A 71,199-nucleotide genomic window follows, 5' to 3' on the forward strand; every position below is an offset into this window, starting at 1 on the left:
CCGATTCCCCTTTCCCCTCTCCATATTTCTTGCCGCCGGCGACCACCTGCCCCGCCTCCAGCCGCCATGTGGGGCCGAATGTGGAGCTCCGGACGTGGCTCCGGTAGCAGATCCGGCCGTGAGAGGGACCCGGAGCGCGAGCGGCGCGTCCGGTCGGACGGCGCGAGGAAGTGCGGCGCCCGAAAGTGGACCAACCACGAGATGTCGCCGCCGGCAAGCTTCAACCGCCGCCAGACGGAGGAGTACGACCGCCGGCGCGCGTCCTTCTCCTCCGCGAGGTCTTCCTACGCCGGATCCTCCTCGTCCTCCGGCGCGGGCTTTCTCCCCGTGAAGAGGAAGTGATCGGACGACGACGAGGAGCCGGTGCCGTTCGCCTTCGTCCCGGTGAAGGAGGAGCCCGCTCCGCTCGGCCGCCGCGGAGTCGTCAGGCCCAAGGACTACGTTGCGGACTTTGAAGCCGTTGCTGCCGCCATCGCCGAGCGGAGCGTGCGCGAGGAGGCGGAGCGCCGGCGCCACGCCGAGGAGCTCGAAGCCCTCGAGTGGCGGCAGGCGGTCGCCGACAACGTCGCCGCCAACGAGAAGGCTGAGGAGTGGCGCCGCATCCGCGCGGAGTAGGCGGCGAAGTACGTCGACCTGTGCAGCTCCGGCGAGGAGGATTGAGCGTCGCTCGGCCTCCACGGCGTCGTCCATTTTGCCGCGACCTCGCCGCCGTCAGATCCGACCCCCTCTACTACTAATTAACGTAGCATGTAGTATGATCTATGCTTAATTTATTCATCATGTAGTATGTATGAACTCTATAGTATGTGATGTGATGAACTATGTTTATGCAATTTCTCCGGCGAAAGTGTTTTTTCAAATTATGCAGGTTTAGATATGGTATCTGATCGGCCGCGCATGTTTTCGACACGCAAACGCGATCTTCGTGAAACCGCAAATGCATTTTGCGGGTCGAATTTTTGCGGGCTCTGCTAAAGTTGCTCTAACGGGCAAGCGGTTTGATTCCCCCTACTCCCTATTTTCTGTTTCTTTTTCTCTTCTAATGAGTAGATGGGCCGCACAGTGTCACAATTCGACACAGCCTCTCTGTTTAACTTTTCTTTTTTTGGGACAGTTAAGTGCTTTTTAAAATAATAATATTTTTCAAAAATTAACACCAAATTTAACATGTTATTTATGGAAATCGCTCAGAAAAATTTGTAGATTCCAAAAATGTTTTTTCTCATAAATCTTACATGTTAATCATTTTTAAAAAGTTAATACTTTTTCTTATATGTGGTATTTTAAAATGTCTATTATATATGTTTCCTACGCATTTAAATTGACTAGATAGGATAGTACAATGTCACAATTCGGCCCGGTTTCTTAATTTAACTTTTCTATTTTTTGACACATTCAATTAATTTTTAAAATATTCATATCTTTCAAAAATTAGCACCAAATTTAACATGTTATTTATGAAAATCGCTCAGAAAAAATGTGTAGATTCCAAAAATGCTATTATCTTACATGTTAATCGTTCAAGAAAAATAGTACTTTTTCTTATATGTGATATTTTGAAAATGTCCATTACATATGTTTTCCATCCATTTAAATTGACTAGATAGGATAGTTTGATGCTCCCACAAAATATATTATTGGTGCCTAGCTTTCGTTCCTTTTTAAAGAAGAAACTACTAGCTAGCTTTTGTTCTTTTCCAAAGAAAAACTACTAGCTAGCTTAGTGATATATATGTACGTGTAGAAACATATGTCTACATGTCATTGTGTACAGTGGGGCCGCCGCCATTGCATGTCAACGCTCATCAATGTGAAGCAGTTGATGGTCGGCTACAAATGACATGGACTGGAAAGGAGCAATGTCAGATTCAGGGGGCAAGGGAGCTAGGGTCTGAAGTTTGCACGAGCCGCAACATCAGACGGCGATTGGAAGGGGAGGAGGTCTCGACCAGATATCAATCATGATCTCGCCTAACACAAACAAGCATGTTTTGCTTGCTCCCACCGTTACTCCAGATTTTAAATTTAGCTCATGACATCATGTCCAAATTTATTAATAATGTTATTACTTCAAATTTTAATTTTAATTTCAAAATGAATTAATAAGCTGAACTAAGTTGACTCGGGACCAAATCTCATGTCTCAAATTGACATCCTGAGAAATCCTACCCTCATTTGATTCATTATTCCACATGTTGTTCATTGTTTTGGAAGCTCACTGTGCCGAATGACCATTGGTCGTGATGTTAAAATAGAGGGCATGGACTTGTGAAGAGTCATGAGAATGCTTATCATATTAGAGACGTGTGTTATTGTTTGATCTCCCGTTGCAACGCATGGACACATTTACAGGTATAAATCTAAGTTCTTCTCCGAAGAAATTATAAATCAAGTAGCACAACCGTATGTCAGAAAAACAACGCCGCAGAAAGTCTCAAAAGGCGCCCAGCCACAAAACCAACTGAAGTCTGAGCTCTGAAGCGGCGGCCACCCTCAATCTGTACGGACTAGAGTCATGAATCGACGCTCGCGCCGCAGAGGCAAGCGCGGGCGCACGAGCCCGGACCCCCAGGCGAAGCGCCGCCGCGGCCCGCTGGAGTCGATGCCCGGCGAGCTGGAGGCCGCTCCAGCTCCAGTGCCGGCGCCGGCGCCGGCTGCGGCTGCGCAGCCGTCCGTAGTCATGGTCGCCGGGCTGCCGCCCGGGTGCGGAGTGATAGAGCTAAAGTCGCGCCTGGAGGCGTACGGCACCATCGCGCGCACTCGCATAGACGCCGCCGCGGCCACCGGGCACGTCACCTTCCGCTCCGCTGCCGCTGCCACGGCCGCCATTGCCGCTTCCCTCGACCCCGAGTGCGGCATCACCATCGGATCCAAGAAGGTAAAGATCTACGTTTGCTGAAGCGTGATGTCGGAGTTACTGGATTCAGCATCAGGGGAGCCAATTCTTTTACTAGATACGGCCAATGGTAACTTGCTGTACATCTAGCAAGATCCGGTGAAGGTTCCAGCCTTTTTTTATTAGGTTTATTACTTATAGTGCCAAAACAGATGGATTTGTTGAAGTGCAAAGCAGTTATTTGATGGTGAATGCGCGAATGGCACCGATGCTTCTTCCAAACCTAGGCCAGACCAGGCATTGGTAGTCCATTACCCCTTTTAGGTTCATATTATGTTGGTAGGTTTTAGCTCAGTTCAGACATGTGAAACCCAATCTGGCTGTTCACTTTTGTCATTCACTTGGTAGTTTAATTTTTTTTATTTACCCAAGCATTCTAGATTTTCTTAATATAATCAATGTGCATGCTCATCTAGCTCTGCAAAGTTGGATTGACTATTTGATATGCTGTGCTTCATATAGCAGTAACAATAACTGATTAAAATGCGAGGACTTGCAAAATTGAATACAGACCAGAATTAAGCATTTATATCTGTGATATACTGCTTGACATCACCCAATAGACTCTGTTGATCTCTCTGAGATTGTTGCTCAATTCATATGAAGCGTACGGTTGTGGGTTTCAGATGTATACTGTGTCTTGCTTGCACTTTATTTGCCAACCTTTGGTACTCAGATTGGTGTTTCTTTCGTTTGATACAGGTTTTAGTTGTACAGGCAAGTGAGGCGCCAAATAATTCGACAAGCGTAGTTCAATCAGACCCAGCAGATGCGAGTAACAATATTGCTAGTGATGCTTTGGCCATCCCAAGCTCCAGAATAGCTCCAGAGGCGATCCACAAAGCGCGAGAAATAGTCGCTTATGATGATCTGTTCTGATAGGCATTCTTCCTCTAGATAAGGGAGAAATCAGTGTGCTGTTGTGCAATATTAGGGTCTTTAGCTGTCTAACTGTAACTGAGAGGGGTATCTCCTATCTCGTGATGTTGCGCTGTAGGCCACAACTAATTGCTTGTCTTCATCATTGAACCTATGTGTAGATCAAGCAGTGTCGTACTATGTGACTTTTCACTGAATTAATTTATTACCATGCAAATCAGGCATTATACATGATTACATTTGTACTAGAAACAAAGTGGTGTAAGCAAAAAGAAAGCAACTCCTGGTTAAACTTTCTGTAATGTTGTAAAATTTAAAGGGCACATCATCTGTACTCCATGTATATCATGGAAGAAATGGTATCAAATAGTTGGCCTATACACACAAGCTATTATTTACACATTAGTATCTGGGAAATGAGCAAGTTTCTTTCTCAGTGTGGGCGAGATTCTTTCTGCAGCATGATGTCATTGGACCTTGCCAGCATTTCACTGAATGGTTTGCCTCATCTTGGTGATAGTTGGGTGCTTTATCAACTTCAGTCTGTTGGTACACCACTTACTTGAGCTCTTTCATTAATGGTGACTTTACTGACTCAGAACACATTGCAGCTGAACTGAGCAATTATGTGCTATTCTTGCAGCTTCTTGCCTTCCTTCTGGGGTACCACTCAGCATGTCTCACTAATGTTGCTACAAAATTTTAAAATAAAGAAAGTTAAGGAGAATCCCAAGTGTCACAACAGGTCACCCTCCAAAATCTGTGTGCTGGTAAGATAAACGAAGACGTAAATTCTAAGCCAATGTCACAACAGGTTAAATACAAGGAATAGCCAAAATGCATCATTTGTTGAAAGAGGAAAAGAGCCTTGTAATAATATCTGCCTGCCCAATTATTCATATTGATATGACTGGTTGATTACTGTCAGAAGTAACCAACGTTCTACACAGATAGATTGGTCAAAAAAAGCAGACATAATTCTAACATTAACTTGGTCGCATCTTCATACTCTTTTTGGATTATGAAGCTCAAGAACAGCATGCCATAGTGCACTAAGGTTATTAAGACAAAATGTGTGCACTTCATCAAATGAAAGCAACGGGAATAAAAGACAAAGAGACAGGAAAGGAAGGTTTTATCCACTAGCAACAATATTGATAATAGGAACAGGGATAGAGACTAACCCGTCTTGCTCCTTGCGATTCGATATCTTCACAGAAGCGGACTGCCAAACATTGAGGAGTAGCTGGGGGGAAATCCTCAGCTGGCATTGCAAATGGGCGGGTCATTTTATCAAATTTGTCTAAGGTGAGATATGAACCAACTTCTTGCAATTGCTCCGGTTCCATAATTTGCATTGTGTGGTCATCAGGTAGAAAATAATCTGTGTTAGTTGCACTCTGCATGGAGAAATTTTAAGAAACATGTGAATTAAAGAGTAATGCATTCATTAAGAACAAATTCATGTTAATCAACTAAAATCACCTCTAAGCAACTTATATCTGCGCCACGACTATATGTCATCTCTATACGGAACCTCTTTGGATCTTCCAAAGGCACCTGTAATAGTAGTGCCAATTAAAGAAAAGAAACAACATTGCTTCATGTCAGATATGTTTCTTGCATGTCCTAATTGTTCCAGAAAATCAGTTTGTGACTTCGAGGTGGTATAAGCCTCAAAACTTATAAGACAGAATCAGAGATATTATTTATCTAAAATATTGCCATGGAATGAATCCTAAAAGCATTAAAAGCACCTGTATGAACCTGATGTAGTTGGTGGCATGCTGTTCTCCATTATTATAATTAATATGGGTGCAGCTAGATTGCTTAAAGAAGCAGTGCCGCAACCTCACTGTTAATATTTCTCCGTATCAGGGAATTTGAGGATTAAATTCACGGAAACAAATACTTAATATTCCCCCAATATCAAGATACTGAAACTAAATCTGGAACAGATGTAGAAGATTTATCTGTATTTCAGTTGGTCATGCTTTATGTTTTTTCCTGGCATGATGCTGGCAAGTTGGGTTCCAAACTTGTTTATACCAAGAGATGGAAACTACATCAGCTATTTACTGGCAGGTTTGACAAGTTTGTATCAATTTGATAGCAATTATACTGCATCAAGTAACATGTAAGAAAACAAGTGTATTTACACATTTAATAGTAGATCCTTTTCTAAAAAACAAAAGATAAAGACAGTAATAATTGTACTGTTTGCTTTTCGTTGGTGAAGTTAGTAGCAAACACTGCAAAGGTATGACGATCCATTACACATGGTTAAGGGAATTTTAATACCTCCGTATTCTCGAACATACGCAACACAATGTAACTCATGTAGTCAAGTTCCTTTGTTTTAAATAGATGATCTGAAGCATTTTTGCAGATAAGACTCTCTTCTCCATTCAGAGACTCGTCCAAATAGCAGTATCGAAGTACGTTCATTAGAGAATGTATATGTGATTCCTACAAGAAGAGAAGAACAAAATCTTGAGTCATGCTTCTGAGGAGAAAACGAGTGAACAAGAAAACTACTCCAGGATACACTTAATTTATTGAGAATGTAAAAAATGAGCATGATTGATATTTCATGCTCTATGATGTCATAACACGAGAAAGCACAAATGAACAAAAAAAATCTTGCAAAAAAGAAATAAAGGTTGAAGATCATCTACATACCGATGTAAAATAGAGCCTTGTTCGAACACGTCTCTCGGGATCCAACACATTTGCATATCTGCAGGAAGATTATTTGCTTATCTGTTTGTATCATTCAGAAGTCAAAATGACTTGAATTCTTGGTAAGTTACTTACTTCGGATCTAAGCAGTATTTTGTTTCTTTATGGGAATCTAGATCAACTGACTTCTCGTCTGTGCTAGATCCTTCAAAATTCTCATTCCTAACACTATCATGGTAACACCTCTCCTTTCGTTTTGTAGAAGATACTACTATTGGATCATGTCGTGTACTAGATTCAGCAGCTACCTCGGTAATCTCTCGTCTGGTGTTGTGCAGGTCAATCAGAATCTTGCCCAATAAACGGCGTGCTATCTGCAGAAATGGACAGAAGAAATAGATTGTGATGATTTTTACCACGAAACAAAGGGGAAAAACACCCTAGCCTTGAGTAGTAGAATGCCTGCAGATTATCCACAAGTTATCAGTTTATTTATGTTCAGCATCCTTCCTGTCTAAATAACTTTATCTTCTTATTTGCAATAAATACTGTGTAATGAGCAATTGAATATACAACTATACAAGATACGTCACATTGAACAAACCCAACTTACTGAATCTTTAAAAGACAATACCTTTGAACCTATTTTGAGTTTTTGTTTCGGATTTATCCCGTACTCGTTTGGAATGACACCATCAGCTAGCAACTGAGTGAAATAGTAAAACAACAAAATAATTAGAAATGTAGGGCAGAAAATTTCAGAAAACAAAAATATTGGGCCGAAAATGGATCGAGAGATAGCACTGGAATAAGACTAGGCTTACTTTCATCAAACTATCAAAATACTACACTTCTCATATTTTGTTTCACAAAAATGACACTCTTTTTGTCACACTGTATGCCAAAAAATCAAGGATCGAGGACTTCTTGGGCCCGGACCCCATGATCCCACTGAGCCTGGGTAGCTCCAGCACCGAATAAAATGATCAACAGCAGAAGGGGGGGGGGGGTATTGCATCTATAAACTCTGTTTTATTTTGGGGATGAGAAACATGCTTGGTTTACCTGAGATACTTTGAAGAGATCATGCAGACCATTAAGATTGAGATGTGAGTTATGCAGAAGGTCATACCTGTCATGTACAGTATTATTAGAAAATAATGACGGATCAGCTTAAAGATGATGTGCAGAAATGAAGAACCACCATCTTCTTCAGATGCATCATGCCATTTTTAATAAGCACAGGAAGCTTTGAATATAAGAAAGAAATTATTTAAAGAAAAATAATGCACGCAGCAGATGCACACAGGCACCGGAAAGCAATCAGGAAAAAAGGCAAAACAGTGTTAGTACGATGAATTCTGTTTCTTTGTCTTTGTGATACCTCCATTTGAACTTTTAAGTGATCCACCAGAGCAGCATATATAACACTAATCAAGGCTAAAAAGACTTGCAGGTAAGCTCAGATCTTCTTCGGGACTTGGGCAGAGTATGAGATCAGAAATTTATTGTCCTATGACCCTTCAGTGAACTCACTATTCTTGTTAAAGTAGGTCTTTGTACCAAATGACGCCTACATCAGGCGAGTCCGCGAGTAACCCATTATTCTTGTTGAAGTAGGTCTATTGCTGAGCATGGAAAATAGGCAGTGACAGCAAAAGATTAACTAAGTTGTCAGACACCAAAAAGTTGTTGGCTAAGATTTTCCATAGCACTTCTATTCGATCTTTATCAGAAAATAAAGGCCAGCTGTTTGCCTGATTTGTTTGGAAGAGGAACATGGAAAATTATGTCACCGCTATGGGTGTTACCACACTGCAAGCTCATCATAAAAGACAACTTTGAATGGGTCCGGCTGTAATTTCCAGAGATCTTACAGAAGAGTATATGACAACATATATTCAGCTCTTCTGTAAAGACAAAACCCAAACAGACTAAGAATCTGAGGGATAGACTGTTACCTACTTGCAAGAGTCATATATATCAGGAATCTGTGTAGTGTCAAAGCGCCTGCATTATAGAGAGAATTCTGACAATGGTTACACAAGCAACCTTAAGAGAACTTCTAAACAGGCAAGCACTCAATAAGAATGTTGAAGCTGGGAGGCATACTTTTTCCTTTCATTGTAGAGATCCCTCTCTAGTTTCTTCCAACGGGCAAACATCAAAAGGAAGCTTTCGCTGCCACAAGGCAATCCAGCAGCGATGCGGTCCATGTCAATTTCTGTTCTCCATAGTGCCTTCGCTTGATCATAAGGATGATTAGGTGAGTCACTATCGGTTGCAACCTCCTCATTTTCATCATCAGAGAGCCGCTTCACTTGTGAAGTTATTTCTTTTGTTAACTCAGCCTAATCAGAGAGGGACAACTTAGTTACTACTTACAATTGACATATTAGAGTGTGTTGAAGATATTGCTGGATGTTTTTAGTGAGAAGAATGAGCAATAGTTTTGGCATTCTCTGGGGCATTCACTGTTGATTCACTGGCAATTGAAGAGAGAAATAGAGAAGAAGTAGCACATTTGTGTGGAACCTGTTGCCGACATGGCAAAACACAAAAGCAACCAGTTTTCGGAATACCATGCACCAGTTTTGACAGTAGCCCGGTTTGAACTAAAGGGTTTGTTCCCGACTCGAACAACAGCTTTTATTTTGGAAGGGGTGGGGGAATCAAGTCACTCTTGTATAAAAATTATAAATCTAGAATTCGAGGGAAATGAAAGACGATATCTAATGGATTTACCAAATCTGTTAGAAGCTGAGCAGCATTTGTAGACACATCAGCCCCATCAACCATCCATGGAAACCCCGCAGGATCACCACCATTTGCAACTTTTGAAGAGATGATAATATCATGCAACTGAGCCTGCAGTGAACGGGCATTTTAGAAACATTGGACTCAATCTCAACATGGAACGTTTATTTATGAGCAAAATATATCCAAGATCATAAGCACAGGATAGTCTCACTGAGGCTTATATTTGCACAATTGGTTCAATTTCCTTCTAACAGCTGGTCATTTTACTTCATTCAGTTCTGAATATCATCTATAGTTTTCACTCTCTAATTTCTTAGTGCGATCGAGTTTTTGGGTATTATGAGTTATATTGGTTCCCATGGCAAAACTTATTTGAAGTTTCAAACTAATATTTACTATAGTTATGGTATTGGCATCTGAAGCATACCTTTGCTTCACTTATCTCAATAGTACCATCCTGCAGTCCATCAAGCATAGACGAGTCCTTACTCACTAGTGAAACCTGGACATATCATAATCCAGTGAATAGCAGTTCTGCTTTGCTTCAACTGACATATATTATTGAAGAGGAACAGACCAGGATTGGCGTTAAGTCCCCTTCCAAATCAAGAAGACCCTTAGCGAAAGCCGCAGCAGACATCTAAAATAAATCAATTAGCAAATATGGAAGCAACCAATCCAAAATTACCAATACATGCAGAATGACATAACAAAAGTAAAGACTGGGAAATGTCCTTGCCAATGCCTAAAACAGTTGGGTTCAATGGAACAACCTTACAACCGTATGAAAGATCAACCAATTTATAATAGGATAATGGTACTCCCTCCATTTTTGTTTACAAGGCCACTTCATTTTTCTTGTCGAACTTTGACTTATAATTTTGGCCAACAAAATATGAACTATATGTCATTAAAAATATATCATCGGAAAGTTCTTTGAAATGTGCATCCAATGAAATAGATTTTTATGGCATATAACTCAATTTCTGTAGGTAAAATTAATGGTCAAAGTTAGATATGAAAATATGAAGTGGCCTTGTATAAGGGAATTGATGGAGTATTATTTTGGGTGTCCCAGTGACAGGTAGTGGGATTAGAAGAGTTGCAAGTAAATAATGAATCATGTCATGTGTTCTCCCAAAACTGTATGCCTGGGGGGGGGGGGGGGGGTGACAGTTATTTTATTAATAAAGTAAGTAAGATGTTTATTCTTTTGAAGAGAGTGCATTATTTTATTTTAGAAAATGGAAGCTTCATTATCACTGGCCTGCATGCAGGTTTTGCTTTCCGTTCCGAAATCCTAAAACCTGCTATGGACCACGACATACTTTGATAAGTGATAACACAAGATTGCAAGACGAGATACTAAGGTTTACCTGGACACGACCTTCATCTGAACTATATATTTTCAGATCATGCCTATATGTACTGTGCAGGCGAAGCAATCCTGGTCCTTCACCTAAGTGAACCAAATTTGTACAAATCAACACAACATTCACAGGCATTAACTGTTTAGTCCATTCAGATGGTTCACAAAACACTTGGAGGCGCTGTCTAGTGAAGTCTGAACAGAAACAATAGCCAAATTAACAAAAAAAATTGAAAAAAAAGGATATACTTAGGGTACCAAAGATCAAGAATGGGAATTAAAAAAAGATCAAGAATGGGAATGAGCGCGATCAAGAATGTGGTCCACATGGTGAGGGCACGACAGCAAATCGGTCTTTTATCCGGAATCAGTGACATAGTGTATGTGTTAGATGAGTTCAAAGCAGAATCTGAGCATTCGGCAGTTGCTTTCACTCATCGGTCGCATGGTCCCGTGTGAGGTTTACCCTCTAGTCTCTGTTGTTTAGGGTTTTTGTGTGTTTATTTCATTTTCAAGATGCTTTCGCGGTCTTCTATATGACTGCTTTTCTGCTTAATGATAAGATGTGCAAAACTATTGCACGTTCTCTAAGAATATGAATGGACATGAGACAATGGAGAATGACCATATAAGCAGAGTCAACAATCTGACCAGCAGAAAGGAGCTGCATGGTAAATTGAGGAACATGAGCAACAGAAGGAACATGAAAAGATGAAGTTCTAAGAGTGCTTTTCTTAATGGTGAGGAGGTCATCTGATCCTGGTCCAAGCAACGACCAGGAGGAGCCCCTCCCTTTCCTCCCGCGACGCCCCCGCGGGCGCCCGGGAGGCTAACCCTAGCCGCTGGCGGAGCCCTCCTCCTCTCCTCCCCTCCCTCGCCGCTACCAGGGGCGCGACCGGGCGAAGCCCGGCCGGCGGCGGCGGGGAGTTTCTCTTCTCCTCGCTCGGGTGGCTCGACACGGGGCGGCTCGCCTGAGTCTGGGTGCCGCGCTAGGCGACGGGCACGGCAGCTCCTCAGCGCGCCGGTGCGGGACGGCGTCGGCGGCGTGGCAGAGGTGCGTTGGGCGGCGCGGCGGAGGTGCTCCCAGGGGGTGGTGTTGGCGGCTTCGGAGCTCACGGCCCGGCCAGATCCGATCTCGTGGGGCGGGTCGTGGGCGGCGCGGGTCACGGGCGGCTGCCCCTGCCATGGCGTCTGGCTGGTGGGGGTGGCGGCGTGACGGAGGTGGTCGACTCTCTCTCCTCTGCTCTTCGGACGGTGCGTGTGGCCGACGGTGGCGGCTTGCTGGTGGGTTGTCAACGGCTCAGCGGGGGTGCCGTTGGCTGGCCGGTGGTGGTTGGGGCAAACCGGGGAGGGAGGCAGGAGGCCTCCTGGCCGTACTGACGCCGAGTTCTGGAGCTGGAGCTGCCAGAAGGGTCGTGTCGGTGGTCCATGTCCCCGATGGAGCGGTGCGGTGGCTGCGGCGTGGCCGGCGGCTGCCGGAGACCCTTCCCTGACTAGATCTAGCCGGCTGGACTGCCTTCCCGCCAATGGGTTTGTTTTGGGGTGGAAGGAGCTACCTTCTACCTCTCACCGGTCGATGACATCCATTTGTCATCGTCGTGGTGGCGGGGGGTCTTGGTTGCCGGAGCGGTGGCCTCGGTGGTGGAAGTCGCGTTGCTTGTGGGCGGGGTGCGCGGCTCAGGTGCGGGCTGGTTGCTATGGTCGTTCCCACAGCGTGGCGGCCGGTGCTTCTGTGAGCGTTGGTGTTTCGAAGGTGGAGCGTGCGTGCCAGGGGAGATCCCTTGCCCGGCTTCGGTTGGGCCAACGGTGGTGGCGTCTGTGGGTGTCGTCTCCTTCCTGAAGGCATCGTTGTGGCTACTCTCCCCCTTCGGATGGTCTAGGTGAAAACCATGATCCTTTGGATCCAGCAGCGACAGCGCTCCGGTGTCGTTCCCCTTCTTGAAGGCGCCGTCTTGGAGGCATACATTCGCCGAGCTCAGCTTCGTCTCTCTGTGACAGTTCTGTCACGTTGGAGTACTCCGACTAGTTCAAGCAGTGCCCTCATTGCTCATTTGTCGTTTGCTTGGCATGTTGGGGTGGTGTGGTTGTTCCTTTACCTGTTGTATCCGGCCTTGGGTGTGTTGTGTTGTGGTGTGATGTGGTGTTGAGTTGTATGCGGTGATCTTGTTTGGTCGATGCTTTATCTATAAAGGGGGGCAATAGCCTTTTTGGGTAATGGTGAGGAGGTCTACATACACCCAACCCAACACCTGGGTATTTTGTTCCTGAGGGCATGGTATGTCATCTTCGCCGTTCTCCTTGTGGCCTTAAGCAAGCCCTTCATGCTTGGTTTGAGCGTCTCACCTCTGGTCACTGCTGGGTATTTAGCGAGTGATCATGATCCTCCACTCTTGTCCACCATTTGTCCCGAGGTCAAACTCGTCTTCTTCTATAGGTGCAATCGGCCTTGCTAGTGACCCTATGAAGCATGAGCTCGCATAGCATACTGGCGTTGATGCTTCCTTCTTGCGGTTCCATGTGCAACAGCTGTTCACTCTTCAGTATGTGCCTTTCGGGCTTCTGTTTGTCGATTCTTCAAAGGCCCAAATTAGAGCACAACACAAGTTTTACACCTCCAAACAGTGTTGTTCATCCACCATGAGTTTTGAGAGGAGGGGGGGGGGGGGACTGTCTGAACTCTTTTTTGCGTATTTAACACAGTACGTGCGTGTATATGTCAACATAGGGCCTCATGGAAATCCAAGCTGCAAATTTCCTCATCTTCTTGATGACATGATAACTAAAAAAAATTTAACATACAACTTGCGTTAAAGTAAATCAACTGAACTGAGCCTAAACTGACCAGAAATATTGAAATTTTAGCCAAAGCCAAAGGCGCGCACTGAAACTCAAATGGTAACATTAAGAAAAATTGTTCTAGTGAAAAGTAGAATAAGATGGATAGCTTATGGAAAATGTGTAGTTACTCAGTTCACACATGCATTTCAGCTAAAGCCGATTATCTCTTTGGCGACTAAAAAAATGATGTGCCACATAGACAATTTGATATAGCAAATGTACCAAGGTTTATGAAGGCGTACTTGGATACATATTATTTCTGAAATATCTTCCCAGCTCTTCTGCCTGCACAATGAAAATATGCACATGAAAAATGCATGACATGAATTTATGTGAGTGAACCTAAAGGTATTCAGACATGTTAAGGTTCTAGAGATAAAATAGTAACGACTTTATATTTAGAGAACAGTAGGCTCAATATTTGTACACTGGGATACGAAAAGATCGTTGAGCTAACCCAAGAAAGATAAGAAATCAATAAAGTAATGCATAACATCCTTAACACCCCAAAATCTTTAGCAAGGTGCCCATTATGTTCAGCAAACAATGGCTTCAGAAAATAACAGAAACTTGAACATGTGAAGTAGTGCCAACCTGCTTTCTTCCTGCATGGGTTAGAACACCACCATACTTAAGAATCATTAGGGCTTCGCTTGGAACCTCCTCCTCCCCTTCTCCACTACTTTTAGGAATATGGGCCCAGTTTGATGGTTTTAGCTGTACTTTCCTATAAATACCTGAAAAGTGTCCACCCTGAAGGCCACAGGAACTAATATTTAATGGGTGTAAAATTATTGTGTTCTTCAAATACCCAAGGATAGAAAGATGTGCAGAATACATGTGATATGCAAAATACATGTCTAATCATATTCATATATACCGCAGCACAAGTGCATTTCAGGACGAGAAACATGGATAAATAATTTGCCTACTGATGTCCTTGTATTTGCCTCAACAAAAAGTATCCTTCAAAAATAGTTTCATATTTGAGTTTCACGCAGCATTATAAGCTAGGACAGTATTTTTGTCAAGATAAATCTAACCTCACTGATGACCAAGCTGTTTTATGAGTAAATATGACATATGCCGCTGAACCACTTAGGCCCAAGTTTGGGATGGTAGTATCGAATTATAGTTGAACATAAATCTTGGAGAACCAACCGGATAACCCTCTAGGTGAAGCGAGATTAAGTATAACATCTGTCCACAACCATTGGATGGATATTATAAAATTGGATTCGAGATTTTGGACGGCTCAGATCAAAAGCATACCAGCCAACTCGTGCATTTTTATGTTGATATACATAATAACAGCAGACATTTCTCTTCCGTTCACATATACATGAAGTCACATTTCTGAGTTCTTGTAGAATCTCGCTAAGTCTACTAAGTTTTCACTATGATTTAGTTCTCACCCTCAACCAAATGATTGTATCTTCAGATTTAATATTTGCATGCTGACATGTAAAATTCCAAGTTGTTGAGAGGACTGTATGGTGTAAGGATATATCAATTTGTTTGCACCATGACTTCTATGCTTGAGTTCGAGGTAAACAAGGTATATAAAGCGATTATAATCTAAAACATTATCAAGGTCGACCTTAATTTATAAATACTTTAACTGTGTTACCTCTTCAAGAACCGCTCTAACTTGCCGTAGCTTCTCTGCATGCTCGACTTCAGCATCACTATCACTTTCACGGCCAGATCTGAAATTCATAGCAATTTTCTCATCTTTATTGAGGACGCGAAAGAGAACAATATTAAATAATTTGATTTATGTTCTAAATATGAGAAAAATAAGGTAGTAAAATTACGGTCAGATGCTCTGTGAAACCTACTTAAGAATTCCTTTCGGCTCCCGCTTGGGAGTGTGACTGACTTCTTGAAAGAGCATGGTGCCACCATGTTTGGTTTTGGTAATTGATGACAATCCCTATGGACTAATGGTTGCCTTGAGTTACATTTGAAGGTTTTGTCCATAGGCTTTGCTTGAAGATCATTCGTTGGTTTCAAGGCTATAAGAGAAGATTATGTGTTGACCAAGGTGGTATTCAAGGTTTTATCCAAAGATTGTTCATGTGAGAGTTGAGCTTATTGCAAGCATGTCTTGAAGAAGAAGATTGTGTGAACAAGACATCATCTTTATGAAGAAAGAAGGTATCACACAAAGTGTAGAAGATTTACCGAGTGGGATCAAGTGATCTCACGGTATGGTAAGCATTGTCCATTACGCTTTGTGTACTAACCCATGGTCTATGTGAGAGTTCGTTGTGGGGTTAGGTTTGTTTCCATGGGCATGCGTCAAGAGGAAGATCTCATACAACCCATGGAGGATGACATCAAGTGGTGATCGTCATCAAGATTGCGGTGTGCAAGTTCAAGTGGAGCATCACGAAGAGATCATGCTTAAAGCTTGCCATCCATTGTGGTGACAGTGGACTTGGGAAGATGTGCCGAAGAGTGGCTCACCCATACGGGAGTATGGGGGAGCAATCAACTAGTCTTCATCGAGCCAACGCAATCAAGAAAGGTGGTCCAACTTGAGGAAGTCAAGATCGTCATCATCTAGCTCAAGTGGACTATGTGCAAGGCAAAGGTTTTGCCCTTGATAGGTTTTCTATTTTACCGGTCTCATGGTGGTAGTTGGGAGACCAGGTTATAGGATCGATTGCCGTTCTATCAAGGGGGGCTCTCAAGTAAGTAGCTTGATTGTATCGTTCGTATAGAGCTCGAACCATTGCATCCTTGCATCATATTTCTTGGTTCTTGTTTGCTTTTTCTCTGTGTGAGTTTTTGAGCTAGTGGTCATCTTCATGATAAGCTCGAGTTCATCGAAAACGGATTTCGTATGCATCTTCTATGATGTTTTCAATCATGGAGTTTATGTCGGTTCCTCACTGATGGAGGTTTCACACCTCTATTTGATGGGTTAATTTGATAAATGCCACTCCAAATCTGGCGATTCCAAGAAATGCCACTGCAATTTCCAAACTTTAAAAAATGCCATTTCCAGTGGCATTTTTCGAAGTCTAGAGTGGCTTTTTCAAAGTTTGCAAAAATTGTAGTGGCACTTTTCAAAGTTTGGAAATTGCAGTGGCATTTTTATGAATCGCCATAATTGGAGTGGCATTCATCTAATTAACCCCTATTTCATAGGCATATCTCTCCTGCCACTTCTTATCATATCCAGTCGTTGTTGGATAGTACTTGTCGTCTTCTATCCAACAAGCTTGAGTTTCTTGATTTCGGAGTCCGTTTGCAGGAGTTATAGCAGTTTCAGTATTGGAGCATCCTTCTGTTTTGCTTGGGTAGTTGTTCAGTTTTAAGCGGTAATACTGCTCTAAGCGGTAATAGAGCGGTAGTACTTCCGCTTCCTTCTACCGCAACCACTTCCGCTTATTTTTATGCTTCTGTTGCCCAATCTGCTCGAGCAGTACTAGAGAGCGGTAGTACTGCTCCTCTGAGCGGTAGTACTGCTCCTCCGAGCGGTAGTACTGCTCTGGCAGAACTACCGTTCATGTTTTTTTGTCTCGTTGGGCTGTTTTGACCGTGCTAAGCGGTAGTACCGCTCCCCCAAGTGGTTAGTACCACTTGTGCATGTTCAGTACACATAACGGTTGGATTTGGGAGGACCTATTTAAGGGGGTCTTCTTCCCCAATGGTTCTTATCCTTTGAACTCGTGTTTGCCCCCCATTGTTGACCTTCTTCGAGCTTCCTATCTCTCAATCCTTCCAATGATTCTTGCTAGTTTTTGAGGGAAAAGAGAGAGGAGATCTAGATCCACATTTCCACCAATCACTTTCCCCTCTGAGTGAGGGGAACCCCTTTGGATCTAGACTTGGAGTTCTTTGTGTTCTTCTCTTTGTTCTTCCTCTCATTTTCCTCCATAGCATTAGTTGTTGTGGTAGGATTTGGGAGAGAAGGACTTGGGCACTCCGTGTGCCCTTGCCACTGCATTTGATTCGGTTTGAGTTCTCCACGGTGATACGTGGAAGTGAAAAGTTGAGAAGCTTATTACTCTTGGGTGTTTGGGCACCCTAGAGCTTGTTCCTCTTGGGTGCTTGGGCGCCCTAGACGATTGGTGGTATCTCGAAGCCCAATCATAATCATTGTGGTGTAAAGCTCTGGACAAGCGTCGGGTCTCCAATTAGGTTGTGGAGATTGCCCCGAGCAATTTGTACGAGTTTTGGTGACCGAGGGTTGCCAAAGTGTACAAGTCCGGTGACCGCCCCCAAGGGTTGCCATTTGTACAAGTTCGGTGACCGCCCTCAAGGGTCCCTTAGTGGAATCACGGCATCTTCCATTGTGCGAGGGTGTGAGGAGATTACGGTGGCCCTAGTGGCAATTTGGGGAGCATTGTGCCTCCACATCGCTCCAAACGGAGATTAGCATCCGCAAGGGTGTGAACTTCGGGATACATCGTCATCTCCGTGTGCCTCGGTTATCTCTTACCCGAGCCCTTTACTTATGCACTTTACTTTGTGATAGCCATAGTGTTTCATGTTATATCTGAAGAAAATATGCCCTAGAGGCAATAATAAAGTTATTATTTATTTCCTTATATCATGATAAATGTTTATTATTCATGCTAGAATTGTATTAACCGGAAACATAATACATGTGTGAATACATAGACAAACAGAGTGTCACTAGTATGCCTCTACTTGACTAGCTCGTTAATCAAAGATGGTTATGTTTCCTAACCATGGACAAAGAGTTGTTATTTGATTAACGGGATCACATCATTAGGAGAATGATGTGATTGACTTGACCCATTCCGTTAGCTTAGCACTCGATCGTTTAGTATGTTGCTACTGCTTTCTTCATGACTTATACATGTTCCTATGACTATGAGATTATGCAACTCCCGTTTATCGGAGGAACACTTTGTGTGCTACCAAACATCACAACGTAACTGGATGATTATAAAGGTGCTCTACAGGTGTCTCCGAAGGTACTTGTTGGGTTGGCGTATTTCGAGATTAGGATTTGTCACTCCGATTGTCGGAGAGGTATCTCAAGGCCCACTCAGTAATGCACATCACTATAAGCCTTGCAAGCATTGTAACTAATGAGTTAGTTGCGGGATGATGTATTACGGAACGAGTAAAGAGACTTGCCGGTAACGAGATTGAACTAGGTATTGAGATACCGACGATCGAATCTCGGGCAAGTAACTTACCGATGACAAAGGGAACAACATATGTTGTTATGCGGTCCGACCGATAAAGATCTTCGTAGAATATGTGGGAACCAATATGAGCATCCAGGTTCCGCTATTGGTTATTGACCGGAGACGTGTCTCGGTCATGTCTGCATAGTTCTCGAACCCGTAGGGTCCGCACGCTTAACGTTTCGATGACAGTTATATTATGAGTTTATATGTTTTGATGTACTGAAGATTGTTCGGAGTCCCGGATGTGATCACGGACATAACGAGGAGTCTCGAAATGGTCGAGACATGAAGATTGATATATTGGAAGCCTATGTTTGGATATCGGAAGTGTTCCGGGTGAAATCGGGATTTTACCGGAGTACTGGAGGGGTTACCGGAACCCCCCGGGGGTTAATGGGCATAGTGGGCCTTAGTGGAGAAGAGGAGAGGCGGCCAGGGCAGGGCCGCGCGCCCCTCCCCCTAGTCCGAATAGGACAAGGAGATGGGGGCGGCGCCCCCCCTTTCCTTCTTCTCCTCCACCTCTTTCCCCCTCTTCTCCTAATCCAACAAGGAAAAGGGAGGGAGTCCTACTCCCGGTGGGAGTAGGACTCCTCCTGGCGCGCCCCCTCCTGGCCGGCCGCACCTCCCCCTTGCTCCTTTATATACGGGGGCAGGGGGGCACCCTAGAGACACAACAATTGATCATTTGATCTTTTAGCCGTGTGCGGTGCCCCCCTCCACCATAGTCCACCTCGATAATACTGTAGCGGTGCTTAGGCGAAGCCCTGCGTCGGTAGAACATCATCATCGTCACCACGCCGTCGTGCTGACGAAACTCTCCCTCAACACTCGGCTGGATCGGAGTTCGAGGGACGTCATCGGGCTGAACGTGTGCTGAACTCGGAGGTGTCGTGCGTTTGGTACTTGTTCGGTCGGATCGTGAAGACGTACGACTACATCAACCGCGTCGTGCTAACGCTTCCGCTTTCGGTCTACGAGGGTACGTGGGCAACACTTTCCCCTCTCGTTGCTATGCATCACCATGATCTTCCGAGTGCGTAGGAATTTTTTTTAAATTACTACGTTCCCCAACAGTGGCATCCGAGCCAGGTTTTATGCGTAGATGTCATATGCACGAGTAGAACACAAGTGAGGGCGATACAAGTCATACTGCTTACCAGCACGTCACACTTTGGTTTGGCGGTATTGTTGGATGAAGCGGCCCGGACTGACATTACGCGTACGCTTACGCGAGACTGGTTCTACCGACGTGCTTTGCACACAGGTGGCTGGCGGGTGTCAGTTTCTTCAATTTTAGTTGAACCGAGTGTGGCTACACCCGGTCCTTGAGAAGATTAAAACAGCACTAACTTGACGAACTATCATTGTGGTTTTGATGCGTAGGTAAGAACGGTTCTTGCTCAGCCCGTAGCAGCCACGTAAAACTTGCAATAACAAAGTAGAGGACGTCTAACTTGTTTTTGCAGGGCATGTTGTGATGTGATATGGTCAAGACGTGATGAGATATAAGTTGTTGTATGAGATGATCATGTTTTGTTGAAGTTATCGGCAACTGGCAAAAGCCTTATGGTTGTCTCTTTATTGCATAAGATGCAAGCGCCAAATAATTGCTTTACTTTATCGCTATGCGATAGCAATAGTTGGCGAGACGACCATATGACGACACATTGATATAGATAAAGATGATGGAGATCATGGTGTCATGCCGGTGACGATGGAGATCATGACGATGCTTTGGAGATGGAAATCAAAGGCACAAGATGATCATGACCATATCATGTCACATATTATGATTGCATGTGATGATTATCTTTTATACATCTTATTTCGCTTAGTTCGGCGGTAGCTTTATAAGATGATCTCTCACTAAATTTCAAGGTATAAGTGTTCTCCCTGAGTATGCACCGTTGCCAAAGTTCGTCGTGCCCAGACACCACGTGATGATCGGGTGTGATAAGCTCTACGTCCATCTACAACGGGTGCAAGCCAGTTTTGCACACGCAGAATACTCAGGTTAAACTTGATGAGCCTAGCATATGCAGATATGGCCTCGGAACACTGGAGACCGAAAGGTCAAGCGTGAATCATATAGAAGATATGATCAACATAGTGATGTTCACCATTGAAAACTACTCCATCTCACGTGATGATCGGTTATGGTTTAGTTGATTTGGATCACGTGATCACTTAGATGATTAGAGGGATGTCTATCTAAGTGGGAATTCTTAAGTAATATGATTAATTGAACTTAAATTTATCATGAACTTAGTCCTGGTAGTATTAGCATATCTATGTTGTAGATCAATAGCTCGCGATGTTGCTCCCTGTTTTATTTTTGATATGTTCCTAGAGAAAACTAAGTTGAAAGATGTTAGTAGCAATGATGCGGATTGGATCCATGATCTGAGGATTATCCTCATTGCTGCACAGAAGAATTATGTCCTTGATGCACCGCTAGGTGACGGACCTATTGCAAGAGCATATGCAAACGTTATGAACGTTTGGCAAAGCTCGGTATGATGACTACTTGATAGTTTAGTGCACCATGCTTTACGGCTTAGAATCGGGGCTTCAAAGACGTTTTTTGAAACGCCACGGAACATATAAGATGTTCCAAGAGTTGAAATTAGTATTTCATACCCATGCCCGTGTCGAGAGGTATGAGACCTCTGACAGTACTTTGCCAATAAGATGGAGGAGAATAGCTCAACCAGTGAGCATGTGCTCAGATTGTCTGAGTACTACAATTACTTGAATCAAGTGGGAGTTAATCTTCCAGATAAGATAGTAATCGACAAAGTTCTCTAGTCATTATCACCAAGTAACTAGAACTTCGTGATGAACTATAATATGCAAGGGATAACGGAAACGATTCCCAAGCTCTTCGTGATGTTGAAATCGACGAAGGTAGAAATCAAGAAAAGCATCAAGTGTTGATGGTTGACAAGACCACTAGTTTCAAGAAAAGGGCAAAGGGAAGAAGGGGAACTTCAAGAAGAACGGCAAGCAAGTTGCTGCTCAAGTGAAGAAGCCCAGGTCTGGACCTAAGCTTGAGACTAAGTGCTTCTACTGCAAAGGGACTGGTCACTGGAAGCGGAACTGCCCCAAGTATTTGGTGGATAAGAAGAATGGCAAAGTGAACAAAGCTATATTTGATATACATGTTATTGATGTGTACTTTACTAGTGTTTATAGCAACCCCTCGGTATTTGATACTGGTTCAGTTGCTAAGAGTAGTAACTCGAAACGGGAGTTGCAGAATGAACAGAGACTAGTTAAGGGTGAAGTGACGATGTGTATTGGAAGTGGTTCCAAGATTGATATGATCATCATCGCACACTCCCTATACTTTCGGGATTAGTGTTGAACCTAAAATAAGTGTTATTTGGTGTTTGCGTTGAGCATGAATATGATTGGATCATGTTTATTGCAATATGGTTATTCATGGAAGTTAGATAATAATTGTTGTTCTGTTTACATGAATAAAACCTTCTATGCTCATACACCCAATGAAAATGGTTTGTTGGATCTCGATCGTGGTGATACACATTTTCATAATATTGAAGCCAAAAAATGCAAAGTTAATAATGATAGTGCAACTTATTTGTGGCACTGCCGTTTAGGTCATATTGGTGTAAAGCGCATGAAGAAACTCCATGCTGATGGACTTTTGGAATCACTTGATTATGGATCACTTGATGCTTGCGAACCATGCCTCATGGGCAAGATGACTAAGACTCCGTTCTCCGGAACAATGGAGCGAGCAACTGACTTATTGGAAATAATACATACTGATGTATGCGGTCCGATGAGTGTTAAGGCTCACGGCAAGTATCGTTATTTTCTGACCTTCACAGATGATTTGAGCAGTGAAACACAAGTCTGAAACATTTGAAAAGTTTAAAGAATTTCAGAGTGAAGTGGAGAATCATCGTAACAAGAAAATAAAAGTTTCTACGATATGATCGCAGAGGTAAAATATTTGAGTTACGAGTTTGGCCTTCAGTTAAAACAATGTGAAATAGTTTCACTACTCACGCCACCTGGAACACCACAGTGTAATGGTGTGTCCGAACGTCATAACCGTACTTTATTAGATATGGTGCGATCTATGATGTCTCTTACCGATCTACCACTATCGTTTTGGGGTTATGCATTAGAGACAGCTGCATTCACGTTAAAAGGGCACCATCTAAATCCGTTGAGACGATACCGTATGAACTATGGTTTGGCAAGAAACCTAAGCTGTCGTTTCTTAAAATTTGAGGTTGCAATGCTTATGTGAAAAAGTTTCAACCTGATAAGCTCAAACCCAAATCGGAGAAGTGCGTCTTCATAGGATACCCAAAAGAAAATGTTGGGTACACCTTCTATCACAGATCCGAAGGCAAGATATTCGTTGCTGAGAATGGATCCTTTCTAGAGAAGGAGTTTCTTTCGAAAAAAGTGAGTGGGAGGAAAGTAGAACTTGATGAGGTAACTGTACCTGCTCCCTTATTGGAAAGTAGTTCATCACAGAAATCTGTTCCTGTGACTACTACACCAATTAGTGAGGAAGCTAATGATGATGATCATGTAACTTCAGATCAAGTTACTACCGAACCTCGTAGGTAAACCAGAGTGAGATCCGCACCGGAGTGGTACGGTAATCCTGTTCTGGAGGTTTACTTGACCATGACGAACCTACGAACTATGAGGAAGCGATGATGAGCCCAGATTCCGCGAAATGGCTTGAGGCCATGAAATCTGAGATGAGATCCATGTATGAGAACAAAGTATGGACTTTGATTGACTTGCCCAATGATCGGCGAGCCATTGAGATTAAATGGATCTTCAAGAGGAAGACGGACGCTGATAGTAGTGTTACTATCTACAAAGCTAGAATTGTCGCAAAAAGTTTTCGACAAGTTCAAGGTGTTGACTACGATGAGAGTTTCTCACTCGTATCTATGCTTAAGTCTGTCCGAATCATGTTAGCAATTGTCGCATTTTATAAAATCTGGCAAATGGATAAACAAAACTGCATTCCTTAATGGATTTATTAAAGAAGAGTTGTATATGATGCAACCAGAAGGTTTTGTCAATCCTAAAGGTGCTAATAAAATATGCAAGCTCCAGCGATCCATCTATGGACTGGTGCAAGCATCTCGGAGTTGGAATATACACTTTGATAAGTTGATCAAAGGATATAGTTTTATACAGACTTACGGTGAAGCCTGTATTTACAAGAAAGTGAGTGGGAGCACTACAGCATTTCTGATAAGTATATGTGTATGACATATTGTTGATCGGAAATAATGTAGAATTATTCTGCAAAGCATAAAGGAGTGTTTGAAAGGAGTTTTTCTAAGAAAGACCTCGAAGAAGCTGCTTACATATTGAGCATCAAGATCTATAGAGATAGATCAAGACGCTTGATAAGTTTTTCCAATGAGTACATACCTTGACAAGATTTTGAAGTAGTTCAAAATGGAACAGTCAAAGAAAGAGTTCTTGCCTGTGTTACAAGGTGTGAAATTGAGTAAGACTCAAAGCCCGACCACGGCAGAAGATAGAAAGAGAATGAAAGTCATTCCCTATGCCTTGGCCATAGGTTCTATAAAGTATGCCATGCTGTGTACCAAATCTATTGTATACCCTACACTGATTTTGGCAAGGGAGTAGATCACTGGACAGCGGTCAAAATTATCCTTAGTGGAATAAGGATATGTTTCTCAATTATGGAGGTGACAAAAAGGTTCGTCGTAAAGGGTTACGTCGATGCAAATTTTGACACTGATCCAGATGAATCTAAGTCTCAATCTGAATACATATTGACAGTGAGAGCAATTAGCTAGAGTAGCTCCGTGCAGAGCATTGTTGACATAGAAATTTGCAAAATACATACGGATCTGAATGTGGCAGACCCGTTGACTAAACTTCTCTCACAAGCAAAACATGATCACACCTTAGTACTCTTTGGTTGTTAATCACATAGCGATGTGAACTAGATTATTGACTCTAGTAAACCCTTTGGGTGTTGGTCACATGACGATGTGAACTATAGGTGTTAATCACATGGTGATGTGAACTATTGGTATTAAATCACATGGTGATGTGAACTAGATTATTGACTCTAGTGCAAGTGTGAGACTGAACGAAATATGCCCTAGAGGCAATAATAAAGTTATTATTTATTTCCTTATATCATGATAAATGTTTATTATTCATGCTAGAATTGTATTAACTGGAAACATAATACATGTGTGAATACATAGACAAACAGAGTGTCACTAGTATGCCTCTACTTGACTAGCTCGTTAATCAAAGATGGTTATGTTTCCTAACCATGGACAAAGAGTTGTTATTTGATTAACGGGATCACATCATTAGGAGAATGATGTGATTGACTTGACCCATTCCGTTAGCTTAGCACTCGATCGTTTAGTATGTTGCTACTGCTTTCTTCATGACTTATACATGTTCCTATGACTATGAGATTATGCAACTTCCGTTTACCGGAGGAACACTTTGTGTGCTACCAAACGTCACAACGTAACTGGGTGATTATAAAGGTGCTCTACAGGTGTCTCCGAAGGTACTTGTTGGGTTGGCGTATTTCGAGATTAGGATTTGTCACTCCGATTGTCGGAGAGGTATCTCAGGGCCCACTCAGTAATGCACATCACTATAAGCCTTGCAAGCATTGTAACTAATGAGTTAGTTGCGGGATGATGTATTACGGAACGAGTAAAGAGAATTGCCGGTAACGAGATTGAACTAGGTATTGAGATACCGACGATCGAATCTCGGGCAAGTAACATACCGATGACAAAGAGCCTAGTTGTTTTAGGTTTTGTGCTTAACAAATTAAATGCTAGTTTTATTCTGCATTTGTTCAAGCCTAAACCATAATTATTTTAAAGCGCCTACTCACCCCCCCCCTCTAGGCGACATCCACGATCTTTCACTTCTTAAGAACACTTTTAACATATTCTATAAGGGGTATGTATGAAATTTGGTAGCTGTTGTCCAAAATTACCCAATTCAATGGCACAATGTAACAAAACAGAGTAATCCTACAACAACATCAAAGGCTTTAGTCCCAAACAAGTCGGGATAGGCTAGAGCTGAAACCCATAAGATCTCTCAACCAACTCATGGTTCTGGCACATGGATAGCTAGCTTCCACGCACCCCTGTCCATGGCTAGTTCTTTGGTGATATTCCAGTCCTTCAGATCTCTCTTTGCCGACTCCTCCCATGTCATCTTTGGTCTACCCTGACTCTCTTGACATTATCAGCACACTTTGGCCGTCCGCTATGCACTGAAGCGCCTGGAAGCATGCACTGAATATGCCAAACCATCTCAAACGATGTTGGACAAGCTTCTCTTGAATCGGTGCTAACCTGCTACACCTAACTGTTGAACATGTCGCCTTTCAGTCAGCTAACACTCAGCGCCATACAATTTGCAGGTCGAATCGCCATTCTATAGAACCTGCCTTTTAGCTGTTGTGGCACTCTCTTGTCACAGAGAACGCCAGAAGCTTGGCGCTACTTCATCCATCCGGCTTTGATTCGATGGCTCAGATCTTCATGGATATCACCATCCTTCTGCAGCATTGACCCTAAATATCGAAAGGTATCCTCTGAGGTACCACCTGCCCATCAAGGCTAACCTCCTCGTGCCTGGTAGTACTGAAACTGCACCTCATGTACTTAGTTTTAGTTCTACTAAGCCTAAAACTTTTTGATTCCAAGGTTTGTCTACATAGCTCTAACTTTCTATTAACCCCCGCCCGACTATCAATGACTAGTACCACATCATCCGCAAAGAGCATACACCATGGGATATCTCCTTGTATATCCCTTGTGACCTCGTTCATCACCAAAGCAAAAAATATAAGGGCTCAAAGCTGACCCTTCGTGCAGTCCTATTTTAATCGGGAAGTCATCATTGTTACCAACATTTGTTCGAACATTTGTCATAACATTATCATACATATCCTTGATGATGATGAGCTACACAGAATCCTAACAGAGTAACCCTAACTCTTACAATATTTGATGATGATGAGCTACACAGAATCCTAACAGAGTAACAGGTATCTCTTGCATTTTTCCACAGAACTAATGATCTTGAGCACGAATTGGACGGAAAGCAATTATAATGTGAACATGCTTAAAATAGATACTTGGTGGGGGTATAGTCATAGTTTAAAGCTCCATAAACCATAAAAGTGGAGCAACCTTGAGGTTCCAGAAAGTTACCTAGCACGTGGTACAAGGATTCTTGTTGCATCTAACAGATCTTGCAGTTGCAAGGCACTTTTAAGCTTCGCCTGCGTAATTATAACAACAGATTTTTTGTCAAGCAGCGAAGATACAAAGGATTTGAATAAAACCAAATAAAATTAACATAATTTTCTCACCTCCGCGTGGGCCTTTCCGCCATTGTATTTCAGCATCAATTTTAAAAGCTTCTCTTGAGTTATTTTCAGCTTCACCTTCTGCTTTGGTGTGCGATCCCCACTTGCATAATTTGCAGTATCAGAAAGCAGCTTCATGGTCAATTTTTTTTTACAATCTTAATAATTATCCTTACTGGCGTATAACAGCTATGACACAGCGCAACTCTTCTGACTGCGTAGGTATGCCCACAGTTCCCTGTTCTCGATTTCTTACAGCATCTGATGGTTGCGCTGGCTCACTGATTCTCCATGGAAGATGAGCAGGAATGGTATAAATATGTGGAGCTTTCTCATCAAGAAACATTTTCCTCAGAATGCATGCAGCGTCATCATAGTACCTGGAATTATGAAAGCATTCACCAACTAAAATAAGATGTACAACGGACTTCTGGGCTCTGGCCATACTAATGCATGAAATTCTTAGAATGGTCGTTGTCACCAGAAAGATGCTTACTTGTATGAGCTTTTCACAAAACTCCAGCCATTCACATCACATACATAAGATCTTGCCTCCCCCAGGTCACACCTTAGAAGATCAAAGCCACATACCTACACACAAAAAAGGGATATGTAACATGGGGATGCTACGTAAGTGCGTGGTTGGAAATTTCAGATAGCTTCAGTCTGGGCTCTGCTCATTTGGAGATTGGCTCAAGCAATGACGAGCATAGCTTATATTCTAGATCCTTGTCCAGTTACATTTCAACCATAGAAGACCATATGAGGAAGTGCACTGCTCAAGGAATCGATCATGTTCTGTGGATTTGGTTTGACCTTGTTCAACACCAAGGTCTACCATGCAAAAAAGAGTAAATAACTAGTTAACTGGACCTTATCAGATTTTACCATTTAACAAATTTGAAGTCAACTGCTGAGACAAGTTCTTACATATTGACACAGGCTTTGGCCTACGTCCTACTCCCAATGTGGCCGTCTCAAGATTAGCCATGAGTGATACCAAGATACACTTTAGACTGATGAAAGAACGATAATTAAGCTAAGCCTATTTCAAATTTCTGACTAAGTTGCGGCCATCCAAAACTCGCCTACTCTGACTTCCACAGCAATCAATTGACATTTGATAACAAACAAATCCAACTGGAATGTTTGAGAAGAGAAAACAAGAATGATTTCGATGTTGGTATCCACCTTTTCTGGCTGTACCCACACTCTAACAGCTCATAATGAATAAGAGAGATATATGCATAGGTTCTGAATGTAGATTTCATCATAGTAGTCATTAAAAGAGAAAAGCATCTTGAATGTACCGCTTGTCTGAAGGCTTGGCAAACATTCCGTGCAATTTGTTTCTCGGTAGGGGTCAGTAAAACAGGATAGCGGACCTTCAAGCAAGATACCAAATACATTATAAGACAAAACAAGAAACGAACAAACACACCAAGGAAGCAATTTATCACTTTCTCTTTTCCTTTAATTGTTCCATCAACATGCCAAAAACACTAGTCTAATAGATATAAAGTAGTGAATCCTAATGAGGCAAGGAAGGGCACCTCTTTTCCATCAGAATTTCTCATGACAACCCCATCTACAACTGGGGATTTACGAGCTTCAGCATGTGCATATCCTGGTCCAATTGTATAAACCTACAACAGAAAGTGCACATTCCCTTTTCAGTTAATAGAAGTAAGAGTGTATCTAACAATATAACTATCTATTGCTGCTTTCCGTAGAAGAAGAAAATGTAGCCATTACTACCATATAACTACTTTAGTACTGTGTTGCCATGCAAAATTCTAACAGAATCACAATTACCTATACAAGTAGGAATATTGACTACAAGAGTATTTGTGCTGTCACTTCAATTAACAGAGATATATTTAAAATGGACCACATGGGCTAAATCCACGGACCTGTGGTGATACAGTGGGCACTATTGTATTGTGGATGACATATCACAAGAATGACTACAATCTTGGTAATCAGATACTACTTAAAATCTCTGCAGTCAGTTTGGTGACAAGTGCAGATTAAATCTACGGCACCCGAGAACTCGAGGGATGAATTCTCACTGCTTAGTAACTCAATCAAGAAGCTAATGCAGGACCAGATCTGTTTGAGCCTGTTGTGGATGACCGTCTTGTTGCTTAATTTCTTTACATGAAATCTGGGTTAGTGTTTTTATAGCTTATAATAGGGCAAAAACCACCCTGCATCCATCAAGAAACCATGATGCTGAAGACGGACTTCCTTCGGATGCCAGAATTCAGGGTGAATTTGAACCCCTTTTGGTAATTCTACAGAGATTCTAGGCTCCTTATCATGGTGGGTTTTATGATGCTCAAGTAAATTACAGAGTTTATGACATGTGTTGATGGATGTATCTTTCTATTCAAGTGTCTAAATTATAACCATCAGCAAGTTGTACAAGCCCATTTTTTCACATATTACACAGGAGAGGAAAAATAAAGAAAAAGAGAAAGTAATAAATGCAAGGTGTATCACCTTGACATCTGTTCCTCCTGTAGGCATGAACTCCTCATAAATGTAAGATCCATCTCGCCTCACCTTCCTAACTTCTGGATAAAATTCACTAGATCTATTGCCAACCTGCATAAATTGGAGGAATTTTACATCTCATCACTGCATTTGTGTGTGTGTGTGGGGGGGGGGGGGGGGGGTGGAGGCAACAATACGGACTTGAAGAACATACATGATACCACTATTTGATGAAGAAAAAATTTCATACATATGTGTAACCTATGGATTCACAAAAAAACCAGATATTATTCACCCATATGAAGCCAAGATATTAGCATTTATGCATTTTATAGGAAATAAGCTAGTTCATTGTAGTGCTCCTGAACTATGCAAGAGTGTCAGCAAGGAATACTGACAGTGTCAGTTTAGAAGCAAAAAAGATAAGTAAAGTGTTTGAACAGAAAGCAGATCATTTTCTAGTTAATTATAAGCTTATAACTAATACCGTGTCAGAGTAGGCTCGTCTGTATTTTCTCTAGCTGTAGCCTATTTCAGGCCTGTACAACAAGGCACAGCAGTCATTGCATTTTCTAGAAGTAAAAAGAATGCTAATACTGTATTAGCCGCTATGTTTTCAACTTGGATTTTCTTGAACATAAAGAATTTGATCGCAAATTTCAACCAAGAAATGTGTGAAATTAATGGTATCAAAACTTTACCTTACGGAACAGTTCTTTCATTCCTCCACCAGCATAGCTAGGATAATATATCATTATATTATGGTCATCTCCTTCATAAATAAAGGTAATCAGGAGCAGAACAGGTTTATTTTAATACTTCTTCACCTTAAATAGGTGATTAGTAGTCAAGAGAACAACAGTTTGACAATGAAATTACAGTATTGTACATATAACGGAATATGGATGGACGCACCAATACTGGCAACTCACACAAAAAGGCTCCATGAGTCCAGAATTAATTACAGAACAACTAGGCAGTTAGGAAGGGTAGGCTTTTCAGAAAATGGAAGAACACAGTGAACACAAGCATGCAATTTAGAAGTACCATGCCTATAGTAGGTTATAAAATAACAAGAAAAAGTGAACATTTTATCCATCAAACTAATATGTAATATACATACCATGTCAGCAACAATATCTGTGGCAATATTCTAATTTTTTATGGCAGGCAAGTATTGAGCTGAAAGAAAAAGAAACAGCTGCTATTCTTTGTGCAAATCGTGGAAGGACAGGCTGAATATATTAATCAAGAGCTATTACCATCGATGGGTTTCTCCACGAAAGGCTTGCAAAAACGCTTTCCATGAATCTCAATAAAATCATCTTGCTCGATAAAGTAGTTTAACTCTTGATTAGGATGCTCTCTTCTGACAACAGCATAAGTAGGGACCGGAACTCCGAACAATTTAAGGTGCTAAACAAGCAAAATACAAATATATCAACATTTAGATCAAGAGAATAAATGTTTGAATGTAAGATGAAGAAGCCTTTATGTAATAGGCTACAATTAGAATGCACTGAGTTTTGAGCAAGATCATTTCTTCCCCGAGCATCATAGAATGACACTACTCTATCGAGAAGTAAAAGGATAAACTGTTACAGGACAAGCGTTTTATTGAAATATCGAAGATGGAATAACAAAGTAGACAACCGATGTATTGCGTGTGCGGATTAAGATCAGAAAAAATCCATAGTGTAACGAACAAATATAAAATCATAGTGTATACTTTGCATCATCTAGACAATTTTCTTCAAATACAAAATGACAGGCATTTTGGTGGCGTCTTTGAGAAAAGATAGTCTATGGTTACCATATACTAACATAGTTACATTAGGCAAAGTTCCAAAAATTCCAGAACATAAATGAAAGATATACCTCCGTCTCAAAATATAAGACGTTTTTGTAGGCTAAACTAGCCTACAAATATCTCTAGTAGTACTTATGAATTAAAAATGGGTTTTCTTTGCAAGCCAAAATAAACTTCTCGGATTACATCGCTTTGCCCAAATATGGTTATCTCAGTTGTGCAAATTTCTCCCAAAAAGAAGTGCATTTGAAGTTTCGAACTACTGTATTTATTGAGGAAAAATATCCTATTTGTATGAACAGTGTCACACGGCGATACCCAATACTGTAGACCTGAAACTAACAGAGTCGCTGACATCATAGCCATCCGGGCCCGTGAGATCCTTGATGGCAGACTCGCTGAAACACGGGCTCGCCTCCTCCGCCAACCTGCTGAACCGACCGCCACCCCCTCCACGGCGGTGGTTCCGACGGTGCCCGGGGAGGTGATCCGTGGACGCACCCGCTCTCGCACTGCGGCCCTTAGGGCGCAGAGCGCCTCCCGTGTCCTGGGGTCAAGCAGCCCCCCGATGGAGGTCTGATGCGAGTCCTCTTCTGGAACATCCGCGGCTTCGGCCATGATGGCCGACGCCGCCAACTCATCGAGTACATGCGAGACGAACACATTGACATCATAGCCATCCAGGAAACCATGTGTACTGAATTCTCCCTCCGCGACCTTGATGGCCTTAGCCCCCACCTATTCGCCTGTCATTGGCTCCCTTCTAGTGGGACCACTGGGCACTCGGGTGGCATCCTTTTAGGCGTGAAGGATGCCACCTTTGAGGTGGGCGGCATGGACCGAGGTGAATTCTTCGTTAGTATGGAGATCTATGAACGGGCTCTCAACTTCAAATAGGAGATCGTGATCGTCTATGGCCCGACGGATCACCGTTGCTCTCCGGCCTTCCTCGCTGAGCTTCAGAAGAAGGTCACCGCTTCTCTCCTCCCTGTAGTGGTGGGAGGAGACTTTAACCTCATCCGCTCCCCTAATGAGAAGAACAACGACCGGATCAACCTCCCCCGGATGCAGATGTTCAACGACTGCATCGCGGAGCTAGGTCTTCGCGAGCTTGATAGGACGGGTGCCAGGTTCACCTGGACCAACCCTCAAGCGGACCCAACGCGATCTGTCCTTGATCGCGTCCTAGTTTCCCCTGAGTGGGAACTTAGATGCCCCTTGGCCTCGCTGCGTGCGATCACCCAGATTGGGTCTGATCACGTCCCTCTCCTCTCCACTGCCGACGAGCGCCCCCCCCATCCCGTCGCGTTTTCGGTTTGAGCTCTTTTGGCTAAATCAGGCGGGATTTGTTGAGGCGGTCGCTGCTAGATGGACGTCCGCGCGCTGTTCCCCCCACCGCTCCATGTCCGCCGTTGACTCGTGGCAGTTCTGTGCCAAGCTCGCCCGCCAATTTATGAAAGGGTGGGGCGCAAACCTTGGACGGAACCTTCGCGAGCGCAAGAAAGCCCTCCTCACTGCGATCCAAGCTCTTGACATCCGTGCTGACACTTCTGGGATTTCCCCGGATGAGTGGATGTTAAGATACGATCTCAAGGATCAACTCTCGACCATCTACACGGATGAAGAGGCATAGTGGAGGCTCCGCGGCACCCAACGGTGGGTGCTTCGTGGGGACGCCAACACGGCCTACTTCCAGGCGATTACCAATGGACGGAGGCGCCGAAACTCCATCCATTGTTTGTGGGATGGGGATACCCCTATCGTCCGTCCCTCGGACATCCGAGTCCACGTCGATGGCTTTTATAAAGCACTATTTTCCCCCACCCCTAGGGGTGGGGCTGCACTGGCTCCCAACACTTGGTCGGCGACCCAGTTAGTATCTGCTGAGGCGAATGCCGCCCTGGTGGCACCGTTCTCCGAGGACGAGGTCCTCGCGGCCATAAAGGGTATGAACCCCTCCTATGCTCCGGGGCCGGATGGGCTACCTGTGACGTTTTTCAAAACGTTCTGGCAGACCATCAAACCGGAAGTCATGGCCCTCTTCGACGAATTCTACTCGGGGGCCATGGATCTTGGGCGCCTTAACTATGGGGTTATCACGCTCATCCCCAAAGTCCCGGGCGCCTCTGACATCCGCCAGTTTCGACCTATCACTGTGATCAATGTGATATTCCGGATCTTGGCTAACGGGTACGCCAATAGGGTGACCCTTCTAGCTGACTCCGTCACCCACCCCAACCAATCCGCCTTCATCCAAGGGCGGTTTATTCTGGATGGGGTGTTAGTCTTCCACGAAGTTCTTCACGAAGTCCGGTCCAAGCACCATCGAGCGGTCTTCTTGAAGCTCGACTTCCACAAGGCCTATGACACGGTTCACTGGCCCTTCCTTCGGGAAGTTTTGCTCCGCAAGGGCTTTGATGACCGGTAGGTGACCAGAGTTATGCAGCTCGTCACCTGCAGTCGGACTGCAGTTAACATTAACGGCGAGATCGGACCTTACTTCCCCACTCTTTGTGGGGTTCGCCAGGGCGACCCGTCCTCCCCGTTTCTGTTTAACATGGTGGTCGATGCCCTTGCCGTCATCCCGGATAAGGCTAAATCTACTGACCATATCCATGGAGTAGTCCCTCACCTGGTAGGAGGGGGAGGGGTCTCCCTCCTACAGTATGCAGACGATACCATAATAATGGTGGAGGGCTCCGCGTCTGACATCGCTAACATGAAGTTTCTCCTCCTATGCTTCCAACAGATGTCCGGGCTCACGATAAACTTCGATAAGAGCGAAGTGATGATTCTGGGTTACTCCCCTGCGGAGGCCCAGGCCATGGCCGACCGGCTGAACTGTCGGCTGGGTTCTTTCCTCACATCTTATTTAGGGATACCCATTAGTGACTCGTGACTGACCGTGGCTGGCCTTCGCCCGGCAGTGACTCGGATGCAGCACCGGGTGGAGCCATGGAAGGGGAGGTGGCTCTCGAAGGCGGTCAGAGTGATCCTCATCAACTCCTCGCTTGCCGGCCTCCTCTGGTTTCTCATGAGCTTCTACAACATCCATGAGACTCTCCATCAGGAGATCGCCAAATACCAGTCCAGGTTTTTCTGGGCAGGCAAGGGCGAGAAGCAGAAATACCATATTGTGAGTTGGCCCGACATTTGCAAGCCTAAGGACCAGGGAGGTCTTGGGATCTTGTCGTCTCGATGTATGAACATTGCTCTGCTCACCCGATGGCTCTGGCGAATTGCCAATGGGGAGGGGGGACTCTGGCTCACCATCATCCGCAATAAGTACCTTCGGGGCCAACCTCTAGCTTTCTGCCAGCGGTCTGGTGGCTCCCAGTTCTGGCAGGCGGTGATACAGCTGCTACCCGTGCTCCGTATCGACACGTCCATCTCGGTCGGCTCTGGATCCTCGACCCTGTTCTGGTTCGATCGGTGGATAGGGGACTCCCCCTTGGCCGCCCGATTCTGGGAGCTATTCGCCATAGCGTGACCCTCGGGTCTCTGTCGAGACGGCCCTTATTGACTTAGGGCGTCTCGCTTTCCGGCGCCCCTTCGGCCCCCTTGAGGTGGCCGCTTGGGACTCCCTCCTCCAGGACATCGCCCTTCTGCCAATGGACATTGAGGGCGCTCCTGACTCCATCTCTTGGCGGCTGGAGTCCAACGGCCGCTTCTCCACTAAGTCCTTATACTCGGCCATCGCTCCATCGCCGGCCCCTGAGCCATTTAGCCTGATTTGGGACATTCGCCTCCCTCTGAAGATTAGGATCTTCCTATGGCAGTGGATCCAGGGACGCCTTCCCTCTGGGGTTGAGGTCCTCAAGCGCAATGGACCAAGAGACGGGATGTGCCCCCTCTATGGCACGGTGGAGGATGCTAACCACATCTTCTCCTGCTCCACTGCCCAATTCCTGTGGTCTTGCTTCCGTGAAACGGTCGGTGGATAGTGGTGCAACACCAACTTCCCAGACCTGCTTGCTGAGATCCACGCCTCCGCCCCTCGCCACCGCCATATTAGATGGCTGTGCATTGGGGTACTTGCCTGGACGCTTTGGACCATCCGCAACAAGCTTGTGATTCAGAAAGTGCCTCTTCGATGTGCGACTGGCGCGATCTTTAAAATGTGTGGTTACCTGCAGCTTTGGCGGCCGCTTAGCCGCCCCCAGGACCGGGACGCCATCAACACCCTCCTCACCGATCTTCGCTCGATGGCCTTCCGCGTGGCACCCCCGCTGCCTCCCCCACCTCCGGAGCCCGATTAGGCCTGCTGTTCGGCCTGCTGTGCGTGTGTCTGTGTTTTGGTTTTCAGGGCTTTTTGAGCTGTGCCCTCAGCATTAACCCATTTTGCTACTATGTATGTCTATGGAACTTGGGTGTGTGTGTGTGTGTGTGTGAACCTTGTTGGATGTTTGGCTTGGGCGGTTTGCTTTATCTATAAACCGGGGCGAAAGCCTTTTTCGGTAAAACTAACAGAGTCATGAATAGACTGCAGCAAAAAAAATCTTGTGAAAGAAAAGTCCTTCCTTTTAGTTTGGGATGACATTAAACTGTTGTCATGAAAAAATCCAGCTTCAAAGCATCTACTATAGGGGGGGAAACTCATTTGACCTCCGGAGGGAAGTTAATGATTATTTTTAGCAGAAAAGTAAAGTTAATGATTGAAATAAATCTATAAGAAATACATGAAGGCCAGCTTGTTATGATATCAATACCTCATATACTTTGCTGCGATCATGAAGCAAGTATTGTGGGTCCAACTCATTGACCAAAAAAGGCCTGAATAGCAATATTTACAAAATCAGATCGCAGAACTCCTTCAAAGTTGAATAAGTATTATAACTTCTCATCGAAGTTGTATTCTTGAAAGGATAAAATATATAATTGAAGTTTCATTTGTTTGTGTCTTTTCAAACAGAAACAAAAAGGAAATACATTCAAACTAAGTTGGCGCATGCAGCTTTGCAGCGCAAAAATGAACTCGGAGGATTATCTATACGATCTGTGAATTCTTCCATTTCTCCGGTTATGGAAAAAGGGCATGGAGGAGGTCACATCTATAAATACGAATGGAATGATGATAGGAGTTTAAGAAATATTGTTTTAAACAGAAATGATTTAGGCAGGTGAATTAGTCACGGGTAAATTCAAGGACAACTGTGTCGGAGTAACTTTTTAGAAGGGTGCAATCCTTGAAGACAAAAAGGAAAGGTGTTTTGAATGAGGACTGGGAATCCATACAGAAGCCACACATATATGGTCAGTCTTAGAAAATATTTGCATGTCAGGAAAGCATAATGCACAACCATAAAACTTTGTCAAACCCAATACTAAGATCATTTGATGCATATTTAAAGTGGGTGCTTTGAAGAATTTATGAGACAGAAAGCATTTAACCTGCGTAAAACAGCATATTTCTCCGCCTTTTCTAATGGGTAGCCAGCTGAATAAAAGGCGATTAGACAGTCACATAAAGGCCAACTGCCAACAAAAAACAGTGGTTAGTTCAATACTATGAAAACTTGCACTTCTAATGGTGTCACAAACAAAAATACTGTCATGGGGTCATGGCAGGTCTGATGGGTAAATAACATAGATGATAACCATCGACATTACAGGAATAAGAACTTAACATCTGCTAAGAAGTGCATAGATAATGGAAATTTAGCACCACAAAGTACAAAATTCTAAGATTTTACAATACACAGACAGATATTTCCAGTCACTCCCACATTGAATAAATATGGATAAGCTAGAGGAATAGTAGTTAGTTAAGTAATAATATTTCCTAAACTCCATCCTTCGAGTAGGACAGCATGATCTTGTGTATCTGTAAAGTAAATTTTGGCCTGCCTACACTCACTTTCTTTTTCATGAATATTCAGAAAATTAATACTGAAAAATTCATATTCTAAGAAGACTCGCCCTTCACATTGTCAGGTATATACCTTTCGATGGGATCTTCTAGAATTACCTTGTCACCAAAAATTATAATCTGCATACATCAAACATGCATATTACTTCAGTCTTGAATCTTGATGATCAGGACAATGATTTTAGTAACTTACCATGCTAAAGAACTAGAGTTCCTAACATTTGAACAGAAACAGGGGAAAGGAAAATAAATGAAGAGCTCGGCTAAGAGCTTAAGAGGTTCTGTATTTCTGAATTCTGATACATGCCAGCAGTAATATAAACTTAATGGTCCAGCCTCAAATCCCGGTGTTCACATTTACACACACAGACTCGCACGCGCGTGTGTGCGCACCTTGCAAGGTTCTTCCTTTATACTCCCTCCGTCCCAAAATAAGTGTCTCAACTCTGGTACAACTTTATACTAAAGTTAGTACAAAGTTGAGACACTTATTTTGGGACGGAGGGAGTACCATTATAAACTTGAATTTGTGTCTCTGCAACACACTATTCAGTTGTATGCACTGATTCAAGAACTGTATGGTACGATGATATGTACTTTTTGTGACGACTAATATTCCGAGAATGGTGCAAGGGACTGGTTAAGCAGCACGCAAAAAAGCCTTCATTCACCGACAGAAGGAATTGAACCCATGTGGCGGGACTGTACTACCCCCAATCTCCCGACCAAGGGAGCCAGGCATTCCCCAGAACTCTGTTTATCTCCTCAATCATTGTACCCAATTTATTCATTTCTACCAGCACCAGATTAGTTACCGAAAGAAAACATAGACGATAATCCGCACGGAGGAGCGGCCGAATCCCGAGCCATACCTCGAACTCGCCGAAGGCGTGCAGCCTCTCAAGAATCTGCTCCATGGGAGAACACGACACCTGCAAAAAAAAAAGTTCCAGCACGAAGAAAAAAACTCAGATAATCTTGATATTTTTCTTCTCACTCCCGCATTGCGGCGAACCCAAGAAATAGAAATCACGAGAACTCGATTTTTGTCCCAAAACGCGCACCTTCTTCTCCATGACGCAGACACCAATCCTGATCTTGCCTCCGCCGTGGGCGCCATGGTTCCGCCGGTCCATCCCCTCCGGTCCCCTTCCGTCCGTTGGTCCAAAGGTTACAGCAGGAAAGGGGATGTTTGTTTCCTGGGCATTCTTGCTCCTCAGGACCGGAATCTGGGGGGCTTTATGCTTTACAGAGGGGAGGAGGAAGGAGAAGTGAACGCAGCCCAAGAAGAAGAGGGGATGTCAGCACTCAGCAGTGAGTAAATGAGTCTTCTTCTTTTGAGCTGACTGATGAGAGGCTTTTTCTTTTTCTTTTGAGCTGACTGAGCGGCTTTCTTTCCCCCCGAAAGCCGTGTTTATTTATGGATTTTAATCTATTATGAATTTGCTCAGCGAAAACTGTGGAAAATCCTACTCCCTTTTATTCATATTACTTGTTGCTTAAACGGATATATCTACGTCATGTCCTTGAAATAATTAAGAATATGAGTGGAAAATTGTAAAACTTATTAAGGACAAGGCCCAGTTCACAAATTATGTAAAAAAGGGCCCGGTTCTCAAATTGTGCTGAGTTGTCCTTTTTTTTTGTGCATGACACGCTTAGTCGTGTTTTGACACCAAATTTAAAATGAATATACCACGATGTATATCAGATAATCAAATAGGCATGACACTCTTTAGTCACGATGAATATAGCATCATTTAAAATATTCAATTTTGGCATAACCTAGTTTCTTTTTGCGAAAATGATCCAGATCTATTATCAAAGTTCAGCGGAATTACAAATCATCTCGAACATAATAAAAAATACATTGAGATTCCAAGACTCCCAAACAATCACTACTGCCACCAGAACGAGCCGCCGACGCGCCGCTGTCGCTACTCCCCTACCGGAGCCGGCTTGACCTTGTCGATGACAGGTGGAAAGTCTTCGCGCCCATGCTCCTAAGGACCAGCGCCCTGGAGATGCAGTCGTCGTTGTTGAACCCTTACATAGATCTGAAGCACCTGACACCAAATTTCGCCACAAGACGAGAAACCCTAACCTCGTCACCCCAAAGAGACGACAGAAATATACGTCGAAGCTCCGTCGACTACGTACAGATAGACATACTCAAAGAGGATCGGAGCCCGGAAGACAAACTCGAAGAAGCAGCGTTGTCACCCGCCCGAGCACCACACCTGCGGGGACTAAAAAAATCCTAACCTAAACTACTAATCGGAGCAGAGGCGCTGGGATTCTCCTCCCCGCCACTGGTCGCTGGAGCGGCAGGCAGAGGGAGGCGAATCCACGGGCTCGCCGCGAAGTTTGAAGAGAAGAGTTTGCCCTAGCCGCCTAGGGTTAGGGAAGAAAAAACTTCGTTCAGCATAACCTAGTTGATACGTATTAAAAATCATCAACCAGGCAAACCTGAAAAGATTAACGGAGTTACCATAATCGACCGGGTCAACTTATATCGGCCTAAGTTTATCGTTTGCACAAGCCCTTGATTCTCAGGGTAGAATTTGGCTCGTATTATATGGCATGTAGGTACAATTCGTAGCGAGCAATCCCTATATTTATGGAAGAGCAGGACAAACATTCTCTAACGAGACACGGGGAAGCAGGACATTCATAATAGAGTATTAATTAGAGTAAGGAAAGACCCAAGTAGGAATATTACAGGGAACATTCAGCTACAGTAGGAGGGAATATCCGAGCAGCCAAATGCTCTGCTCCCCATGGAATGGAAGAGCATCCAGAGTTAGGCGAAACCATGGGGCAAGTAATATGGATTAGAGGGACTAGCTTTAGTAAACATTTACTAAAGCTGGGGCAAGTAATATGGATCAGAAGGAGTATAATATCTTATAATACTGAACATAACAAATAGGTACAATCGTAGAAAGCAGTATATTTGTCGAATAGCAAGACAAACATTCTCTAACAAGACACGGGAAAGCAGGAAAATTCACATGACAACAGAGTATTAAAGTATGGAGCAGCTGAGAGTGGATTCATGGCGCATGGTCAAACACGTCAGGCAGCTTAATCACTCTTTAGTCTTGTATATAACTGCCCCCCATTAGTATCAGGACTTGCGTGGCCTTGCGCTGAATAAGGAAAGACCAAGTAGGAATATTATAGGGAACATTCAGCAAGGCCGGGAATATCCAAGCAGGCAAATGCTCCCCATGGAAATGGAAGAGCATCCCAAGTTCGGCGAAACCGGGCAGCCCTCCTGACTGACTGATGGTGATGATCGATCTAATGGCTGTTCCCGTCGCCGTACGTCGACGTCGGGATCGCAGAGCATCCAGCCGGAATATCCCAAACGTCGGTCCCGGTCTTGGGAGCCGTGGATACTCTCCCAGTCCCCACCAAAGGACACCATCCATCTACTCCAAAAGACTTCTTGGAGCTTTCCCTCCAACATCCATATTCAACTTAGAATTTGACCTTCGGTTTACGCAAGAGCCGTGTGGCCTCTGTATATGTAGTGTATCCCTTTCCTTGGTTTGAACATACTAGCATCCGAGCACACTGTTTTCTTCTCATCCAGGAACCAGATGCGTCACTAACTCAGCCAGGAGTAGTATTTATATATCCCCAATCCTCAATCCACAATATGATCCTATGCAATTATGAATGGCCCCGAACAGTACGGCCTCGGTATTATTCAATCTTCCAGTTTCACAAATACTCCAGTTGATAGGTCCAAATCGCAGGATGCAACAATATTGCTGCCCCAAGCCGGAATACATTTATAGGCAACAACAAGTGGTTCATTTCATGCACACAGGGAGCAAATCCTCTTGTGTTCCTCCTTCACTCTCCAACAGCATTACAACGAAGCATCTACTACTAGTGCTCACCTTTCTCACATACTGTGTGGAGACATAACGAAAATACGGTGGTACGGCAGTAACTAACTGATCTGCCACTAAGCCTGGCCCACGGCGACGGTAAACCCACTCCCACAGTACACGCCGAGCGAAGCATAAGAACGTGAGCCCTCGTCACCTAGATTTACTCTCTGAGGAACCACCTGATCACAAGTATCGCCCAATCCCAGTTGGCCATGCTCTCCCCAGCCCCAGGTGAACAACGCTCCGCTCTCTGACAAAAGATGCAACAAAAAGCAGTTAGCCTGGCTGCTGCTGATCTTACATTTTTAGATTCTGGGATAAATGGCCTTTTACCTGTCACCAAAGCTGAATGTTCAGTGCCGGCTGCTATCTGGGTCACCTGCTGTCCATGAATAGAGGGCACCTTCGCTAAATTTGACGCTGAAGATGGTTCTGCACAACACACACATACTTTCAGACAGTGAGGGAGGTGCAAATGCAACATGGTCATCAGATGGAACAAATATGAATCTAATCTAGGAAAGTTAAATGAATATAGAATAGGCCGGGGTGTGTATCGACAGTGTGAGCTACTATCTACTATATGACATACATAATGATAGTATTTTCTCATCATTCGTTCGTGCAGTGCGCAATACTATATCTGCACAACGTTTTTGTACAGTTCACACCAGTCATATTTTCTCATGAATTTTCACAAGTTCATATGTTCTACATCTATGAATGTCTTTTTTCTCATTCTTTTAAATACAGAGAATGCATTCTTGCCATGGGATGCAGACAAGTTGTCGCAGTCATACATATTTGACTTCCTATCTGAAGGTACCATTTTGTGCGAACGGTTGGCATATTCTCGTTTCGAAGGATGCTCAGCTGCTTGGCGGTATTTACCAGATGAATGTACAAGATACATGTCTCTATTATATAATTAAAATATGATAATAGCGTATCAGACGTTGTGAGGAGTACCATGATGTATACTGCTTGCTGTGGTAAGATTCAGTTGCTGCGCTACTGCATTTTCTGACACGGTAGGGTCACACTTCTGATGGCGGTAAGCACCAATGGCGTACAATTCACCTCCTGAGATAAATAAAAAATGTCAACCTTCTGAGAAAGCTTCTGGAAAACATGGTTCAATTATATGAAACAAATACGTACCAGATAAGACTAATGCATGATGCCATCCTAATGCCACTTGAGAAATACTCAAAGAGGGAAAGGCTGCCCGAGGTTGGTCATCATCATGTTCACCAACTAATGCTCTTCCCCAGATGTGCAATTGGCCAGATTCTGTTACATTCAGTGAAAGGGAAATTATGCCAAGTACCAAATAGAAGAGAGTTGGTGACTGCAGATTTCCGATGCTTACCATCCAATGCAGCACTGTGATCTCCATTGGCATATAAATTCATTATTTTACAGTTTGGAAAACCATCAATTAATCTAGGAGTATTATAAAACTTTTGATTTTTGGAAGCAAATTTGCCAACTTGTCCCCGTCTTGCTGAGCCAAATCCATAAACGGAATTATCTGGAAGAAATAAGAACAATGTGTCATTTAATCGTAATGCACATGGGCCAAATTTTACTGTGTCATTTATCTGGAGAAAGAAGTCTGTTATGAAGGAGAAATGGTATGGTCAATAAACTTCCAGCTGTCTGGTGAAAAGATCCTAAGATCATGATGATCTAACTTTTTTTTCTTTTTCCTCTTTAGTAGCTTCATTTACAGATTTTTTGCTTTCCATAATTTTCAGCAAGTTGTGCCCTGTTTTCCCCCACAAAATACAGAATACTGGAATATTGATTAAGTATTCCCTTGCGGATGTCAGAACCTTAGGGAAGGCATAAATGAGTCACTATAGATATTGGGTGTTGCCAGGGACTAAAAAGATTACTGATCAAGTTGTTATGGAAAAGGTATTACCAGAGTAAATTTGTATTGTTTCATGAACATGCAGTCTCTTATAAATTAATGTGTCACTGTAACAGTCTGTCATAATTTCACCTACCTTTCAATAGGACAAGAGAATGGCGCATCCCAAATGCAAGCTTCTCAACATGCTTTGTGGTAAAGGATGTCGCTTCAAATGGCAAGTTCCTTGACTGATTATCACCAGTGCCAAGCTGTCCAAATGAGCCATCTCCGCACATGAAGAGTTGTCCAGAATCTGAAAATAACAACTAGAAACATCACAGCAAAGATCATCAGTGACAATTCACTTTCCAAACAAAATAAGACAATAGCTCAAGAGCAAAACAAAATAATAAACAGCCTGGCATGAAACGTGAAGCCAAAATGGAAGTAAAACATAAATGAATGGTTTCAGAATTTGGAGACCTGTAGCAAATCCAGAATGGTTCCATCCAGTAGACACACAGGTTACTGTATAGTTTTCAAAGAACTTAACGGACTTTGGATGAGGGATGTTCTCTATGTTCCCATGGCCAAGCTGACCATGGGTACCTCTGCCCCAAGTAAATACTTCACCATCACCTGAAATGTTGAGTAAAGATTGTTCAGAAAACTAACCCGTATTGGTCTAGTCAGAGTGTCAGACATCAAGGAAAATGGCATATGATGATAGGTAAGTTTTTTCTTGAGTCGCTGATAAAAATGGCACAGCAAGGCATCAATCAAGATACAGTTGCCTCCAACTCCAAGTAAACAGATCATCTTCAACAAACAAAGTATGTTGACAATTAAAACGCCCAGGGAGAGATCAGCATGCCAAAATGCTTTAATCATTCCTACTCGCCAAGATGGAAAGCGGGCCTGAACTGAAGAGCAGCTCAGTCACTGAACGATACAATGGTGTATCACTGTATGAAACTGTGGATATAAGATCCTCTCTTGCATTACCAAGTTAGACAAGGAGACAGTTCTAAAACTGTGCAGTAGAACTCCTACGAACAATGTGTCTATCATATAAGTCCACAATGAATATGTATGTGCAAATCCAGTTCAAAGGAACGAGATGTGGCTGTCCAGACAAGAGTCACCAGGGCACAGGCACCTAGAAGCAGGCAAGTAGCTGAGTGCACAAGAAGGAAAGCCTGCAATACAATTCGAACTCTCTGAAACTGTGATGCTATGGTTACCAAAGCCCATTGTCGTGCACAAATTCGTCGCAATCTAAGTATCCAGTCGAGTTCAGCTTCTACCCATGTGAGAGCCGTGTAATCACTAGACGACGAGGACCACGAAGACGTGCAAGCTCGCCTGAACAAATCCTGTCGAGAAAGATCCTACTGAGGTGGGGTATCTGAACGAACACGGGACGTACTTGTGAGGGCGATGGCGTGGGCGCCGCCGCCGGCGACGAAGGAAACGCGGCCTCGGCAGCGAGGCGGGAGGAGGAGCGCCTGCGGGAGATGGTGGTCCTGGAAGCCGCCGTTTCCCAGCTGCCCGTCCGTGCCCGCGCCCCAGGTCCACGCCCACGCTTCCTCCGGCTCCTCCTCAGCCGCCGCCGCCGCCGCCTTCTCCATGGCGCCCTGAGGAAGAGAGGTCATCTGTCTTGGCTCGATTGCCCCGTGGTGTCACTCGAATTTCTGAGACTGCACCGTCCGATCGGGAAGCAATGGCCAGGATTTCACGCAGGGTGGAGAAAAGGTAGTCAATGTATCTTTCCCACAGCAGAGACCCTTTAATCCTCTCTTATCGTCAAGAGCAATTGTATGCATTTTTTATTGGAGGAATTAAATATTATGAAAAGGGCAAGAGATTAGACCGTCGGCTCGGTTCCTCGGAGGTGTTAGTAGAATATGTGTGCGCGTATATAGACACACGCAGATACTAGAGGTGTTAGTAGGATGTATTATTTCAACTTCGGTATTTAGAATTTAATTAAGTATTCACAATATAATTTTGCTTACAATCAACTAAAGTTTGGCGGATAATATTTATGCATAGAGTAGTTGTTTCAAAATTTTCATCAAAAATTCCTCTGAAAATTCCTCTAATTTATTACTGACATGCAATTAGTGGAAAGATCATCGGAAGTAACAAAAAATACAACCAAGTCTATGGACCACCCTCTTCCCTCCCTTGGTAGAGCCGGGTAAACCTAGTTATAGTAAATAGTCATAAAGTCGTCGTGTTAAGACCCAAAAAACCAACGCACTAGAATAATAATCGTCGCTGGCGATGAGCATTGCGGATTAGAAGGATTCTACCTGCAAAGACATCAACGAAAATAAGGCCCAACTGAATCCAAACGGACTTGCGGAGGACACATATACGCACGCCCTTCGTCGGTGCTAGGTGCACTAGTGCGAAGATATGGCCGGAGGATATTATTCTAACTTTGGGGTGTTGCTGCCACCTCACCGTCCCAACCAAGACACTAAAAGTACCTAAAGTAAAGATGTGATCCCTTTCACCGGTGAGGGGTCGGGGCCTGCCACACGGCCACCAAATACTCGGTCACCATCATTCGGGGGTGACTAAAGCGTGCAACTCGGTTCCACATATTTGTAGAGTTTGCATATGTAAGACCTCAGAATTTCAAATTTCACATTGACAACATGTAATTTTGCAAAAAAAAATATTGAAATTTGACATGCGTTCTTCAAATGCAAAATCAACATATTTATGCTTATTGGATACGAGCCTCTGATGACATTTATACTATCCATCGATCAGTTTGGCGTTGAAGCCACACAATCTGATGTCGATGTCTGGGAAATCTGACTGTAGTATGTGTCAGGCACATTCCCTACGAAGAGATGGCAGTCGCTACGTCCCTCCCTATTTTCCTTTTGTTTTTCCTAAAAGGTGGTGATCCCCTATACAGTTTCTGAGAGCATCTTCATTTGAAGATGTAAAACAGGAGATGAAAATTTTTACATCTTTAAAATGTGTCTTTTGCATCTCCAAAAAATGCCAATTCCAACGGATGATGCAATACGGAGATGTAAAAGAGCAACTTCAACAGATGATGCAAACTAGAGATGTAAAACCGGCCGCCGGCCGCGGGACTGTGTACAAGTAGTCGGCATGAGCACCAATGCTCGAGCATCGAGAGAAGGGAGGAGGGCCGGTGGACCGAGCGGCGGCAGCAGGTGCGCTGGCGGCTGAGCGGCGAGAGTCGGGAGGTCGAATGCGGCGGGCGGAGCTCGAATGGCCGGTGGCGCGGCTGTGAATTGAGCGACGGGGCTACAGCCGTGATCCGGTGGCGGCAGGGCGAGCTCAAATCATGCGGCGGCGAGGCGGCGGCAGAGAAGCGGCCGATTTGGAGGCAAGCGGCGGCAGAGCAGTGGTAGAACCAACAGCGGGGGCAGTGGAGCGGCCGGGTTTGGCAGCGGGGCGACGTCGGCGTGGTGCGGTGGGCGAGTGTCGCGGCAACGAAAGTGCGGCGAGACGAGCTCAAATCGGCGGCTCCTCGGCAGCTATGGCGGTGCGGCGGGGTGAGTCAGACCCGCGGCGGCTGTGGCAGAGGAGGCGACATAGTCGTTGGAGTCGGCCATGGCCTAGGCGGTGGTCGGCGGGCGGCGGCTGGTCGCGCGAAAGTGAGATGAACGACAGTTGGAAAGTTGGTAGACGGTTGCATTTTTACATTTTCTATAGGTGGAGATGCAAATTTGCATCGTGATGTGTCGTAGTTTACATCTTCGAAAGGTAGAGATGTAATTTTTTCATCTACATCATCTGTTGGAGAAGGGTTTGGGGGTCTCGGAGTGTAAAAATTAGTTATTTTTACATCTACATCGTCTATTGGAGATACTCTGAATTCTGGCAATATGCAAATGCAAACGGTTTTCTGAAGGGAAAGTAGTGGTTGCACCCATGTAACACCCCGAATGTAACTTTCCATATTTGTAACTCCAACTCTTGCCATTTTCGGCCATGTGTTATGTTTTTCCCTTCGTGGTCGGGTTTTGTTTGCCGTTTTGTATTTTGTTCATGTCATGCATCTCATATCATGTCATCATGTGCTTTGCATTTGCATACGTGTTCGTCTCATGCATCCGAGCATTTTCTCCGTTGTCCGTTTTGCAATCCGGCACTCCCACCTCCTCCGGTGCACCCCTCTTGTCTTCTTTTCGTGAGCGGGTGTTGAACGTTCTCGATGTGAGTTTTGGCTTGATGAAGTTCTTTACCTTGGTCACATCATCTCTGCCAAGAGCATCGCTGTTAACCCCGAGAAGGTGTCTGCAATTGTGAATTGGGAACCTCCTCAGAATGTCAAGCAGCTCCACAGTTTTCTTGGTCTTGCAAGCTATTGCCGAAGATTCGTTGAGAATTTCTCTAAGATTGCAAAGCCTCTTTCCAACCTCCTCCAGAAGCATGTGAAGTATGTCTGGTCTCCTGAGTGTGACGTTGCTTTCAACACTCTCAAAGAGAAACTCGTCACAACTCCTGTCTTGACTCCTCCTAACGAATCCAAGTCATTCGAAGTTTTCTGTGATGCTTCTCTCCAAGGTCTCGGTGCTGTGTTAATGCAAGAGAAGAAAGTTGTGGCCTATACCTCTCATCAGTTGAAGCCCAACGAAAAGAACTACCCCACTCACGATCTTGAGTTGGCGGCAGTAGTCCATGCATTAATAACATGGAGACATCTCTTGTTGGGAAGACAAGTGGACATATTCACCGATCACAAGAGTCTCAAGTACATCTTCACTCAACCCAACCTCAATCTCAGGCAGACTCGATGGGTCGAAATGATTCAAGAGTACAATCCGAGTATTGAATATACTCCAGGCAAAGCCAATGTCATTGCAAATGCTTTGAGCAGGAAGGCTTATTGCAACAGCTTAATCCTCAAGCCATTCCAACCGGATCTTTGTGAAGCTTTCCGCAAGCTGAATCTCCAAGTTGTTCCTCAAGGCTTTCTTGACAACCTCATAGTCTCTCCTACTTTGGAAGATCAAATTCGTGAGGCACAACTCCTGGATGCCATGGTGAAGAAGGTGAAACGTGGTATCGACAAGGGTCTTTCCAAATACAAGTGCTATCGCATTGATGACAGAGACACTTTGTTCTTCGAGGACCGGATTGTGGTTCCTAAAGGTGATCTAAGGAAAGTCATAATGAACGAGGCGCACAATTCTCTCCTTTCCATTCATCCTGGAAGTACGAAGATGTACCATGACCTCAAGCAGTCGTACTGGTGGACTCGAATGAAGCGAGAAATCGCCCAATTCGTGAATGAATGTGATGTCTGTCGAAGAGTGAAAGCAGAACACCAACGACCAGCTGGTCTCCTCCAACCTCTTGCTATCCCAGAATGGAAGTTTGATCATATCGAAATGGACTTCGTAACTGGCCAAGTCCAAGCGCGGAAATGATGCTATCTTCGTTGTCATCGACAAGCTTTCTAAAGTGGCTCATTTCTTTCCAATCAAAGAATCTATCACAGCAGCTCAGTTGGCAGAGCTTTACACCTCCAGGATTGTCTCTTTGCACGGCATTCCACAATTGATATCTTCAGATCGTGGAAGCATCTTCATCTCTAAGTTCTGGGGCTCCTTCCAGAAGGCCATGGGTACAAATATTCGCTTCAGCACAGCTTTCCATCCTCAAACTAGTGGCCAAGTCGAGCGAGTCAATCAAATTCTTGAAGATATGCTCAGGGCTTGTGTCATTTCCTTTGGCATGAAATGGGAAGATTGTCTTCCATATGCCGAATTCTCCTACAACAACAGCTTCCAAGCAAGTTCGGGCAAGGCCCCATTCGAGATTCTCTATGGCAGAAAGTGCCGTACTCCTCTCAATTGGTTAGAGATTGGTGAACGCCAACTTCTTGGCAATGACTTAATCACAGAGGCTGAAGAAATGTGTAAAGTCATCCGTGATAATCTCAAAGCCGCGCAATCGCGCCAGAAGAGTTACTATGATAGTAAGCACCGTGATGTGGCTTTCGAGATCGGAGACCATGTCTACCTCCGCGTCTCTCCAATGAAAGGCACTCGTCGCTTCGGTATCAAAGGGAAGCTTGCCCCTAGATATGTGGGTCCTTTCAAGATCATTGGCAAAAGAGGCGACCTCGCCTATCAACTTGAGCTTCCTTCCAACTTCGCGAATGTGCACGATGTGTTCCACGTGTCTCAGCTTCGCAAGTGCTTCAAGACGCCTGAGCGCACCATCAACTTCGAAGAGATTGACCTCCAAGAAGATCTGTCTTATCATGAGCACCCCGTTGCTATTCTTGAAGAAACTGAGCGCAAGACTCGCAACAAGTCAATTAAATTCCTGAAAGTGAAGCCACCTAGGAACGCGAGGACCACCTCCGTTTCGAATATCCGGTGTTCTTTCAGTCCTAGATCTCGGGACGAGATCCTCTCGTAGTGGTGGAGTGTTGTAACACCCCGAATGTAACTTTCCATATTTGTAACTCCAACTCTTGCCATTTTCGGCCATGTGTTATGTTTTTCCCTTCGTGGTCGGGTTTTGTTTGTCGTTTTGTATTTTGTTCATGTCATGCATCTCATATCATGTCATCATGTGCTTTGCATTTGCATACGTGTTCGTCTCATGCATCCGAGCATTTTCCCCGTTGTCCGTTTTGCAATCCGGCACTCCCACCTCCTCCGGTGCACCCCTCTTGTCTTCTTTTCGTGAGCGGGTGTTGAACGTTCTCGGAATGGACCGAGTCTTGTCAAGTGGCCTTGGTATACCACCGGTAGACCACCGGTCAAGTTTCGTTCCATTTGGAGGTCGTTTGGTACTCCAACGGTTAACCGGGTAACCGCAAAGTCCGTTTGTGTGTTGCAGAAAAACCCCTCTCTAAACAGCCGAAAAACCCCTCTAAGTCATCTCCATGCTCTAGGTCGTTCGATCACGACCGTGTGGGCGAAAACCGCACCTCATTTGGACTCTCCTAGCTCCCTCTATCTATATATTTGCACCCCTCCTGAAATCACTCGCAATCCAAAACCCTAAAAATCGCCTCCGGTGCCGCCGGACGTGTCCGTACCGCGCCGGACGAAGCCGCCACCGCCCCGCAGCCACTCCGCGTCTGCCACGTGTCCCGCGCCGCCCACCTCCGCCGCCGGCCCGCCAGGCCCGCGCGAGGCCCGCGGGATCCTGCCGCCGCTCGCCCGCTCCTCGCTCCCGTGCGCCGCCGTCGCACCTCGCCTCCGCCCGCTGCCTCGCCTCCTGCGCCGGCGCCGCCGCCTCGCCGTCGCCCCGCTGCCGTGCGCCAACGCCGCCGCCGCGCCCCGAGGCCGCCTCCCTCGACGCCGGTCGCCGCCGCCCGACCTCCTCCTCGTCCTCCTCTTCCTCCGCCGCCCGGCCGCCGTCCTCTCCACCGCGCCGCGCTCTCCTCCACTCCGGCGAACCTCCGGCCGCCCGACGAGTCCGAGCCCCGGCCAGATCCAATCGACCCCAACGGTTGACTTCTTCCTCTCTTTCCCCGTTTTTTCTCCAAGTCCGAATAATTTTATAGTATGTGCACCTGTTCATCTTGGCATAACTCTCTACATATAGCTCCGTTTCGCGCGTGTAATATATAGAAATGTTCGTCTCGTGATGCTCTTCATTTTGTTCCATTGCACCATGTTTATTGGAGTCCATCTTGATGCCCAAATCTCTGGTGCAAGAGTGCTAGTTGCTGTTATCTGCTGTTACTTATCAGAACTTGGAGATTTGTTATTTTTGTTGCATTTAATATGTGCATCTTATGGGCATGAGCTCTACATGTGTTTTGTTGTATGCCATGCCATATTTCCAGAGGTGTATGCCATGTATTTTTGTGATTTCTGTGGTGACTAGCACAAGCATGCAAACTAGGCCCCGTAATGTTTCTGATTTCAGGGACGGTGATTTCTCGAAGTCTTTGTCTGCTGTTATTTTGTTGCCATGTAAACTTGATGCTACAGAGAGATCCATGCATATTTTGATGATGTTCAGTAAGGATGTTTTGTAGATATTGTTGTAATTGATCCATTCCTTCCCTTGTTTGCATTTATGGAGTTCCATAGCATGACTCAATCTTGCTCTACTTTTGCTATAAAATATTTCCGGCAGATTCTTAACATGATATTCAATTTTGCCAAGCTTATTGTAGTTGATCCATACATGCTATTCATTTGTTCTTGCCATGGATAGCTTCATAAACATGCTATCTTGCTGTAGATATGCTTGTTTTGTCATGCATTGCTTTGTGGTGAGTGCATCAAGCTCACCAATATGCCTTCATATTATTGTTTCTGCCATGCTCTGTTTTCTGCTAAGTCTGAAACCTGTTAACGAAACTTGCTATGTTTACATGGTTGCCATCATATCTTATGTTCCTTTTTGGCTTATGGGCAGTAAGGGACTTTCGTCATATGCATTTAGTAGAATACTTCCATGTGTAGTTTTGCCATTTTAAGTTCCTGTAGCATGTTGATTTCGTGCTCTGAACATTGCTACCTGATGCTGTTTCAGGCATGTCCAGTAATTTCACTAAGTCTGGGAACCTGATACCTTTTGGACTTTTGACATGCTTGTTTGAACCTGTTATGTTGTGATCTAGCCGTAGCTCAGTGTTCATCTTTTGTCAAGCATCTCCTTTAGTTTACTGCCATATACTTTGTTGCTATGTTGGAGTGCTGTAGCATAGTTACTTGTTGCATTCTAAGTGCTATTATGCTGTTAATCACAGATTCGTGTCATTCTTGTTTTGCTTGCCATTTGCAAACCGTGGATCCGTTTCTGGTGATCTTTATATCGATTTCGACCGAAATCATCCCATCTTTCCCGTGGCATGCTTGGTTTGCCAAGTTACTGCCTTGTTCATCATTTTTCCTTCCAGAGCACGCATATGCATCGCATATCATATCTTGCATATCATTCATGTATTGCATCATGTTGCTTGTGCATTTTCCGTGATTGATTGTGGTTCCGTTGCTTGTGTTCTTGTTTTGGGTACAGCCGGGAGACGAGTTCGTGAACGAGGAACCTGTTGAGTATGCTTTCGAGGATCAAGCTTTCGACAACTCTGAGAACCTTGCAGGCAAGATGACCACCCCTCGAAATCACTTCTATCTTTGCTTTGCTAGTTGTTCGCTCTATTGCCATGCTGCGCTACCTACCACTTGCTATATCATGCCTCCCATATTGCCATGTCAGCCTCTAACCATCCTTTTCCTAGCAAACCGTTGTTTGGCTAAGTTACCGCTTTTGCTCAGCCCTTCTTATAGCGTTGCTAGTTGCAGGTGAAGATGAAGTTGGTTCCATGTTGGAACATGGATATTTTGGGATATCACAATATCTCTTATTTAATTAATGCATCTATATATTTTGGTAAAGGGTGGAAGGCTCGGCCTTATGCCTGGTGTTTTGTTCCACTCTTGCCGCCCTAGTTTCTGTCATACCGGTATTATGTTCCTTGAGTTTGCGTTCCTTACGCGGTTGGGTGATTTATGGGACCCTCTTGACAGTTCGCCTTGAATAAAACTCCTCCAGCAAGGCCCAACCTTGGTCTTACCTTTTGCCACCTAAGCCTTTTCCCCCGGGTTTTCGCGAGCCCGAGGGTCATCTTATTTTAACCCCCCGGGCCAGTGCTCCTTCGAGTGTTGGTCCGAACCGAGCAGCCTGCGGGGCCACCACGGGGAAACTCGAGGACTGGTTTTACTCGTAGCTTGACTTATCCGGTGTGCCCTGAGAACGAGATATGTGCAGCTCCTATCGGGATTTGTCGGCGCATCGGGCGGCTTTGCTGGTCTTGTTTTACCATTGTCGAAATGTCTTGTAAACCGGGATTCCGAGACTGATCGTGTCTTTCCGGGAGAAGGTTTATCCTTCGTTGACCGTGAGAGCTTATGATGAGCTAAGTTGGGACACCCCTGCAGGGTATTATCTTTCGAAAGTCGTGCCCGCGGTTATGAGGCAGATGGGAATTTGTTAATGTCCGGTTGTAGAGAACTTGTCACTTGACCCAATTAAAATACATGAACTGTGTGTGTAGCCGTGATGGTCTCTTCTCGGCGGAGTCCGGGAAGTGAACACGGTTTGAGTTATGAATGACATAAGTAGGAGTTCAGGATCACTTCTTGGTCATTTCTAGATGACGACCGTTGCGTTGCTTCTCTTCTCGCTCTCTTTTGCGTATGCTAACCACCATATATGCTTATTGCCTGCTGCAGCTCCACCTCATTACACCATCCTTTCCTATAAGCTTAAATAGTCTTGATCTCGCGGGTGTGAGATTGCTGAGTCCTCGTGACTCACGGATTCTACCAAAACAGTTGCAGGTGCCGACAATGCCAGTGCAGATGATGGGATCGATCTCAAGTGGGAGTTCGACGAGGAACGTGGTCGTTACTATGTGTCTTTTCCTGATGATCAGTAGTGGAGCCCAGTTGGGACGATCGGGGATCTAGCATTTGGGGTTATCTTATTTTCATTTGGATTTGACCGTAGTCGGTCTATGTGTGGATTTTGGATGATGTATGGATTATATTTATGTATTGTGTGAAGTGGCGATTGTAAGCCAACTCTTTATCCCATTCTTGTTCATTACATGGAATTGTGTGAAGATGACCCTTCTTGCGACAAAACCACCATGCGGTTATGCCTCTAAGTCGTGCCTCGACACGTGGGAGATATAGCCGCATCGTGGGCGTTACAACCCATTTTCAGTGCACCTATGGTGCACCCACGCAAGAAAACATAGCAAAACACTTTTAAAAAAATCTGAAACTTTGTGAAAATGATGATCAACAAATGTTATAAACGCTTGCAAAGTTTGGTGGTCAAATAACATTCAAGAAGCTCTATAAAAAAGACAAAATTAGAGAATCTGCTTAAACAGTGCACTCACATTTTGACTAATTTTTAGGGATTTTGTCTTTTTTACAGAGCTCATCGTATGTTATTTGACCACCAAACTTTACAAGCACCCATAACATTTGTTGCTGATCATTCCACTAGTAGAAAACTGGGCTTTTGTCGTGGAATTGTCACGGCAGATGTCCTCATGCAAGGACTTAGTCGTGGAGCCATCGCAGCTAGGAAGCTTAAAGGGGTTAAACGGGACAAGGAACACGAGGATTATACTGGTTCAGCCCCTTACGGTGAAGGTAAAAGCCTACGTCCAGTTGAGATGGTATTACTTAAAGTTTCGATGACCAGGGAGCTTAATCGCTATGCCTGCCTATCGATCTGTCCTCTCCCCTCCTGAACCGCCGCCGAGTCGTCCCTTTATATAGAGAGGTTGACGCCTAGCGGCTCTCAGAGTCCCGGCCGGCTTATAACAGTATCCGGCTCGGACTCTTAACTGCTCTTGCCTTACATTACAAGTCTTGCCATAACGGCGGTTTATCACTACGGGCCTTAAGCCGCCTCCGGGTCTTAAGCCCATTACTGATCCGCCATGTCCAGCCTGGTAGTGGGCTTCACGTGATGATCATTATGACGTAACCCGGCCCCTCCTGGGCGGGTGACTCTAATGGTTATATCCTCAACATTAGGCCCCAGGTTGATTTGAACCGGTTCATGTCAATCTTCAATCCCTTTAAGAGAAAATCTTCCGGCTTCTGCTTGTGCGAAGGTTATAACCCGGCGTGACGTCATCTTCTGGATTCCTGGTAACCCGCCATGACGTCATCTTCCATTAAATTCATTTTTTATTCTGTCATATCCCAACGGATCTTATCTTTAATGACCATCCTGAAAATCGAGGCGTTTCTGCGGCAAGATAATCACGTCTTCGGCCTCCTCGTTTCTCGCGCTCATTTACCAGCCATCCCTTATAAATAGGCCCGGCCCATAAGCCTTCGTCACTCTTCTCCTCCATCGTCTTCCTCCTCTGATGCTCCAGAGCCCGAGCTCCACCGCCGCCGCCGCGCCTCTCGTCTCCCTCAGCCTCGGCCGCTGCATCAACCTGAGTTGGTCCACAGAACGGCGGCGACTCTCCGCAGTGAACCTGCAACCGTAAGTCTTCTTCTTCTCAGATGTCAGATCCGCATTAGGGTTCCAAGCTTTCTCCGTGTTCTTCGTAGTTCATCTCAGTTCTTCACAGTTCCGCCACCGAGGTTCTTTTTGATCCAAAACGGTACAGACTCCCTGCGGTAGTAGTTTCTCACCCATTTTTATGCTAGTGATCCCTTTTGTCCGCAAAAAGACCTCGTTCTAAGCTTATGAACTTCTCTGTATCAGCTTTCTAGGTCTAGAAATTTTTCCTTTCTGGACGATCGTTGATCCAAAATAATCCCTGCAACCTGTGAAACTTGTTTATGCAACACTTAGACAAAAACTGCATCTGTTAGCCCTGGCGGCTCATATCACCGGCTTAGAAGAAACAATGCTTTGTGAAATTTCCGGCTTACTCATAATAGAGTTAAATAACTTAAATTGCTCATAATACCCACGGCGGCTTAAATAACCTGACACAATTAGTCATATATCATTAGGCCCTTTCATAAGCCGCCTTCTTGAATACTGAACTGAAATTTCCCTCCGGCTTAAATTTGAACCAGAAATTTTCTTTTGTCATAGGCTTCCGTCTTTCACAATGCCACCCAAGGCTCCCAAGGCGCCCATTACGTGCAACTGGGTGAGATCCAGCGTTACTGATAATACCTTAGATGACTTCGTGAAAACGGGTTACCTGCCTAAGAAGGAGGTCATGTCTTATCGTGCCCCTGACCCGTCCGAGGAGAGACCTCGACCGAAAGACGGAGAGGTTGTTATATTTGCTGACCACATGAGCCGGGGCTTTGCTCCTCCTGGCTCAAAATTCTTCAGAGATGTTCTGAACTTTTTCGATCTGCGACCTCAAGACATTGGACCCAATTCCGTGTCAAACATTTGTAACGTTCAAGTATTCTGTGAGGTATACCTTGGAGAAGAACCCAGCCTTCTACTCTTTAGGGAACTGTTTTACCTGAACCGCCAGAATGAATGCGCCAACGGGCCTAGCTTGGAACTTGGTGGAATCTCAATTCAACGACGGAGAGATTGTCTCTTTCCTTATGCTGAGCCGCCAAGCCACCCAAAGGACTGGAACCAGACATGGTTTTACTGCCAGGATACTTCTCCGGCTGATGAGAACCCTCTGCCTGGCTTTCGCGCCCTGCGTCTGGAGTCAAATCACCTCCTGCCAGATAAATTATCTCAAGCTGAGCGTCAACCACTTATCCCACCATCAACAAAATCAAAGCTCTTCTGGGAAACGGCCTTAATGGCGTTGATCTGGTCCGGGTCTGGATTGCTTGGCGGGTGATCCCTCTAAGCCGCCGCCCCGGCTTAACGTGTGATTATACGGGCCGGAAGGATGATCCTCTGCGGCACAGCCCCAACGACTTACCGGAGGACGTCGTTGACGACATGACCAAGTCCCTTCTAAACGAGAGCTTAGCAGACTGGGGGAGGACAGGCTTAAGTCCCTTCTGCAAAGCTAACCCGGCTCCGGCGGTAAGCTACTGATCTGAGCACCTTACTTTCCATTTTAACAATTTTCGTCTTAACTTCAAGAAACCTTTGTTGTATTTTTCAGGATGATGATAAGTTCTGGAAGGTCAGGTATGACCATGAGGCTGCTAAAAAACCCAGGAAAGTTAAAGAAGCCGCCAGGAGAGCCGCTCCCCGCAAGAAGGGGAGTAAACCTAGCGCCTCAGACCTGCTTCAGCTGGATGACACCTCTGAGTCAGAGGTAGCCCTTGATTGTTATGCTCTTCTTTTGTTTTTTGTTTTGTTCTTAACCACCTTATTGACACTGATTATAGCAGGAGGACACCGGAGCGAGTAACCCGGTGATTGAAGAGGTAACTATACTTTCCTCCGACTCGGAGCCCTTGCCAAGGCTGAAAGTCCGAAGAGTAACCCGGAAAGTAAGATTTTCCCATCCTTTAGCTTATCAAGATCCTCAATTTCTTTTGAAGCAACAGATTCATGAGAGCCGGAGGCAAACCCGGGCCAGCAAGGATGCAGACCTCTCCTCCAGCTTACCCGAAGCATCAAGGAAGCGCCGGACCGAGGTTATCTCCAACTTATATCCTTTTCATCCTTTGGCGGGCATCACTCGCCAACCACTCAATTCTTCTGATTCAAACTATCAGGAAACTTCACCTTCCTCCGGTGACTCCATGCAATCTAACTTGCCGGCTTTCAAGACTGCACCCGGGTAATGATGATCATCTCATTTTGTGCTTATATTATTCATGTTTTTTGCACTAACCTTTTGACTTTCAGTGCACAAGCAAAGCTCAGCAAGAGGGCAAAGAAAAGTAAACCGGTCGAAGAGCCGGACTTGACTGAACCCAACGCCTCTGCCTATGAGCCACCGTCTGCACCAGCTCCAGAAACCACCACCGCCCCATCTGACAAGCAGGTTATGGAGGGTTCTGATAACCCGGAGATCCCCAGCTCGGCTCATCCGGATGACCCGGATGTGGTGATCATCGGGACCGAATTTGTTGAACCGGGAAGACCCACCGTGCTGGCTAAGTGCTCCGCTAAGGAGGAAGTTTTGGAACGCCGCAGAGCCAGGCTGGACATTACTAACTATACCAATCTGAGCATTGGAGACATTGTCACTGGTTATATTGGCCAAGTGCACAACAGCCGAGACCTGGAAATTGACATGGTGAAACAGATACAACAAAAATCCGAGGTACAACTCTCTTGCTTACTCCATAGTCATCCTTACCATGCTAGCCCCCAAGTCTATTACTTATGATAGAATATGTTGTAGACTTAATTCTGGCTTACCTGGTAACACTCAAGGGCCGGGTTAAACAGCCTATAAATAGAGTAACTTTGCCTGCGAAGTGCTCGGGACTTACCTTCATGAACCGGCACTATAAATAGAGTCTTGCAGCATACATTAGCCCCCAAGTGCCAAGTGTCTTTGTTTGCAAAGTGCTTGGGACTTTAATGTTGCATGATAATCACTCAAACTGTAACCCGGAATTTGTACAGGCTGCCTGCAAGAAATTTGAATCAGAAATCTCTGAGCTGAAGAACCGCCTGAAGACTCAGGAAACTGAGACCCAGAAGGCCAATGCCAAATTTGAGTTCAGTGTTGCTGCACAAGAAAAACTGAAGAAAAAATTTGAAACAGAAAGAAAAACTTGGGCCGATGAGAAGACTGCCTTGCTCAGCCGGGCCGAACAAGCGGAGGCTGCTCTTACTGAAAGAACCGCCGAACTCTCCGGCTTAAAACACCATGTGTCACAGATGGTCTCCGCAATCTTCGGTAAGTTATTCTGTAAGCTTTTAACAAGTTTACATTCTTCATGTCTCATAAGTCCCACCATTGCCATCAGCTCACCTGACGTTATTATGCAGGTCCCAGAAGCTCCAATCTTAATCAGAACGTGCTGACCAAGCTGAAGGCTGTTTACACCTTGGTGGAGCAACTCTACACCGGGTCACAACGTGCTTTAGCCGTTGTGGCTCTGTCCAATGAGGTTCCCACTCACCTGGCAGACGTACTCAGGCGGCTTGCCGTACTTCCTCAACGCTTCCAAGAGCTGAGACGGGCTTCTGCAAGAGTCGAAGCTATAGCTGCTCTGAGCCGGGCCAAGGCGTTTCTACCGGAGCTAGACCCGGCTGACATCGCTCTTGGATACCCCAGCCTGAAGGAAGATGGCACCCCCTTTGACCAAAAAGACTTCGCCGCCTGTGTGAAAAGCGTGCGCCCGGTGGCCACCTTGATTGGGAATGACACAGATCTTACCAAGTATCAGCCGGGTTATGACGCGGAGAATCAGAGGATCCCAACTCCACGCTATGAAGCAGTCAGCCTGATCCCTCCGACTCGTAAGCATACCTTCGCCCCAGAAGTTGACCCGGCCGGGTTAATTGATGATGAGGCTCAATTCGAAGCTTTGAGTGGCATTGACTGGAAATCAACAACCTTCCAGGTCATGGAAACAGCCGGAGGAGCGGAGAGGGATGAGCCGGGAGCTTCAACCCAACAAGCACCTTGACTTCTTAGGCGGCTCATGGTTACGCCTTAAAAACAATGCTTCACCTTTTGGGCTCGGGGAGTCCTGTAATAGAGTAGGACAAACACTTAATTTTGTCATGCCATAGTGCACGTGTGCGGCGCTTAACTCTGTCGAAGCTGCTCCTTTATATTCTTCCGGGTTATATTTGATCATTTGCTTTCTTTAAACTTAAAGAACTGCCTTTAATTGTCCTGCATAAAAAACAAATCACAAGTCTCTAGGCGGCTTACCGCACTGAGAGTCATATACTTTACATATAACCCGGAATATGAACCAAAGTCAGAAAAGACCGGCTCTCAATTGTATCCTCGAGGTAACCATAACAGCATACCTGCAAACCTTCAAGTACACTTCCGGTTTATGTAACTCAAATAATGAGGTTGAGAACTCAACTCCGGTTCACCAGCATCGATAATGCATGTTGTGTGCTATCAACACTATTAATCAAAGTTAAGCCGGCGGAATAAGAACCGCCCTTGCACACTGTTGATATGATCAAAAGAACTTGTTGCAAACCAAAAAGATCAAAACTTAGGGGCTTGTGGTTCGAATACGACCAGAAAACCGTCCCAAAGGGGTTAAGCTAAGATTCGAATGCGATCATATAGCCCCCAGTGGCTTTGGCGTTGCTGATCAAGAGGGTACCGACAGCTATGTTCTCTTTGGTTCGAATACGACCTATGTTTGAACAGGAAGCCCCCAGATGACCTTGAGAGTTGTTTAACGACGCTGATTCGAATACGATCCACGTCGGTTCCCAAAGGGGGTTGAGCTATGATTCAAATATGATCAAGAAAAACTCCCCAATGAGCTCGGCAATCTGCCAATCAAGTGGGTATCGACAGCTATGTTCTCTTTGGTTCGAATACGACCTATGTTTGAACAGGAAGCCCCCAAGTGACCATATTGTTAACGGCTAGATTCGAATGCGATCATAAGCCGGATCCACCTCCAAGTGACCATGTAATGTTGTAATGGAAATAACACAATTACCTTTGGAGGAGAAAAGGACAGAGGTCCTGCTTTATTATTTATCATAATATATACATGGCTATAGAAATATGTACATTATGAGAGCCGGTGGCTCAAGTGTAATAAGGCCGAAGCTGAGCTATGTTCCACGGCCGACGGGTCTCTTCCTCCGACTTACGTGAATCTTTGTGCTCCCGAACATCGATAAGGTAGTATGACCCGTTGTGCAAGTTCTTGCTGACCACAAAGGGCCCTTCCCAAGGCGGGGATAACTTGTGTGCATCTGTTTGATCTTGGATGAGCCGGAGCACCAGATCACCTTCCTGGAAGACTCTGGACTTAACCCGGCGGCTGTGATAGCGGCGCAGGTCTTGTTGGTAAATCGCCGAGCGAGCCGCTGCCACATCACGCTGTTCATCCAACAAGTCAAGAGCATCTTGGCGCGCCCGCTCATTATCCGCCTCAACATAAGCCGCCACTCGAGGCGAGTCATGACGGATGTCACTAGGGAGGACCGCCTCCGCTCCATAAACCATGAAGAAAGGCGTGTAACCCGTAGACCTGTTAGGAGTAGTATTGATGCTCCATAACACGGAGGGTAACTCCTCCACCCAACAACCCGACGTCCGTTGCAAAGGGACCAAAAGCCGGGGCTTGATGCCCTTCAAGATTTCCTGATTGGCTCTCTCAGCTTGACCATTGGACTGAGGGTGAGCCACTAATGAAACATCAAGCCGGATATGCTCTCGTTGACAAAACTCCTCCATGGCGCCCTTAGACAGATTGGTACCATTGTCAGTTATAATGTTGTGTGGAAAACCAAAGCGAAATATCACCCTCTTCATAAACTGAACCGTTGTGGCTGCGTCACACTTACTAACTGGCTCTGCTTCAACCCACTTTGTGAACTTGTCGACCGCCACCAGAAGGTGGGTCTTCTTATCCTTGGATCTTTTAAAAGGCCCAACCATATCAAGCCCCCAGACCGCAAATGGCCAAGTAATTGGAATCATCCTCAATTCTTGAGCCGGCACATGAGCCCGTCGCGAGAACCTCTGGCAACCGTCACATCTACTGACCAAATCCTCCGCATCAGCATGAGCCGTCAGCCAATAAAAACCATGACGAAAAGCCTTGGCCACAAGAGATTTTGAGCCGGCATGATGGCCACAATCCCCCTCGTGAATTTCACGTAAAATCTCTTGACCTTCCTCAGGTGAAACACAATGCTGGAAAGTTCCAGTGACACTGCGACAATGTAGCTCGCCATTGATAATTATCATTGACTTAGACCGCCGGGTTATTTGTCTGGCCAAAGTTTCATCCTCAGGCAATTCTCCCCGGGTCATGTAAGCCAAGTATGGTATTGTCCAGTCTGGGGTAATGCGGAGAGCCGCCACCAACTGTGCCCCCGGGTCAGGAACAACCAAGTCTTCCTCTGTAGGCAACTTAACAGAAGGGTTATGCAAAATGTCCAAGAAAGTATTAGGCGGCACCGGCTTTCGCTGAGAGCCCAGTCGGCTTAATGCATCAGCCGCCTCGTTCTTCCTGCGATCGATGTGCTCTACTTGGTAACCCTAAAAATGTCCCACAATGGCATCAACTTCGCGGTGATAAGCCGCCATGAGAGGGTCCTTGGAATCCCACTTGCCTGACACTTGTTGGGCCACTAAATCTGAGTCGCCAAAGCACCTTACCCGGCTCAAGCTCATCTCCTTAGCCATCCGAAGACCATGGAGCAAGGCCTCGTACTCAGCCGCATTGTTAGTACAGGGAAACATCAACCGTAGCACATAGCAAAACTTGTCACCTCGAGGGGAAGTTAATACAACTCCAGCCCCCGAGCCCTCCAATTGCCTAGACCCGTCGAAGTGAATAGTCCAGTATGTATTATCCGGTTTCTCTTCAGGCACCTGCAGCTCTGTCCAATCGTTGATGAAATCCACCAATGCTTGATATTTGATAGCAGTGCGTGACACGTATTTCAGACCGTGAGGCCCAAGTTCTATAGCCCACTTAGCCACTCTTCCTGTGGCTTCTCTGTTTTGGATGATATCTCCTAGGGGAGCAGAACTAACCACAGTGATAGGGTGACCCTGGAAATAATGCTTAAGCTTCCGGCTTGCCATGAATACCCCATAAACAAGCTTCTGCCAATGTGGATACCGTTGTTTGGACTCAATGAGTACTTCGCTGGCGTAGTAAACCGGCCGCTGAACCGGATACTCCTTACCCTCTTCCTTACGCTCCACCACCACAGCCACACTGACGGCTCGTGTGTTAGCGGCTACATACAACAATAAGGGCTCCTTGTCAACAGGAGCAACAAGGACTGGGGGCTCAGCCAGCTGTCTCTTCAAATCCTCAAAAGCAGCATTAGCAGCATCATTCCAGATAAAGTCATCTGTTTTCTTCATCAACTGGTACAGTGGCATGGCCTTTTCACCCAAACGGCTTATAAACCGGCTCAAAGCAGCGATGCGGCCCGCCAGACGCTGGACGTCGCTTATGCACGCTGGCTTAGCCAGAGAGGTGATTGCCTTGATCTTTTCCGGGTTAGCTTCAATGCCTCTGTGAGAAACCAGAAAACCCAAGAGCTTGCCTGTGGGAACACCAAAAACACACTTGGCCGGGTTAAGCATCATCTTGTAAACCCGGAGATTGTCAAAGGTTTCTCTAAGATCATCTACCAGGGTCTCCTTCTCCCTGGATTTAACCACGATATCATCCACATAGGCATGAACATTGCGCCCAATCTGGTTATGAAGACAATTCTGCACACAACGCTGGTAAGTCGCCTGTGCACTCTTGAGCCCAAAAGGCATAGACACATAACAGAAGGCTCCAAAGGGAGTGATGAACGCCGTCTTCTCCTGGTCCTTAACTGCCATTTTAATCTGATGGTATCCAGAATAAGCATCCAAAAAACTTAAGCGTTCACAACCCGCCGTAGCATCAATAATTTGATCAATACGAGGGAGAGCAAAAGGATCAGCCGGACAGGCCTTGTTTAAATCCGTGTAATCCACACACATCCGCCAGGTGCCGTTCTTCTTGAGCACGAGCACCGGGTTAGCTAACCACTCTGGATGAAAGACTTCCACGATAAACCCGGCCGCCAAAAGTCGGGCTACCTCCTCACCAATGGCTTTCCGCCTCTCCTCATTAAACCGCCGAAGGAATTGCCTGACCGGCTTAAATTTCGGATCAATATTGAGAGTGTGCTCAGCGAGTTCTCTAGGTACACCTGGCATGTCAGAAGGTTTCCATGCAAAAATGTCCCTGTTCTCACGGATGAACTCGATGAGCGCGCCTTCCTATTTCGGATCCAGATTGGCACTGATGCTGAACTGCTGAGATGAGTCACCTGGAACAAAGTCAACAAGTTTAGTCTCATCAGCTGACTTAAATTTCATTATCGGCTCATGCTCCGTGGTTGGCTTTTTCAAAGACGTCATATCTGCCGGGTCAACATTGTCCTTGTAAAACTTCAACTCCTCTGTTGCACAAACAGATTCAGCGTAAGCCGCGTCACCTTCCTCACACTCCAAGGCTATCTTTCGGCTGCCATGAACCGTAATGGTCCCATTGTGACCCGGCATCTTGAGATGCAAATACACGTAACACGGCCGTGCCATGAACTTGGCGTAAGCCGGCCGCCCAAATAAAGCATGGTACGGACTCCTTATCTTAACCACCTCAAAGGTTAGTTTTTCCGCCCTATAATTGTACTCATCTCCAAAGGCCACTTCCAGCTCGATCTTACCGACTGGATATGCCGACTTACCGGGCACCACGCCATGGAAAATAGTATTGGACTGGCTGAGATTTTTATCAGTCAAACCCATACGACGGAAGGTCTCATAATAGAGGATGTTGATGCTGCTGCCTCCGTCCATGAGCACTTTAGTGAATTTATATCCCCCAACCTGAGGAGCCACCACCAAGGCCAGGTGACCCGGATTATCAACCCGGGGAGGATGATCTTCCCTACTCCACACAATAGGCTGCTCAGACCATCTTAAATATCGTGGAACCGCCGGCTCAACAGCATGCACAACCCTTTTATGGAGCTTCTGCTCTCGCTTGCACAGACTGGTAGTAAACACATGATACTGCCCGCCATTGAGCTGCTTTGGATTGGTCTGGTATCCCCCCTGTGCTGATGCTGATGACCCTGGCCAGACTGCTGATTAAAGCCCCCTTGAACATTCTGAGAATTGGAATTTGAACCGCCGCCCGGGCCATGAAAGCTGCCGGCGCCTGAGCCGCCACCAGGGCCACTGTTGCCATTGAAAGCATTGGAATTTTTAAAGGCCTTCATGATTGCGCTGTCTTTCCATAGATGAGTGGCCGGCTTTTCCCTAGAGCCATGCCTTGGACAAGGCTCATTCAACAACTGCTCAAGCGTCGGGCCTGACCCGCCGGCACGGGGAGGTGGTCTCCCCTTACGCCGGTGGTTGTTACCCTGTGAATTGGCGTTGGCTACAAACTTCATACTGCCATCAGCCTTACGCTTGTTACCTCCCTGGTTCGCCGGGTTATGCTGTGGGCCCTTGCCATTGCCATTCCGTTTTCCCTTCCCTATCCTTTCATCATCCGACGCGGGATCCTTGGTACTATCAGAGTCGGCGTACTTGACCAGAGCCGCCATCAGCGTACCCATATCATTGCAATCGCGCTTGAGCCGCCCGAGCTTCATCTTCAGGGGCGCAAAATGACAATTCTGCTCTAACATTAAGACTGCAGAGCCGGCATCCATCTTATCAGATGAATGTATTATCTCTTTGACCCGGCAAACCCAATGGGTTGTAGACTCACCCTCCTGCTGCTTACAGTTAGTCAAATCCACAATTGACATAGATTGCCTACATGTATCTTTGAAGTTTTGGATGAACCGGGCTTTTAGCTCAGCCCAAGACCCGATAGAGTTCGGTGGCAGTCCTTTCAACCAAGTGCGGGCACTCCCATCTAACATCATGGTGAAGTACTTGGCCATTGCCGCTTCGCTGACCTCCAGCAACTCCATAGCCATCTCGTAACTCTCGATCCATGCTCCGGGTTGTAAATCAGCCGTGTAATTAGGTACCTTCCTAGGCCCCTTGAAATCCTTGGGCAGACGTTCATTATGGAGAGCCGGCACCAGACAAGGAACACCTCCGGTCCTCATAGGTATACCCGCGTCAATGGAAGCCGTCGGATAAGCCGGGAGTGGCTGGTAAGCCATCAACTGAGCCGCCTGTTCCGCCTCTTGTTGTGCTCTGTCTTGGTCTACCGCGTTAAAAGCTCCATTATGAACCGGGCCGTGGCCTGGAGGCAAGTCACGGCGTCGGACATTGCTAGAGCCGGTCGCTGAGACCATGTGTCTGCTATAACTCGGGCTCCGGCCCGGACGAGGGGTTGAATGAATCCTGTCCCGGCTATAAGAGTATGCCCCCTATTGCGCCAGAGCCGTCTGAAGGAGTTCTCTGACCCGGCGGGTTTCAACCGCCGTCGGAGAATCGCCATCGATTGGGAGAGCCGCCAGTCGCGCCGCCGCGGCGACCATGTTTTCCAACGGGTTGGCATAATGGCCCGGTGGTATTGGCACGTACTGAGGAGGGGCGGCGTTCACCCGGGGAGGCCCCATCACTTGGGGCTGAATTGACGTTCCAGCCCCGGGCGCCGTGATCTCTGGCGGGTTACTGGGCCCTGCACCAGGCGTGTTGAAGAGGTTTAGAGGATCGTAAACCGGAGGGAGTCGAGATTGGGCCTTTTGATGCCTTCTTCTCATGACCTCATTGGACGCGTTCTGATCCATCGTGAGCCGGAAAGATTGCGCCTGAATCAGCTGAGTCTGGGCATCGAGAGCCGCCCTCTCTGCAGCCGTCCTGATCCCTTCCGCCGCCAGATCCTCCTTGGCTTTTGCTAGATCCAACCTTAATTGTGCCACCTCCGCGTCATGCTGAGCTTGATCCGCCGGGGCGACCGTAGCGGTTAACACGGCCGTCATCTTGTCTGTGAGATCCATCAGCACCTCAGCCGGCGAGGGCACATGGCTTCCTGCCCCGGCGGTGGGGTTTGGAACAGGTTGTGCGCCAGCCATGAAGATTCCAACCCGGCTCGGCGGCTCAAAGGGGTCGGGAATACTGTCGCCATCGGAACAACCCCTGAGCCTGCCATCTTGAAGTTGGTATAACGAGTCGGTCTCCTCTGTGGATGACTCGCCGTCAGAGCGAGCGGCCGTCTCCTCGCCAGATCCAGATCCTTCAGAGAGTCCTCCATGGACGCATCCCACGAAAGCATGCTTCAAGGCAGGCAGAGTTCGGGCGGGTCGTGCACGCTGAGCCGTCTCGATGAGATCGGCGCAGGGGCCCGGCTCAAGGCCCGGCTCACCAATCTTGCCAATAAAGACATGGATTCCGCGGAAGGGGACCCGGTACCCGTACTCAATTGAGCCGGCGTCGGGGCCCCAGTTTGCATCGTCGATGTAGAGCTTGCCGCGACGACTCTTGGTCATCCAGCCCACAGCGTATCGCTTGAGCCCTTCGAAGCTGCCCTTCAAGAACTCAAATCCACCGTGCGCTGGCCCCACGGTGGGCGCCAACGATCGTGGAATTGTCACGGCAGATGTCCTCATGCAAGGACTTAGTCGTGGAGCCATCGCAGCTAGGAAGCTTAAAGGGGTTAAATGGGACAAGGAACACGAGGATTATACGGGTTCGGCCCCTTACGATGAAGGTAAAAGCCTACATCCAGTTGAGATGGTATTACTTAAAGTTTCGATGACCAGGGAGCTTAATCGCTATGCCTGGCTATCGATCTGTCCTCTCCCCTCCTGAACCGCCGCCGGGTCGTCCCTTTATATAGAGAGGTTGACGCCCAACGGCTCTCAGAGTCCCGGCCGGCTTATAACAGTATCCGGCTCGGACTCTTAACTACTCTTGCCTTACATTACAAGTCTTGCCATAACGGCGGTTTATCACTACGGGCCTTAAGCCGCCTCCGGGTCTTAAGCCCATTACTGATCCGCCATGTCCAGCCTGGTACTGGGCTTCACGTGATGATCATTATGACGTAACCCGGCCCCTCCTGGGCGGGTGACTCTAATGGTTATATCCTTAACAGCTTTGGTCACAGGGCAATATTCACATTAGTCCCGGTTCAGTCACGAACCGGGACTAATGTGAGCATTGGTCCCGGTTCGTGCGGCCAGGGGCCTGCCGGGCCTCGTGGGGGCATTGGTCCCGGTTCGTCCGGACCCTTTGGTCCCGGTTGGTGGGACAAACCGGGACCAATGGGCCACGCTCCTGGCCCACCACCCTTTAGTCCCGGTTCCTACCACAAACCGGGACTAAAGGGCTGGTCCTAGTTGCGTCCAGTGTTTAGTCCCACCTCGCCAACCGAAGGCGCTCACACCAGTTTATAAGCCCGTCCCTCTCTGCCTTGTTGAGCTCCTCTTAAAGTGAAAATAGATGCCCTTATACAGGGAATCTGACCTAAATTCACAGTAAATTTCATAGAAATTTATTATGAATTTAGGTTGAATTTCCTCTATAAGCGCATCTATGTTCATTTTTTTATATTTATAAAATAAATAAACCTTAATAAAATAAATAAACCTTAATAAAATAAAATAAAATAAACTATAGTAACTAAAATAAATAAACCTTAATAAATTAAGTAAAAATAGCAGCAGTAAAATAAATAAAAATAGCAGCAGTAAAATAAATAAAAATAAAATAATTAAAGTAAAATACATAAGTAATTAGAAATAAAATAAATAAGTTTTTTGTTGTAAGTAGAAACAAAACAAAACAAATAAAGCAAAAGAGAAAAAAACAGAGGAAAAAATTATGCCACCTACTGGGCCACCACGGCATGAATACGACTAGAAACCCATCCATGGGCCAGGATTCAGGCCCGCAGAAGGCCCAGTAGGCCCCACAGGCAAAGAGAACGGTTAGGCCCGAAAGCCTGCAGTTGAGAGGAGTTCGAGAGCGTGGGCGCAGCAGCGCTTATAAACCACTCTCGAGCTCTCTCAACTAGCGAGGTGGGACTAAACTTTTGACGTGGGGCAGCACAAGGCCTTTGGTCCCGGTTGGTGCCACCAACCGGGACTAAAGGGGGCATTGGTCCCGGTTCGTGGCACCAACCGGGACCAAAGGCCTTTAGTCCCGGTTGGTGCCACGAACCGGGACCAATGAGTTCCCTATATATACCCCATCGCCACAGCAGAGCACTCCAGAGTGCTCTGTTTTTTCTGGCCGGCGAGGGGAGGGCATTTGGGTGCTCTAGCTCACCTCCTATGCACATGAGGTGTTCGATGAAATGTCTGAGCCACACTAGTTAATCTTTCTCCTCTCGAAACTCGACCTCCGAGCTCCATTTTCCCCGAGATTTGTCTAGGTTTAGCGGTCCGTCACGTCCCGTCCCCGTCTTCACCGCCGTCGATCGCCCGCGCCGATCTCGTCGCCAGCACCACCGTGGTGAGCCTCTTGTTCTTATCTTCTTTCTGAAAGGAAAAAATTCTTACTTTAGATAGTTACTTGTCTAATTTTGTTACTTTTATTATTCCTTCTTATTACATAGTGCGATGGTTTTGGTATCCGCCCCCGTCGGCCGTCGTCCTGTCTATGATTCGGATGTGGTATATATTATCTTTTTATAACTATTTGGTTCATTTATTGTTTATGACAAATATACCAACCAACGTGACATAGATTTTATTTATCTAGGAGGTGGTTGAACCGGAAATTCTAACCGACCCTATTGTCGAGAGGTTAAATTTAGTTGAAGAAGAAAACAATTACTTGAAGGAAAAAATAAAAAAATTGAGGAGGAGAAGATGATATTGGAGTTGCATGTTGCGGATGTCGTCGATGATCACAAGATCAAGATGGATGCAATGCGCTTGAAGATTAGAAAGATTAGAAAATATGCCATTCATACCGATGCTTGGTATCATTATGCCGTTGGATCAATTGTTACCTTGGTTGCGATTATGATCGCATTTGTTTTCGCATTGAAATGTTTTACATAGTTTCAATGTATGGTTTAATTAATTAGATGCTCTGAAGAGCTATATATATGTTGTTAGATGAGAACAATGTATGTACTTTGGTTTTAATGTGATGATGAACTTCTATTAATTTGGTCACTTAATTATCTATTCATGATGTTTTGTAATGGTTTTTGACACACTTAATTATATATAATGCACGCAGATGAACCGGCAATGGATGTACGGTGACAGACACACCTCCGAGTACATTAAGGGCGTGCATGATTTTCTCGAAGTGGCTGAGGCAAACAAGCAGAATGGTTTTATGTGTTGTCCATGCCCTATATGTGGGAATACGAAGTCTTACTCTGACCGGAAAATCCTTCACACCCACCTGCTTTACAAGGGTTTCATGCCACACTATAATGTTTGGACGAGGCACGGAGAAATAGGAGTTATGATGGAAGACGGCGAAGAAGAAGAGGACGATGACAACTATGTGCCCCCTGAATACGGTGATGCTGCAATGGGGGAAGCTGCTGAAGATCAAGAGGAACCAGACGATGTGCCCAATGATGCTGCAAGGGGGGAAGCTGCTGAAGATCAAGAGGAACCAGTGCCCGATGATGATGATCTCCGCCGGGTCATGGTCGATGCAAGGACGCAATGCGAAAGTCAAAAGAAGAAGCTGAAGTTCGATCGCATGTTAGAGGATCACAAAAAAGGGTTGTACCCCAATTGCGAAGATGGCAACACAAAGCTCGGTACCGTACTGGAATTGCTGCAGTGGAAGGCAGAGAATGCTGTGCCTGACAAAGGATTTGAGAAGCTATTGAAAATATTGAAGAAGAAGCTTCCAAAGGATAACGAATTACCCGACAGTACATACGCAGCAAAGAAGGTCGTATGCCCTCTAGGATTGGAGGTGCAGAAGATACATGCATGCCCTAATGACTGCATCCTCTACCGCGGTGCGTACAAGGATCTGAACGCATGCCCGGTATGCGGTGCATTGCGGTATAAGATCAGACGAGATGACCCTGGTGATGTTGACGGCGAGCCCCCCAGGAAGAGGGTTCCTGCGAAGGTGATGTGGTATGCTCCTATAATACCACGGTTGAAACGTCTGTTCAGAAACGAAGAGCATGCCAAGTTGATGCGATGGCATAGTGAGGACCGTAAGAAAGACGGGAAGTTGAGAGCACCCGCTGACGGGTCGCAGTGGACAAAAATCGAGAGAAAGTACTGGGCTGAGTTTGCAGCTGACCCAAGGAACGTATGGTTTGGTTTAAGCGCGGATGGCATTAATCCTTTCGGGGAGCAGAGCAGCAATCACAGCACCTGGCCCGTGACTCTATGTATGGATAACCTTCCTCCTTGGATGTGCATGAAGCAGAAGTTCATTATGATGCCAGTTCTCATCCAAGGCCCTAAGCAACCCGGCAACGACATTGATGTGTACCTAAGGCCATTAGTTGAAGAACTTTTACAGCTGTGGAATGGAAATGGTGTACGTACGTGGGATGAGCACAAACAGGAGGAATTTAACCTGCACGCGTTGTTGTTTGTAACCATCAACGATTGGCCCGCTCTCAGTAACCTTTCAGGACAGACAAACAAGGGATACCACGCATGCACGCACTGTTTAGATGACACTGAAAGTATATACCTGGACAAAAGCAGGAAGAATGTGTACCTCGGCCATCGTCGATTTCTTCCGACCAACCATCAATGTCGAAAGAAAGGCAAGCATTTCAAAGGCAAGGCAGATCACCGGAAGAAGCCCGCCATGCGTACCAGTGATCACGTACTTGCTATGGTCAATGATTTACACGTAATCTTTGGAAAGGGTCCCGACGGACTAGCTGTTCCGAATGACGCTGAGGGACACGCACCCATGTGGAAGAAGAAATCTATATTTTGGGACCTACCCTACTGGAAAGAGCTAGAGGTCCGCTCTTCAATCGACGTGATGCACGTGACGAAGAACCTTTGCGTGAACCTGCTAGGCTTCTTGGGCGTGTATGGGAAGACAAAAGATACACCTGAGGCACGGGAGGACCTGCAACGTTTGCACGAAAAAGGCGGCATGCCTCCGAAGCAGTATGAAGGTCCTGCCAGCTACGCTCTTACGAAAGAAGAGAAAGAAATCTTCTTTGAATGCCTGCTTAGTATGAAGGTCCCGACTGGCTTCTCGTAGAATATAAAGGGAATAATAAATATGCCAGAGAAAAAGTTCCAGAACCTAAAGTCTCATG

General features: G+C 45.4%; 3 protein-coding genes across 6 annotated transcripts; 1 reads left to right on the forward strand and 2 right to left on the reverse strand.

Annotated features, from left to right (window-relative positions):
• Positions 1-2,424: 2,424 nt before the first annotated feature.
• Positions 2,425-4,006, forward strand: LOC123079367 (uncharacterized protein At1g27050). Its single transcript, XM_044502134.1, has 2 exons — positions 2,425-2,878; positions 3,599-4,006. Exons 1-2 carry the CDS (start codon positions 2,516-2,518, stop codon positions 3,773-3,775), a joined length of 540 nt encoding a protein of 179 aa, XP_044358069.1. The 5' UTR covers positions 2,425-2,515; the 3' UTR covers positions 3,776-4,006.
• A 31-nt stretch (positions 4,007-4,037) lies between these two features.
• On the reverse strand, positions 4,038-38,549 carry LOC123079366 (inositol hexakisphosphate and diphosphoinositol-pentakisphosphate kinase VIP1). 4 transcript variants are annotated; one of them, XM_044502130.1, is made up of 31 exons: positions 38,257-38,549; positions 38,065-38,124; positions 37,266-37,312; positions 36,715-36,798; positions 36,033-36,096; positions 30,776-30,929; positions 30,215-30,285; positions 29,520-29,624; positions 28,568-28,660; positions 28,325-28,399; positions 27,511-27,605; positions 27,191-27,394; positions 27,018-27,117; positions 26,857-26,927; positions 15,055-15,133; positions 14,019-14,177; positions 13,667-13,709; positions 10,594-10,676; positions 9,795-9,857; positions 9,645-9,719; positions 9,203-9,325; positions 8,570-8,808; positions 8,423-8,467; positions 7,523-7,589; positions 7,092-7,163; positions 6,593-6,831; positions 6,458-6,515; positions 6,077-6,244; positions 5,261-5,335; positions 4,960-5,175; positions 4,038-4,467 (listed from the first exon to the last, which is right to left on the reverse strand). In XM_044502130.1, exons 1-31 carry the CDS (start codon positions 38,326-38,328, stop codon positions 4,459-4,461), a joined length of 3,108 nt encoding a protein of 1,035 aa, XP_044358065.1. In that variant the 5' UTR covers positions 38,329-38,549; the 3' UTR covers positions 4,038-4,458. The 4 variants fall into 4 exon arrangements, with proteins under 4 accessions (XP_044358065.1, XP_044358066.1, XP_044358067.1 ...); XM_044502131.1 differs by lacking the exons at positions 30,776-30,929; positions 36,033-36,096; positions 36,715-36,798; ... (1 more) ...; positions 38,065-38,124; positions 38,257-38,549 and adding exons at positions 29,728-29,774; positions 30,001-30,052 and having other exon boundaries at positions 30,215-30,256; XM_044502132.1 differs by lacking the exons at positions 30,776-30,929; positions 36,033-36,096; positions 36,715-36,798; ... (1 more) ...; positions 38,065-38,124; positions 38,257-38,549 and adding an exon at positions 30,001-30,052 and having other exon boundaries at positions 30,215-30,289.
• Positions 38,550-40,873: 2,324 nt separating this feature from the next.
• LOC123079369 (ultraviolet-B receptor UVR8) lies at positions 40,874-44,679 on the reverse strand. Its single transcript, XM_044502135.1, has 8 exons — positions 44,391-44,679; positions 43,445-43,600; positions 43,116-43,274; positions 42,473-42,634; positions 42,262-42,393; positions 42,070-42,183; positions 41,434-41,532; positions 40,874-41,350 (listed from the first exon to the last, which is right to left on the reverse strand). The coding sequence occupies exons 1-8, from the start codon at positions 44,614-44,616 to the stop codon at positions 41,175-41,177; spliced, it is 1,224 nt and encodes a 407-aa protein (XP_044358070.1). The 5' UTR covers positions 44,617-44,679; the 3' UTR covers positions 40,874-41,174.
• Between the last annotated feature and the right edge of the window lie 26,520 nt (positions 44,680-71,199).

Source organism: Triticum aestivum, chromosome 3D (genome assembly GCF_018294505.1).
Source record: "Triticum aestivum cultivar Chinese Spring chromosome 3D, IWGSC CS RefSeq v2.1, whole genome shotgun sequence".
Taxonomy (NCBI): domain Eukaryota; kingdom Viridiplantae; phylum Streptophyta; class Magnoliopsida; order Poales; family Poaceae; genus Triticum; species Triticum aestivum.

What these genes read in the sequence shown, in the direction of transcription:
- LOC123079366 (XM_044502130.1), bottom strand. Translation starts at nt 38,328, where the DNA reads ATGGACCGGCGGAACCATGGCGCCCACGGCGGAGGCAAGATCAGGATT. An exon ending in TTAGAGCGGTTCTTGAAGAG is followed by an intron (nt 14,178 to 15,054) that starts GTAACACAGTTA and finishes TGTGGCCTTCAG; the next exon opens with GGTGGACACTTTTCAGGTAT. An exon ending in AACTCAAAATAGGTTCAAAG is followed by an intron (nt 6,832 to 7,091) that starts GTATTGTCTTTT and finishes CCATTTCTGCAG; the next exon opens with ATAGCACGCCGTTTATTGGG.
- LOC123079367 (XM_044502134.1), top strand. Translation starts at nt 2,516, where the DNA reads ATGAATCGACGCTCGCGCCGCAGAGGCAAGCGCGGGCGCACGAGCCCG. An exon ending in TCACCATCGGATCCAAGAAG is followed by an intron (nt 2,879 to 3,598) that starts GTAAAGATCTAC and finishes CGTTTGATACAG; the next exon opens with GTTTTAGTTGTACAGGCAAG.
- LOC123079369 (XM_044502135.1), bottom strand. Translation starts at nt 44,616, where the DNA reads ATGACCTCTCTTCCTCAGGGCGCCATGGAGAAGGCGGCGGCGGCGGCG. An exon ending in CCACGCCATCGCCCTCACAA is followed by an intron (nt 43,601 to 44,390) that starts GTACGTCCCGTG and finishes TCAACATTTCAG; the next exon opens with GTGATGGTGAAGTATTTACT. An exon ending in CCATTCTGGATTTGCTACAG is followed by an intron (nt 43,275 to 43,444) that starts GTCTCCAAATTC and finishes TGTTATTTTCAG; the next exon opens with ATTCTGGACAACTCTTCATG.